Here is a 72,089-nt window from a genome sequence, read left to right on the forward strand (position 1 = left end):
AAAACATAAAAGAATATCAAAAACAAGAGAATGCATGCTTGATTTACCTGTTAGGTATTATTTATGGATTGTTCTTGATAAGTACCGTGACTATCCACACTCCTCTTACTTGCAATGCTCAACTGTGGCTTCTGTTTCATCAACGACGGTTTATCAGAATAAGCTGTCATTGTATTAACCACAAAGTATCAACAACAGAAGCCGAGTTATACTACAGTGAAAACTATTTGCATAATAAGAGACTGAGTCACATTTCTCTTCTACAAACCCTTCGGTGCTTTGGTATTTGTTAAGCTAACACCAAAGGGAGGGTAGGTGGGCTGGAAAGGACTTTGCTTGTATTGAAAGATCGACAGTCGACATCATTCAAGTCACGTGACAGGCAAAGGCCAATTAAGGCTGATCTATTTTTTTTTTCAAAAAAAGGGGAACAATTTTGCTTGTTATTTTGGTTGTGCGAATCACTTGTTTGGGCCACATAAGCAACCACAGAACCACAAGTCGTGTGACAAGGCAGTCACACAAGAGTGGATCCGGATTCTTGGTCATCAGAAAAAAGCAAATCATTTTAAGTGAAAACCACAGACTTTCAAACAGAGGTAAGCATCATCACAGCCACAACCAATCCAATCTATGTCATTTTTTGTTGTTTTATTAGATAATTTTTTTTGCAATTCTGTATTTTACTTTAGCAAGCTGCATTAGCACCTAGTTTGCAGTATACCAAGCAGCTTAACTTCTAGACAATAAGAATTTGAGCACATGGACCTTCAGAAAGCGGTTTTCTAAGAGAAGCTAAAATTCTACTTTCAGACCGCCGTGAAGAAGCAGGAAGTGCAAGAAAGAATTAATAGCTTCGAGCAGCATGATCGACTCATTTCCTCTATACCAACCGTGCTTTGTAAGAGGTGAGTAGCTTCTCTTATCTACGTGATCATTGAGCGACTGATAAGCATTTACAGGGAAACCGTTATGTCAGTTGTTAAAATTTATTGCTTAGCGCCCACAACTGTTTCCATCTAAAAATTATAAAAGTATGTGACATTTGCTATTCTTTATCACGTAACCATTTCTCAAGAAGCCAAGTGGGCTAATTAATTGTTTGCACAAACCCTTTATCTCTTTGCGTGGTTAGCTATCTCGCCTGGCCATTAAAGAGTTAATGCTTTACAAATCAGTAGGATGAAATATATTTGAGTGTCGATTATGATTGTGTTTAGCTGTCAAAGCATAAGGAGCAGGACTGTCTGACCAGAGCTAAGTTTACAGGGACATTACAGCTCATATTCATTTCCTGAAACTTATCGGTAAATGTTGCAGACTTTGGAGGTTATCATATCAGTGTTCTAAACAATTATAGGGGCTGGTTTATAAATGTAATATAAGTGTTTTGTTACCTTCACAGTCAGAACAAGCAGAATGCTCGACAGATTATTACAGAATGCGAACATCCTTTCAATTCTAATTAGTAAAGACGTGATTTATAGCACTAATATACAAACCCATATGATATTTATAATTTATTATAAATTATAATAATATTTTAATAAAGTGAGAGTAAACATACATATGGGTATGAACATTGCCTTTAATGTAGCCGCAATACAATGTCTTAATTATTTACTTGCCATAGAGCTGTAACATCTATTTAACTCTTAAGAAATTGATTAAAGCATCTTTCATTGAAGTATATCGGAAAAATGCTATTTAGTTAATAGAGATAAACTTACTTCTGGTTTTATAATACAGCCAAATGGTCTTACCGCCAGTTACTACTTTGTCTCACAGATTAACTTTTCTGTGAAAAGTTTATTGAAATTTACAAATCAATAATTGATTCAGGTAGGGTGTCTGGGAGATTTACTGACATTTGAGATGGATAAATAACCTCTTCCACCCCCTATGTTATTCTACAAATAGTCCATGGCTTATGTATGGTGATATACTCCTCAATTAGAGCAGGGAGAGCCACTGTGTATACTGCTATTGCCATCATTCTTTGCTAGCCTTTACTGTATTCCTTTAAATTCATTTATATGAAGGAGAATACGTAAAAAAAAAAAGTGGGACATATTTGAAAACCACATACAAATTTAATAAATGCTTGGGTTACACTTTATTCAGCGATTACAAGATCACATTGGTTGATTGTAAGATATTCTAAAAATTGCATATTGCTCTGTATATTGGAAAAAAAAACAAAAAAAACTCCTCTTTATGTGCTTTTTAGAATACCATTAAAGAAACACTCCAAGCACCAGATATCATTGAAGGTTCTTAGCCAATGAGCTGGCCTCGCACTGCAGAGCTTAGTTCAGGAGAACTAACAGACCCTCCTAGGAGGAGCATTAAGCTCTCACTATCTGAAGAAGAGAGGCACAGTGGTTATGGTTCCTAGAGTTTTTTTTAAATGCTTTCTCCCAAGGCACAGCAAAGCAGTCTGCTGAAATCTGATAACGCCCCATTCTGTACGTGGCTCATGAACATGAATACATGTACTGGGACTCAGGCGGTCTGCCTTGTAGCTGCCGATGTAGAAGGAGTGGACTGTTTGCCTAATGTGAGCTCTCCAGTATTGGCTTGAGGACACAAGTATCTAATACCATATCATGGTACATTGACATGTGTCCTTATATCATATGTTGTTCCCCTGTGAAAGGACATCCGTGCCCCAACCATACAGACATGCTGCGCCGACTTTATATGGCCCCCGGAACAATTTTTCAAGCAGATTAACCCCTTAAGGACACATGACATGTGTGACATGTCATGATTCCTTTTTATTTCAGAAGTTTGGTCCTTAAGGAGTTAAAGACAATGGTATTGATATAAATGAAAGTTTTATAATGAGTGATATAACTAAGGAGTGCAATGGATGGAATGGTTGAGCTTACCTGGGTGCCCTTACCTACCTTCACGCATGGATTCCTACCTCCCTCTGGTAGTTTGTACATACCAAAGCTCTTATATGTATCCTCATAGTATTGAATGACCTATGAAACCAATTGCTGTCCTATGATACAAAAGTCTTCATAAGAATGCAGCAGCATGACACCGTCCATTAAAAAAACATTCCAAGCACCATAACCACTACAGTGCCCCGACTCCCTCCCAGATTAAGCAATGAAACTATTTAATAATGGTATTACAGCTTACCTGGGTCCTGTCAGGCGCCTGCCCCTACCTTCTCTGCAGTCGGAAGCTCCTGCACTGAGCTAAGACCGGCTCATTGGCTCTGGAGGTCCATCATTTGAAGGAACACTCAAAGCAACATAACCACATGCTGTAGTGGTTATGGTGCCAGGAGTGCCTTTGCGGTTTGACTTCTGCCAGGTACCACTACCTTGTCTCTTCTCTTCTGTTTCGAAAGCCGGAAGCTCTTGTTTGTTCCAGCTCAAGGCTGCACCTTCAGGCTTAGCTCAAGTGGAGTGATCCCATTTCCTGAAAGGCAGGGAACAGAGTCTCTCTTTCTCAATATATTTACAGTACGTACATATTAGAGATACAGGTCTGAGGTATGCAGGGGGAGAGGAGGGCGCACTCACGGAGAGCAAACCTGCTACTTGCGATAGTTATGGGGAGTTTGCGGAAGCAGGAAGAAATTCCCCCTAGCTGTTTGATTGATAGTCGGTGTTTGTTTTATTAATTATTTATAAATGTGACAATTTCTAATACAAATCTGCACTTTTTTAGGCTGTCATTAATGGGATAAAATGTATTATGGGATACTCCTCACCCATACAGCATTTCAGCAATCAGAAGTGCTTTATGGGTGTGGAGTGCTCTTTAAAAAGTTACTCAACGGCCCACGGCCTCCTCACCAGAAGTGAATTTTTACTCACCAGGGCTAAATTTTTACTTGCCAATGGCTAGTGGCGAGTGGACAGCTTGAGTCCTGGTGTGAATAACCGTCCTTCAGTGTGGAAAACAAACAGAGCCCTATTAGCTTCTCCCAACTGTGTCTGCGGAGGAAAGAGGTGTAGCCACAGCGCAAGCAGGGCCGGCGCGTCCATAAAGTGGCACAGGCTGCCGCCTTAGGGCGCACCGGCTCCGGGGGCGCAAGATTTCAGTGACCGGCAGGAGGGAAGCTCTCCCTCCTGCCAGGCTACCTTCTGGACCCCCGGCGCGGCGTGCGGCAGTGGAGTGATCAGACGCGGCGAGGGAGCTCTAATCTCCATGCTCTGCTACCTCGCGCGCCATCTGCTGATGCCGCGGGAGCCGGAATATGATGTCATCAGTAGACAGTCCGCGAGGGAGCAAAGCATGGAAATTAGAGCTCCCTCACCGCGTCTGATCACTCCACTGCCGCACGCCGCCCAGCAGCCACACTGGACCCCAGGGAATGATTCATCATCCACACCAGCTCTCCAGGTAGGGAGGCTGGGTGGAAAATGTTTATTTATTAAAATAATTAGTGAGTTCATGTGATGTGTATGTGTGAGTGTGTGTATGTGTGTCTGTGTGTGAGTGTATGTGTGTTTGTGAGTGAGTGTATGTGTGTCTGTGAGTGACTGTCTGTGAGTGAGTGTGTGTGAGTGTCTGTGTGTGAGTGAGTGTGTGTGTGTGTCTGTGAGTGATTGTATGAGTGTGTGTGTCTGTGAATGATAGTATGAGTGTTGCATGTGAGTGTATGAGTGTGTCAGTGTTTGTGTGTGTCTGTTAGTGTGTGTTTGTGAGTGTCTGTCAAATCAGTGAGAGTATCTTTGTCATTGAGTCTGTGTGTGACTATCAGTGTGTCTGTCAATGAGTGTCAATCAGTGTGTATGTCAATGAATGAGTGTGTGTCAGATCAGTGAGTCTGTGTGTTTATCATTGAGTGTGTGTGACTGTCGGTGTGTATACACCACTGAGTGTAGCGTGGCGGAGCGCAGTACAGGAGCTTCTGTTTCCTTTACCCGGCCAGACTGACCGGAGGTGCTCACTGAGAGAGCACTCCCTGTCAGTCCGGCCAGGTACAAAAAATTGAAGCTCCTGTAGGGGATATCCTCCGCTCGGCAACGCTACAAGAGAGTTAGGAGGCACACCAGGAAGGGGAGTGCGACCACTAAGGGGGTGGGGAGTGCACCAAGGGACAGGGAGGGGAGGGGAGAGAAACACCAAGGGACAGGGAAAAGAGGGGGAGGTTAGAAGAACACTAAGGGACAGGGAAGGGAGGGGACCACTAATGGACGGGGAGTGGGACTGGTTAAGAGGCACATAGGTGAAGATGTTATTTTGTGGGGGGAAGGCAGGGAGAGCGGAAAAATACATCTTCACCTATGTACCCAAAAATCCTTGCACTGGCCCTGAGCGCAAGGCTCAGCCAGGTAGGATGAAACCAAACAACTATAAGGAAAGGTATTTAAACAAAGGGGGAGGAAAGCGAGGCTACGGGAATAATTTGATTTTTTTTAAATTAAAAGTGATTGGTGACCTTCTCACCCGCTCCACTTTTTGTAAAAATCCCCCTTTTTCAAATTAAACTACTCCTGCTACTACAAGGGCATTATTATTTTTTCACTATCTGAAGGACGGCCACAGACACTACAGACTGGATGTGTAGAAAAGCTTTGTTCTTCTCAGGGTGGAAGGGGTGAGTGGGTCATCAATTGCCCAACAACTTTTTCTTTTAATTTTTTTTTTAAAGATTTCCCTTTTTTCAATTTAATTTTACTCCTGCTACAGCTGCACCTTCCCTTATTAATTAATACAAGATTGCAAAAGGACAAACAATTAATCATTATGACATTTAATTCTCTCACTTACTTTAGTCCTTATTTATTAAAGGGAGAATTTAGAGTGATTTTCAAATTTAAAGCCAGAGTAACTGATTGGGAAAGTTAGCTCACTTAAAGAATGTTTCCAATTCGGCTACTTGAACCCTAAATTAGAATTTCACTTTGAATTCACCTTGACATGCCACTTTAGTGAATTACCTTGGTAATGTATGTATTTAAAAAAATAGAGACAATAATATAATTATGACAATTTGACAGTTCAAAATTAGCATTGTAAAAATGTCCGATATTAGGCTGTGCAATATTGTAGCTGTTTTTGCATTGCAGGACACTAATAGGCATCTTTTAAACCTCCTCTTTGGCTTTTCCAAATATTTCTTTAATTTTTTTATGTGGACGATATTCGGATGAGCCAAACTGCCACAGAGGTAAGTATCGGACTGCCTGAACAAATTTTCCTTTTCCGATGAAGTGGTTCAGCCAAACCAAATTTTCCCCGTGCAGAAGACTAATAATACTTTATCTTTCTTATAAACAAAACTTTTAATATACTCCAAAGAAGATGAAAAAATATTCACCCCACTTAATTAGTCCCTGTTTTACGAGAAAATATAAGAAGATAAACTTGTCAAGTTAATATTTAATTGGGGTTTCTTAGTTTTACTAGTTCTGTTTTGGAGAGAACGTTGTGTAAGAATCTTATTATTAAAACCATAATTATGCTATCAAAAATGTAACAGGCTATATTTCTAGGGATCTTTTTAATCTTACATTCTATCGTCCAAGGAATTTCAAAACGCGGTTCTACGGTCCATTAGGGTGCATCTCCGCTGGTTGAAAAGATCATTTAAATGACATTTGGAAAGTTAAACTTCCCTTTAAGTTTGTTTTATTACGTTACAGTTGTATTTTTTCAGAGTGTAATTATTTTGTTGGTAAAGACATCTTAAAATGTGTAACGACTATTTCATTCAAAATGCGGTTCTCACAAAGTGTTGTAGGAACCACAATCCACCCATAATACTCGGAAAAAAAATCTTTATCTCTCAGGGGATTATGGGAGATGTAGTAAAACAATGGAGAAGAGCAAAGTCTGACATCTCTGTTTCTTGTAAGTTACTGTTAGCATCATACATACGTTCCTGCCTGGCTTCTCCAGGGTCAGTCACTCCTAAATTCTCATAATTCTATATTGTCATGTTGAAAGAATGAATTGAGGAAAGCCAGGGGGGGAATACAAGACCATGTTGTTAACAGTTTTGTTATTTGCAAATAAAATGGCTTTTACAAGCATTACTGTGAGATTTAGCAAACCTGACTCATGTATATCTGTATGATTCGCACATTCTAAAAGTCAGCAGTCAGCGAGACACAACTGCTAAAACTTTCTTCACAGTTTGCTAACAACACAACTGACTCAGCCAAAACAACCATATCCTGTGGGCTTATATTACTATGGAACATATGTAGTGAAGGTAGAAATGTGTCATTTTAACATGTGCTACATGTCTGGAAAAAAATGTGAACTATGGAAGCCATTTATTTTTAGAAAAGAGCGCGTGTCCTTAAACAAGGGGAAACGCAGCCAACGTCTTTATATTGTTCTGAATGTTTATTTAATAGGCGTGAATTTTAATGTGATGGGTAGCACCTATCCAGAGGTAGCATTAATCACAATTGACATCTAAAACTAAAAATGGAGAGATACGTAAAAAAAAACTAAATTATTTTGTGAATTCAGATGGTGGGGCGCTTGACTCCACCCCCAGGACTTTACTTCTCCCTATACAGTACAGAGATACTCCTACAATACAGAGAGCTGAGCATAATAAAAGATACGTGTGTGTGTGTGTGTGTGTGTGTGCGTGTGTGTGTGTGTTTATATATTTTTATTTTTGGCCAGAGGGGTAGAGGGGGGCAGTTCGACGATGTTGATACACTCTGTCAAAGGGTTCCATGAGAAAAATAAATTGGGAACAACTGGATTACACAGAGTTGCAATACAGAGATACCCACACAGTACCTGCCTCTGTGTAACTTTCCAGCTTTCTCTGTCTATCTTCCTAACTCTTTATTTCATGATCTCACCTTCAGTAGTGCTCCTGCTGTGATAACTTTAGCTTTCTATTAAATATTGCTACTGTTATGAAACATGTCAGCTACTCCATTAGCTCTCAGCACACAGTGTGCACGTGGTTAAAACATCAAGATACTGATAAGTTCCAACCATTTCAGCTACTCCAGACTCACTATTAGTTCTCAGCACACAGTGTACACAGGGTTAAAGCAGCAGGATACTGATAGACTCCTTATTACCTTTGCAGCTGGCAATGTAATTAATCTGCAGTGGTAATATGGAGCCATGGCATGGTTAACAGAAGTAACAATCATTACAGATTAAAACAGATTGAAATCAGAATCAGATCAGTCCTCAGAGTCACAGCCCCGGTCCTGCAGTTTGATGCTTCGAAATATTTCAGCTAGTCACAGCAGGAGTGTCTCAGGTCTCAGTTGTAGAGTGACTGAGCATTTTAAAGAAGCTGGTGGGTATGTGCAGTAGCCAGGGCCGTCTTTAATTTTGATTGGACCCTGGGCAAGCATTTACTTGGGCCCCCTGACTACATATAGATACACACAAATACACTACCTGACACACATGCAGATACACACTGACCGCATATAGATACACACAAGAACATACAGATACACACAGACACTGACACACACAGATACAAACACTGACATACATGCAGATACAAAAGGTACACACACATTGACACACATTCAGACACACATGCAGATATACAGATACAAACACTGACACATACAGATACACACACAAACGCAAATGGACAACATACAGATACAGAGACACATTCTGACAGACGTACTGACACAGACAGCCATACTGAAACACACATACACAAAGACATACTGAACCACACAGACATACAGATACACTGACAGACATACTGGCACATATACACACAGACAGATGGACATACTGAAACACACATACACTGACAGACATATTGACAAAAACAGACATACAGAACCACACGGACATTGACAGACTCACACATAGACATTCTGTCACACATACACACAGACAGACATACTGAAACACACATGCACACAGAAACTGTCAGACATACACATATACAGACATTTTGACACTCACAGACAGCCATACTGAAACACACAGACATACAGAACCACACAGAAACTGACAGACTCATGCACACACAGACATACTGACACACTGACAGACATTCTGGCACACATACACACAGACAGACATACTGAAACACACATACACACAGATAGACATACATATATACTGACACACACACACACTCAGACATTCATGCAAAATTTGATAACCACCCTCCAGTTTCTTACCTTTTCCTGGAGGGTGGATTCCCTGGGGTTCCAGTCGGCTGGCTGGGGTGGCTGGGAGTTAAGCTCTCGCTCTCTCCCGGCCTGGCCCTCTTCTGAGCAGCTGGTCCTCACTTCCTCCCAGACGGCTGCCAAAAAGCAAGGGCCCGGTCGCGCTGTTAAAGCGCCACAGTGCCCGACCGGGCCCCTGCTGACACAGGCCCACCGGGTGGCCCTAAGTGCATGGGCCACCCGATTTTGACACTCACAGAAAGCCATACTGAAACACACAGACATACAGAACCACACAGAAACTGACAGACTCATGCACACACAGACATACTGACACACTGACAGACATTCTGGCACACATACACACAGACAGACATACTGAAACACACATACACACAGATAGACATACATATATACTGACACACACACACACTCAGACATTCATGCAAAATTTGATAACCACCCTCCAGTTTCTTACCTTTTCCTGGAGGGTGGATTCCCTGGGGTTCCAGTCGGCTGGCTGGGGTGGCTGGGAGTTAAGCTCTCGCTCTCTCCCGGCCTGGCCCCCTTCTGAGCAGCTGGTCCTCACTTCCTCCCAGACGGCTGCCAAAAAGCAAGGGCCCGGTCGCGCTGTTAAAGCGCCACAGTGCCCGACCGGGCCCCTGCTGACACAGGCCCACCGGGTGGCCCTAAGTGCATGGGCCACCCGATGGGCCCCCATAGTTTGCGGGCCGGGGCAAACGGAGCAGCTGTCTTGGGCCCCCCAGCAGGGACAGGGCCCGGGGCAGCTGCCCCGTTTGCCCCGCGTTAAAGACGGCCCTGGCAGTAGCAGTTAATATAACTATTAGTGTCAGCCAGCACACTGCTGTGTGTCAGAAATGTATTTATCTATTTATAAAATATTTTACCATGAAGGATACATTGAGATTTCACGCGTTTTCAAGTATGCCCCGGGTCTACAAAACATTGCATTGTTACAATAGGATACAATTTTACAAAAAATACAATATGCAAACAATATATATATATATATATAGAAATGTCTATCATTTTTCTCCCTTTTCTTGTCCTCCCTGGCTTTATAGTTATTAATTATATATTTGAGTAAATTCATTTGCTCAATCAGCCCTGAGGCAGGCACTGGGGCTATTGAGATAGAGAAAAAGATAATATTCTGAACTTTTATTTGGTAGGGGCCTGGATCTCCTCCTGCTGCTGTGCTCTCTCTGTTTTGCTTCAAGGTGGCGTCTTGGATCTCTCTAATTTGTGCACTGTAACCCCACCCCCTGGTGCTATGAACCAATGATAACCCCTGAATAGAGAGGACAATAGTATGCCTCCACTCATGAACAGCTGTCTCTACTGCCCAAAGGGCAACTTAATGGTAGGCCCCTGAAATTCGTTCTTATAGGAGACTAGACATGTGCAAAGCCTGCTGAAGTTGGGCCAATTTTAAACCAGACCCATTTTTTGACATGCCAAGATGCACCATATTACTGTTTATATGAGTGTGGCTTCCTTTTCTATTGTGGACTTTTTCTAAATGAACAATATTGTAAATTTTAAGGTGCAGTTGCTCTAAAACCAAGTGCAACTAAAAAAAAACAAAAAAACACCCAAGTGTGATGTCACACCCATACTTAATACGTACATAAAATAAAACAGACTCACGATCCGGATCATCAACGTAGCAAAACAAATAATCCCACAGTTTTGGAAGAAAAAAATGGCCCCATCCATATCCCAGTGGTTTGTCCAAATGGAGGACCTCAGAGCTATTGAGGAACTTACCATGCACGCGGCTGGCCCGCAAAAACAACAACAGACCTACCTAGACATATGGACGCAGTGGATACTGACGACTACGAAACCAGAATTTCAGACGATGCTGACGGGCCATATGACCGAAGTCCCACGACCGACAAACGCAGAGACAGCAGACTAACCCTGTCCCCCCTTCCCTACCTGAACCTTACCCCCTTATCCCGGACTCACTTACCTCGCACCGACTAGAGAGAAGAAGACCCGCAACCCAGAGCAAGCGGGCACACTAGGCTGAGTAACCAAGAGCAATAGGCACTGGTGGCCAATGTATACAACTCTGCCCATCAGCCTAACCAACATACACATCCGAAGACCTGGTCGGTAACCGAGCACATAGTGCTCATTACGTTTCTGTGTGACACCAGATCTAACTCATGATAGATACAGACCTAGTCAGATAAAATGCTGCTTGAAGCTTTAAGGAGATATGTAGACTATGGCGAGGACCTGCGAGTCCTGTGATTCATAGGGCCTGCGCGCCCACAAGAATATGTTTTTGTTCTCTGGTTTTCTTCTGGATGGACACACGTTGTGTCCTGAATTCTAGTCGTGACTAAGTATACAGTACTCATTACGATCCTATGTAACACCTGATTGAATTTTTTGTAAGACAGACACTGCCTGATAACATGGTTACGTGAAGCTTTGCGGAGATATGATGATTACTGACGAGGATCTGCGAGTCCAATGATCCATGGGGCCTGCGCGCCCACATGATTGTGTTTGTGCTCTTTTGTTTTCACATGGTTGGACACACGTTGTGTCCTGAATACTGACTACAATTGTATATGGAGACTTGCACGTCTCGGAATGACCCTTTATCTTTGAAATAAAAATCATATTTACAAAAAAAAAAAAAAAAACAGATCAAGGTGATTTGCACACAAAATTGGTATAAAACCTCACAATTCCAAATCACAGGTAAAAACCTGTAAAGTACAACATTTAAAAACACATCATAGTGCAGACTGTTAGTATATATTGGAATAGTCAAGGTAACTTGGAATACTCACAAGTAAAAAAAACTGCAGAATCTGGTGGGACCTGACTTCTGTTATACCTCCTCAATATAGAGAAAAACACCTACACAGTTAGAGCCAACTTCTAAGTGGCTCTGAGACTTGTGAGTATTCCAAGTTAACCTTGATTATTCCAATATATACTAACAGTCTGCACTATGATGTGTTTTTATTTTTTGTACTTTACTTGTTTTTACCTGTGATTTGGAATTGTGAGGTTTTATAACAAATTGTGCACAAATCACCTTGGATGCACTCTTACCTCAAGGGGTTACACCGTTCTTGAACCCCAGAGTTGCCTCCAGCAGCAAAGTCCACTCTCCCTGAAACGTTCTAACTGTACTGTATGTATGCGCCACTTGAGACAAAGGTTAGGAAAAACGTATGTTATACTTACTGTTAAAGTAAGTAATGAACCATTTTCCTTTTTCGTTGGCCGAGTATGGCAGCTTAATGCTTTCCTAATGTTTCATTAGTATTAAAAATGTTTCTCATTATATGATGAATAATATGAAGCAGTAACTTACTAAACAAAAAGTAAGTCAGTTGCAAAATTCTTTAGCTTCCTTTTATTTCGTACTCAGATACGTTTGTATAAAATTTGAAATCAACTGATTTCTCCACAACTTTCATTTTAGTAAATACTTCTAATGGTTGCACTGTTTGAAAGAAAGATTATTTTCTCATTATCAAGCTAAAATGTCTCATATTACCAAAAACAAAATAAATATTTCTCCGATACATTCCACCACATTCAACCAAACTCCAAAGGACTATAGAACTCCATTTTTAAGTCAGGTTGCAGGAAAATCCTAATTACATAATGATGCATAAACGTTGTTGGCGTCCTGTGAAGCGGGATGCCGGTGGTAGAGGTAAAAGTGGTCAGGCCAGTGATATGATTTGCTGCACCGGCTCCACCCAAAGGGGGCACATGACGTATTTGGGAAGGTGGCGGGTCAGCCTGTAGATTTTACAGGTCAGCCTGGTATGAATGCACTCCAATCAAGTAGGTCGTTTCCCCAAGGGCGGACCATGCAGGCAACACTGCTCAGCGCTCTCTGCGGAGTCCAACTGTCCTGAACATAGCATGACAGTGCGTTTAATTATGTGCATGCGCTATGCTTGTTGGGAAAAGTTCCCTGGATTCCCCAAAAGCAGGAGACCAGAGAATAATGTTGGGATGCAAAAAACGGGACTGTCCCACCGAAATCAAGACAGTTGGTAGGCTTTCATGAATAGTAAAACCAAAGATATTTCAGTAGATATATAAATTTTGCAAAAACTTACTTGTTTTGAAACCAGAGCTGCACAATCTCCAAATGATTACATTTTGTACATAAAACCCTACATACATTGCTTAGAGACATTGTTTAATAACAATACTAAATATCTTTTACTTATTAATAACACTGCATGGATGAGACAGCATACTAGGAGCAATTACCATTTTCTTTGGGTCATGACCACATTCCAATATTGTAAAAAGGTCAAAAGTTTAAATGGTATCCTTTGTGCTAGACGTGGTGTTTTACAAAATACAGAACAAAAGTGAACCTTACACTTAGAGGTAAGAAAAATAATCTTTCGCAGGTCAGTTTGTTCTCACCCATAATTTTTAGAACTGTGTTTACCAGCCATTAAATTTGTCCAAAATGACTAGTTTATCCTTGAAAATTTATGGTGCGTTCTCTTGAATTTAAAAATACTCGTTTGTCGAAAATAGCCAGTTGTTTTTCTGACAGATTTAACTTTATCAGTACCTGCAGTTGTTACTAAAGGAAATTTGTTCCTTTTTTTCAGCATGATAGCATGTGAACATAGGAGTCCAAAAAAAAAGGAACACAAGTGAAAATAACTCTCTGAGTGCATGTAAATGTTGTCAAACACACTGACATTTCCATTCAATGTGGTAGACCACAAATGATCTGAGAAGATATCTCATTGGTCCATACCATCCTCTGCTGAATTTACAACACATTCTTGTGACAGTCTGCAACTGCAAAGAAATAATAACAATCAAGTTAAAATGCAGTCAGCATGTGTACAGTTTACTCCCAAAAATACATGAAACTCCCGCAAGAACTTCAGAGACAGTGCGTAGGGTGGAAATATGACCACTATCCTTGAAGTTTTTTTTTGTAGGTCCATGAAGATCCGCTTCACCAGTGGTTTCCAAACCAGTCCTCAAGGCACGTCTACCAGTCCAGAATTTTGTTTTTTCTTTATTAAAACACCTTAGACACAACTGGGTAATCCCTAAATCCTGGACTGGGAGGTGTGCCTTGAGGACTGGTTTGGAAACTACTGCTAAACACCTTGGATGACTAAGCAGTGGTATCATCGACGATTGCCTATAGTGTTCTGCAATATTTTAACTTGGAAAATAAATATATACATTTGTCAAGAGACTCATCTACTTCTTCCTGGTAATCCACACAGAAATTCCAAAGCTTTACTATGAAAATCCATCACTATTCTACCACATGACTTCAAAGTTTAAACTAAGCATGAATGGAGTTGTACAAACATTTGCAGTCCCCTTGAATTTAGGCCATTACATTTTGCTGCTTTTGCACCACCCTTTGTGGTATCAGTATGAGCAAGTTCCCCTTTTTCCTTGATAGTTTTTCTATGTTATACCCTCATCCAAGCAACATTTTAAAGCGGATTATGGATTTTTGGGTATTTTCCTTCAGGATTATATTTCAAAGTATGGTTCTTACGTCCCAGACTCAGCCCACTCATAGCAAATTTTTGGGATGCAACTCAACCATGGGCTCTTGTGTCTTGGGCACCTCTGCAGGGCAGATGGACAACATGTGTCTTCTTCAACTTCTGAAGAACATGAAGTGATACCTTTGTTTGGTGTTTTACTGTGGATTCTGGACCAGTTGTCTCCAATCCAGGACTCAAAGAACACTAAACAAAGGCATTTCCCAACTTTGTTACTATGTACTATGAGAGGGAAAGTCATAAAACATGGACTGTGTTATGCCTCCTGGACAGGATTGGGAACCATTGCCATAGGTCAGGAGTAGACCTTCTGCACTCCAGATATTTTGGATTACATCTCCCATTATGTTCGTATAGCCATAATGCAGGCAAAGTATCAGGAGAAGTGTAGTCCACAACATCCGGAGTTCAGAAGATTGTCTCCCTGTGCCCTAGACTATATCCTTTTTAGAGATCAAACTATCGTGCCTCCATTTCATCTACTAAATCTGCCTGTGAACTTCATGTTGTAATTTATGTAGAATAAAACAAAATCCCATAATTCCATCAGACCCTGGAAGATACCAGCACCAACGAAACAAAAGAATCAATAGGATTGTTATGAAAACCCTACTAAGCATAAAACCAACTGCATGTCAGTAAAGGAAAAATACAACAGAAGATAATAAAATAAATGTGCACAGTTCATCCTTCAGGAATCTGCTGTCAAATCATGTCAACATATGGGATCTGATGAGACGATTTATACCATAAATGGTAGAGAATTAAAGTGACATCATTTCCTAAAAGTTGTTCCATGTACTTAATTCAGTTTTTTTCTCTTTCATTAAGTTATAAAAATATAAATAGAAGAAGATGTTTCATTGGGTGAAGCAGAGAATGTAGATTTCGCAAAAAGTATCCTAAACACATGATACAAAAATAAAAATACTTATTTTATATTTCTGTTTATTTACCAATGTGCTCAATAGAAAAAATTGTGGCACATATAGATAATCAGTCTTAAACACTATAGATAATATAAAGATTATTATTAATCACAAAGCACTAGCATATTAAAGAATGGTGTAAAATTATGCCAAATCTTAATAATAGAGGACATAGATGGGACCAGAGATAAATGAGCTTCTAATCTGAAATGTATTCAATTTATTACTCTGAATGATCTCCAAATTAAAAATCTTATTTGTGACAAGCACATTTGCAAGCTTTCACCATTAGATGGCAGCATTATTATTATTTTATTTGTTTAGCCATGTGAGAAAGGTCCGGTAAAAAGCATGAGACTCGTTGGGAATTCAAAGAGAATTCAAACTTAATTTAAAATTTAAGGCCAAATTACCCTGAAATAGTCAGCTTTGATTCTAGTTCAGCTATTTTTGTCTTAAATTTGAAAGTCCCTTTGAATTCCTGACTATTCTTACTATAGTAACTAGCCCTACAAAAGAAGCGTTTTAGTAAACTGAGAGCCAACTAGTAAAATTCACAGGGTTTTTCGCCACAGTGAGAATCCAAAGTAAATTCAAAGTGAATTTTGAATTTAAAGTTAAAGGGTCACTCCAGACTCCTAAAGCACTATAGCTTGCTGAAAAACGTAATAGACATTGACACTTTTATAAATTAACCTGGTTATACACCCTTTGCGTTTCAATCAGACAAAGGATAATGTTACTTCCTGGTATAGTTAGCTCTGTGGAGCTAAACTAAAGAGGCAGATATTGCCTAGAGCACCTGCCTCTTGAGCTGTATTGGGAAGTCTGTGATTGGACAGTCACAGAAAGTCGTGGCAGGATTAAAGGGGAGGGCTTATAAAAAAAAGCTACAGTTTTTGCAAGCTGTTTTTAGATATAAGTCCAATGGAAAAAAAAAATTCAATCCATGCAATTTTTTATTTGGGGTAAATCTATTAAACAGTGATTTTTATTATTATTATTTTTTTAATTTGGCCAGTAGGGTGTCTCTTTAAAATAATCAGTTCTGCTTTTTATTTGGCTCCTCTTGCCTTAAATTCAAAATCCACCTTGAATTCACCTTCAATTCTCACTTTAGTATATAACACTATAGAATAGACAAAATGCGTTGGCTTATATTTTGCACTGTTTAGTGAATAAATCTGAGTTTAAAAAAAAAATCTGTCTAGGACTATCTACACAGTTCATATTGAACCCATGCAAGGAAATTATATGCATGTATGAAAAGAAAAACAATAATTAAAAAATGGCAAACATGATTCTGCAGTGATAGATTTAAAATACAAATCAGAATTGTTTTGTTACACAAGAAAGACTGTGTAAGAGTTTTGTAACATTCCTTCCATAGAACTTCTGGTAATGCTGAGAGCTCTATTTATTTTTACAGGGCTACTGAAAGGGTTCTACGTAACATTTACACAAGGCTGCAGTTTCATTTTTTTTTTTTAAATAGAGGAAAGTAATCCAATCCATCAAATTTGGTTAACAAGGTAGACTTATGCAGGAAAAAAAACGACATTGCTCAATTCATAAATATATATAGATATTTTTTGTTGTTGAACGTAAGTTTATTTTAGAGTTGGGATTTAACTTATTCTGTGCCACATGTGCAAGCAACAAAGTGCTAAGACACCAGCTGGAGTGTGTGTGGTATATATATAAATATATTAAGCAATTATGGGACATATTGCTAAATATGAAGCAATTTTGCTGGTGGCTGTTATGTAGTGCTCACCCATTGATGTCATGAGTCTAACCTACTGCTATCGCTCTTTGATGGTACTCGGTTAGTGCTATCATGCCCTTAGAGCTAACAGTTTTATTTTCCCCTTAATGAAAAATATTCAGCGCTATCACACCTCCATGAATGGTACACAATGATACCTTCCTTCCATTGATGATGTGTTAGCAGTGGAATTATCCCTTAATTGAACTTACACAGTGTTATCCCTCTGTAATGGGACTTACACTGTGCCCTCACCTCTTAATAGGATTTAAAAAAACATTATCACAACTTAATGGGACTTATGCAATACTATCAGTTCCTTTAGATTACTTATACAGTGATATCACCCCTTAGTGGGCCTTCACAGCAGGAACACATCATTAAGGGACTCACACAGTGCCATTTTTTGGATGTTTGTTTCTGCGTGATATCTCTGTAGCAAAGAGGGTGTATATTAAGTATCCTTTTAATTTAATTCCTGTTCAAAGCAGCCTACACTTTAAAATCTGGAAATTGTAATTGCAAGTCTTACTTATCATGACGTTGTCTCAATAAGGCTTTAAGGAATTCTAACTGAAATATACTAATGTGGCTATACCAAGCACGGGATTCTATAGTAGTGTGGCTTTAATAGACGTAAGGCCCAAAAGACATGAGGAGTGCGTCATGGAAAATCTTCCCCCATCTTCAGCACAACTGAATTTGAAATATGTGCAAATAGTTCTGTCTGGATATAAAACGTTTAACGTGCTTACACAATTTGCATTTACATTGTTAGCAATTTGCAATTTACATTGTTAGCCATTTTAATAGAGGTGTACAGCCCACCCATTCACTGCAAATGAGAGGAGAGCAAGATGAAAAAAGGCTCCTTTTAGTGAACAGTGCGAGCTACATCATTTGTACAATTAGATGTGCAAGCCATTACAAACATCAGCACAATTAGATTATTAGCAGTTATTTAATAGATGATTAAGCTAATGATTTGTAAATATTTTTCTCTCTATAGAAATTCTATGGCATTTCAAACCACAAATCACTTCCTCCCTTATTCCCACTTATGCCACAGCTATTCAATAAAACGTCCATTGTGTGGCATAATTGAAGAGGGTCGTATTTCAGGATGGCTGCTTACCGGAACACACTCTTTAACATGCCCATTAAAACCCTTTACCATTTTATCTGCAGTTTTGTGTTTTGTGTACGAGCGCTTATTTGGCATTCATTAGCCAGCTGAGGGCCAGTGTTATAATGTCCTTGTCACCTCCTTATTACATCATCACATTTGCTAAAATTAAGTTTTTATCTGTTTTGTTTGTTGTATGCGTGCCTTCTTCAAGATAGGCAAATGTGAAGTCTTCATTGAACTGATTTTATACTATGTTTCAACTCAATTGGAGTACATTTAGTAAACACTAAATTGTAGCAAAATAGAAAACAAGTTTAAAACTAAGACAAAAAGTGCTAGTTTGATAAAATTCACCAAACCAACTATAAACTCAACTTGGCTATTTTAACCTGAATTTTGCAATTTAGTTTTCACTCCGTTACAGTTCGGTATTAGGTAAAGAAACCCCATAATCTTGTTACATTTCATTTCACTTTATGTGTTTGGTGGGCTTACATTTTGGTTCAGCAGACAGTGATACTTCTTCAGCAAACACATACGATTACAATTATTTACATAGCTCCAACATATTCCACAGCGCTGTACAATGGGAAGCAAGACAAACATTTAATTCTAAAGAACATTTATGACATATGGGAGAGCAATGTGGGGTGGATAGTACACCATAGGAACAAAATATTGAAAATCACTCATAATGTCTTAACCTTTTTGATTGTAACTCATTTGGGCAGGGCCCCCCCTACTGTTGCCTTTTGTCAAACATGTTGTGTTAGAATTTTATTGTTTGTTTTTAGCTGTTAAACAGCACTGTGTAATATATAGAAATAACTGTAACCGTGATGCTCAGTTTTCTATTAAACATTGTATTACATATTTAGCCATTAGCATTATAATCCAGTTCAGTCTTGGCGCAGTCAGCAAACACATTGTATTGGCAGTCTCTCTAGGTTGCGATGCTGTGGACATGCCTCACGTGTCTAGAATTACAATCAATTTTTGGACGTTAAAGGGTAAATATTACTGAATTACCATTTTAAAGCTCACTCTGCAAAATTTTAATAGCAGACATCTAATCCCAAAATGCTTCACAAACATTTAAAATATAAAATATATAGAGTATATTTTAGTAGAAATTAACCCACCTATGATATTAATCTCACAATATTTGTCATTTTTCATTAAATTATTTTATAAAAAATACAAAAAGAAAAGTCCTGCACTCACTCCCATCACTCGTGGGCGAGAGCAACGACCACAGTACACATCAGCTCCAATACATATAGTAAAAACCAAAGAAATAAAGTTACCTTCGCTCTCTCCTTAATCCCTATGTATATTCAAACAAATAGAGGTCATTTAGTTACTCCAATGGCCACTGGAGGGAATGCCCGCCTGCCAACGTCAAGGCAGACCCCCCTAGACGGGTCCTACTCTGACCCTTTAACTTGCTTCCTTGAGCTTCTGGCAAAGATCTCTAATGAGACAGAAAGGGGTAATTTTGACATACACCCCTATATACTTATTAACCCTTAATAGGGAACACATGGGATGGGCGGCAGCCTTGTAACCTAGCTGTGTGATACAAAAAGTGAATACAAATACAAAAAGAAGTCCTGCGCTTAAATTCCCATTAAGGGTTAATAAGTATATTGGGGTGTATATAAAAAATACCCCTCTCTGTCTCATTAGAGATCTTTGCCAGAAGCTCAATGAAGCAAGTTGAAGAGTCAGAGTAGGACCTGTCTAGGGGGTTCTGCCTTGACGTTGGCAGGCGGCATTGCCTCCAGTGGCCATTGGAGCAACTAAATGACCTCCATTTGTTTAAATATACATAGGGATTAAGGAGAGAGCGCAGGTAACTTTTTTTCTTTTATTTTATAAAAAAGATGTTTATATTTGTTTGTGTTTTTCACACGTTTCATTTCCGTGATGAATCCAACTACTGTAAAGATCTGACATTTGTATTTGGCTATTCCCTCCACATACATCAGTACTTCAAGCAGACCTTTGTGAGATTTGCAAAACGTTAGAAGTACAAATTACGACTATGCCAATTTCCATTGCCAGGCTACCAGTTTGTGCTGATTGAATCGCTGGTCCATGTAACTTGTAGCATATACTGCACTTTACTCCCTCATGAGAGACCATCGAAAAATAGACAATGTCGGCTGTTTAATAAGGAGCATTGTGAGTATTTTACCTTGGCTGTTTCATTACCTATATCTGCCGAATGTAGCAGTAAAATGTGCTTTATGTTTTTGTCAGGGTACCTGAGGTCTCTACCTCCGAGAGAGGTAGAGACTTAGTCGTTCATCCATCCGGACGGCCTGATTTCCCTCTTCCTCGCGGTCCATCCGGTCATGCAAAGCCGGCCGCGAGGGAGTGACTCCCTTTTATAGCATGACGCCCGGAGGTCGACGTCAGGACGTCAACCCGGAACGACCTGTCACTCAATTGGTTCAGGACCAATCAGGACTCGTCGGAGGTGTGTCTACTTATCTGAACAGGGCATTTAACAGTGCTTCTTCCATTAGCTCATTGCCCTGTCGTGGTTCTAGCTTGTTCTAGTCACTCAGTGCTCGTGTTTTCTAGTTATCCCTTTTGGTTTTGACCCGGCTTGTTTGCTCTATTCTGCTTATCTCTATTACCCTTGATTCGACTTGGCTATCGCTTACCTGTCTTCTGTTACCCTCGACCTCGGCTTGTCTTTGACTATTCTCTTCTGTACTACTTACGTTAGTCCGGCCATTCTAAGGTCCGGTATACGTATCTGGCTACTGTTTGTACTCTGCGTGTTGGATCCCTGTCCCGATCCTGACAGTTTTACATATATGTATATTAATAGGGAATTTTAGATTCTGCTATAGCAATCCCCATAGGCATACCATTGCCAGATTGGGGTCAAACTACAGATCTGCTCTAAGTTTGTCATTACTCTCTACCTGCTTCCCAGATACACTATCTAGTGACGTGACACTGTGTCACCATAGTGACCAGCATCAAACGTCAGCATCATTTCAAACTCTAACTAATCTTCTTTCTATTTAACCTTAACTAACCCTAACTAACCTTAAACCTAACTAACCATAACCCTAGCTAACCCTATCCTTAGATAACAAGGAAATAATAATCCTACCTTACACTTACTAATCCTAATCCTTCTAACCCTAACTAACCATAACTAACCATAACCCTTAGCTAACCCTATCCTTACATAAATAGGAAATAATAATCCTACCTTACTCTTACTAATCCTAATCCAAGCTATCCCTAAGCAATCCTTACCCTAGTTAACCCTAACTGACTCTAGCAAATCCTAATCCTAGCTAACCCTAACTGACCCTAACCTGGATAACCCTACCAATGCACTGTTTAGCTAACTGGACTTTGGGTTGAGTGGTACAATAGCGACCAATTACAGTGATTCCATATCTTTAGCTTTTAATTACTGTGTTTGGCTGTAACAGTAAAGCGCTGCGGAATTTGTTGGTGCTATATAAATAATAACATAATAATAATAACAGAGATCATTCAACCTGGGAACTATTTCCAATGTTGTTTTTGTTTATTTCTTTGAATAAACTGACCAGAAATTGCACAGAATTGTAAGCAAAATGTCAAATTCTGAGCTAATTTTACTGAACTAAAAAAATAGCTTAGTTAAAAAAAAATGATATATATATATATATATATATATATATATATATTGTAAGCTAAACAAAATAACTAAAGCTCTTCAAAGCAAAGAAGTGTTTCTAGGTTATTATGTAGCAGTGTCTGATCACAAACAGTCACAATGTCTAGACATTGACCAGTAGGAGAAAGAAACATATTGTCTTCATATCCTTCACGCAATGTCTGTGTATAGTAGTTGTGTCTGGTATTGTTTAATATTTTCTTTCACTTATTTATCTGTTTCATTATCTGTGGATTTTTACTTTGAGTCTTCCTCTCTCACCATAGAGATTATGCCAAACGCCATATTAGATGTATTTTATAATTTCATAGTAATTTCGTAGGACGTGTGTACGGCAGAAGGAAATTTGTCATTAACCTCTTCAATCCCGAGTTGTTGGTTTTTTTTTTTTTTGAGTTTAAGATGAACATTTAGTTGAGTGATAAGGTTTGTGAAATAATACGTGTGTTGTGTTTTGCAAATTCAGTTTTGAGAAAATATTCGGAAGAAATAGCGCAAACGGAAAAATGACTTTATAACATGCATCACAGAGAGACACTAAACTAGAAATACATTTTAAAAAGAACATATTCAAATGTGCTGCTGCCATTAAAATATATTTGGAAAGATGATCATCGATTTTTCAAAAAGTTCAGCATTGTATCGGCTGGAGGGAGTAATTATCAAACATTCTGTTTTCTAAAAAAGAATGCAAATGTGTAAAAAGAGGGCAATCACCATGGAAACCAATGGAACCAGCGGGCGCATTTCTTTGGGGACCCCTCTTTTTTCCCCATTTTTGCGCTGATTTTAACAACATGACACTTTGATCAACTTCCCCCACATTTTTTCCCCCACAGTTTTTCTCTCTTGCCCGGTACTTTTCCTGGCATACCAGTAAGGAAAGAGGGAAGAATTAATGATCCCAATATATTAATTGGGGTTGCAACATGGGATGGTGACACCCATCAATCTCGGAAAGTGCAGCACAAGTACGTTTTGATGTTTAACTGAGAAGGAAGCAACTGAATGAATATTTGTGCCGTTGTGTGAGTCTGTGTTTGCATGTCTATTTTTCTGTGTGTATATGTTTGTGTATGTTTGTGTGTGTATCCGTGTGTTGCACTTTACAGCAGATTTAATGGCAAAGACAATCCCTGGCATTTTCCATATAAATATATAATTTAATATAAATAATTGTGATGTGTGTCTTATTTGAAGTTATTGTTAAAAGTGAGAAATATCATATTTGCACCATATTGAATCTTCCTATTTTATGTACGTAAAAATGCAAAAAAAAACAAGACTATATTTAATAAGATACATTGGAGAATAGGAATGTTTGTACTCTGTGTCAACATATATTTTTGACTGTGAAGATAGTTTAAAGAGATTGTTATTCACATGGACGGGCTGTGTTTTGTTAAACACAAGTGGCGGTTTAAAAATATGTTGCGAGAGCGTACAAACCACAGCCAGGGCTGTGACACACTGATAACAGCCCTGCTCAGCTTTTGCACAAGTTCCGTCCTAATTTTAAAAAAAGAGATGGGAAAAAGTTCATGTACTAATGTATTAGTCCCTCTTTCCTGTTCTCATCAGCTCGAGCTGTTACTTCCAGTCACATAGTTTCAGTTACAAGTCTTTTTTCTTTAAGTCATTTTGGACGTTAGAGGCGATGGGGACATGCCTAAATCAGACCTGTCAATCTAAAGCAGTATGATGGAAATTGATAAGAAAAAGACGATTAACCAGTGGTTACTATAGTATGCTCCCTAGAAGAATGATTTACTTTAAGGATCTTTTTTTCATTGTTATAACTGATTGAATATTACGATTCGAGATCCCCTATATATAACACCAACAGCTGATACAGGCTGTGAAAGGAGGTACTGGTGACAACAAGGACTACATCATTAAATTGGAATTGTAGATAAACAACAAAGAATAAGAAATTAGTCAAGTTAAAAGGACACATAAAGCACTAAGCCCTGCAGTTATCATCATTTTATTATTTATATAGCGCCATCAGATTCCATAGCGCTTTACAATGGGTGGACTAACAGACATGTAATTGTAACCAGACAACTGGACGTACAGGAACAGAGAAGTGGAGGGCCCTGCTCAATGAGCTTACATTCTTGAGGGAGTGGGGTATAGTGACACAAAGGGTAAAAGTAGGGGTACAAAGTAGGTTGTTAGAAAAGTATTCACGGAGGGCTTAGTAGGTAATTTTGACAGTTGCAGGAGAGGAGTCAGGGGGGGATGGGGATAAAAACCTGCTAACAGTTTAATTGATATGCTTTCTTGAAGAAGTGAGTTTTCAATGATTTTTTGAATGAGTGGAGACTGGGTGAAAGTCTAACGGAGAAGGGAAGGGAGTTCCACAGGAACGGTGCAGCCCTGGAGAAGTTTTGAAGGCGAGCATCAAAGGTGGGAGTCAGCTCATTGGCTAAGTAAGACTCTAATTGGCTCACTCTCAGCCAATGACTTGCACCTCCAGGCTCAGACAGAGAGCTTCTGGGTCTCAGTAGAATGAGGAGGCTGTGAGCGGTGCACAGGTACCTACAATCGAATGGCCGTGTAGTGGCTGTGATGCAAGGGGCATCCTCTTAAATTGGAGATTTTTTTGTGGGGAGGGGGATCAGTCTCCTCTCATTTTGATGCAATTGCCAGATAGTATTTAACTGTCAACAGAAACCTAATTAGCAGGTATCTAAAATACAAAGGTAATTTCAGCTAAATAATAAAATTACATTTAAATGTCACAGTTACAAATATACCAACAAATATATACAATAATTGGTCAGTCTGACTGCCTCTCAGTGGGATGTATAAACATGACATCATGAGATTGAACCAAACGCATTGTCTTAGTGGGATCATCCAAAGAATCAATGTATGGTTGCCAGTGGTATATATATTTATTTATGTTTATTTTTTTATGGCTGTTATTTTAAAATGTATAAATAATGTGTCTTGGGTGTGACTTGAAATACCAAAGCTCTCTTAACTCCCTTGTCAGGCTTTTTGCTGGTTTTTAGTCACGCCAACAGGATTAAATGTAAGCGAGTGTTCTAGGTAACCCTTTTTAAATTAACTACTGGACAATTGGCAGACAGTTCGTGTTCAGATAATATTATTATTATTATTATTATTATTTTTATTATGATATTTATAGAGCGCTGTCTAATTCCGCAGCGCTTTACAATGGGTGGACGAACAGACATGTAGTTGTAACCAGACAAGTTGGACACACAGGAACAGAGGGGTTGAGGGCCCTGCTCAATGAGCTTACATGCTAGAGGGAGTGGGGTAAAATGGCACAAAGAGGTAAGGATAGTATTAGACTAGTGACAGTTGCAGAAGAGGAATCAGTTGGGAGCTATTAACAGTTTAATTGATACGCTTTTATGAAGAAGTGGGTTTTTAACGATTTTTTGAAGGAGTGGAGACTGGGTGAGCATCTAACGGAGGAGGGAAGCGAGTTCCACAGGATCGGTGCAGCCCTCGAGAAATCTTGAAGGCGAGCATCAGAGGTGGGAGTACGGACAGAAGATAGACGTAAGTCTTCAGCAGATCGTAAGGGACTAGACGGGACATACTTGTGTATTAGGGAGGATAGATAGGTGGGAGCAGCATTATGTAGAGATTTGAAAGCAAGAACCAGAATTTTAAATTGAGCTCTATATTTTATAGGAAGCCAATGTAGGGACTGACAGAAGGGTGAGGCATGGGAGGTGCGGGCGGACAGGAAGATGAGCCTCACCGCCGCATTCATTATGGACTGTAACGGCGCAAGTTGGGAGCACATAAGACCACTGAGAAGTGGATTACAGTAGTCAAGGCGAGAAAGGACAGTGGAATGGACCAACACCTTAGTCGCATCTGGCGTTAAGTAGGGGCGGATGCGCGCAATGTTTTTGAGATGGAAATGACAGGATTTGGCGATAGATTGAACATGAGGCTTGAAGGAGAGGTCGGAGTCAAAGAGAACACCTAGGCAGCGAGCCTGCGTGGTGGAGCTGATGGTAGCACCATTGACTTGGAGGGAGACAGACACAGGAGTAGCAACACTTGAGGGAGGAAAGACCAGAATTTCAGTTTTGGTCAAGTTTAGTTTAAGGAAGTGGGCAGCCATCCAGTTAGAAACAGCAGAGAGGCAGTCAGAGACACTAGTCAAGAGGGACGGGGAGAGATCAGGAGAGGACAGGTAGATTTGCGTAGAAATGATATTGGAAGCCAAAGGAGCTAATGAGTTTACCAAGGGAGGCAGTATAGATGGAGAACAGTAGGGGACCAAGGACTGAACCTTGGGGGACACCAACAGAGAGGAGTTGGGGAGAAGAAGCAGAGCCAGAGAAAGAAACACTGAAAGAGCGCTGGGAGAGGTAGGAGGAGCAGGTACCACTTTTTTAAATAGTTGACGCCAGTTTAAGAACCACCTTTCTATATAATTAGTTAATAATTTTTTTTATCATGACTACTTGTAGTTTTTTTACCTCATATTGTAATCTGATAGAACATTGTTTGCGGTAGGCCATGAAGATAAGAATTGCAAAATCACTGAATACAATCGCGCAACCAATCAGGATGTGGGTACTAGATACATACAAGTCATTTTTAAATTCCATATACCATACATCTCCATATTTCAAATGGTCAAAGACACAATTTTTATTTAGGAGGTGTGGTAAGAGAAGGGATGCATTCTGGACCAATTTAAATATTTCTTTACCGAGCAGTAGTGGCGTATGTAATTTCTAATCAAATCTAAAAACACACCAACATTTTAAGTTCCAAGAAAAAACATATAAGCCACTAAATAGGAATACATTTTGGAGGTATGAAATACAACCTACACGTAATAAAAGTAGAAATTGATTATTAATAATCTTAAAAACGGGTTCCATAAATGTTTTCTGCACGTTCTGTAGTGATCAGTAGACTTGAGCATGGTGAGATTGTTCTATGCGGCCAAATAATTTTTCCTGAAATTCTAATTTTGTTCAGGACATCTGATACTTGTTCATGTGACGGTTTAGCTCAGAAACATTCAGACAAACCAAAAAGGGCACAAAATTGTAAATATAAGTAGTATGCATATTTTTTGCAGTACTCTGATAGACACATTTTCCCACTATTTGGTTCACAGATCAAGTGAGAACAAGTACCCAATGGAGTGAAAAAGAGGAGACGCAGTAAGAATATATATTTATATATTACATATTGTTTTTACTCCTCCTCATTTTTGCCTTGGTTGGTCACTTCACATTTGATCTGTGAATAAGGTCACTATGTAAAGACTGTCCCCTAGCCATCAATTATCTTGTTTTCCCATCAATTAACACTTTTTTTGACACCACAGACAGCACTCTGAATCATTGCGCTAGTTGTTCTCTCAGGTATATGTCCATATTGATGCCGAGATACGGAATTCGGCCAAATCACCATTCGGCTCAAAATAGGTCAAATCTGAATACACAAGTCTACTGATCAGTGTTAATAGGATTTTTAAATGAAATGTTTAGAGTTCATATTACAATTTTTTGTCTTGTTTGTAAGCAAGAAAAACATAGAGTGCATTGCTGAATGATTATATGGTTAATTGTGGAGAAAAATTATAGTCTAGATTTATAGATAGAGTGCACTGATGGCTGACATTTGTACACCAGATGTGTATGAGTTACATTTCCACTGATGCCCAGCCAGACTTAAACTGAAGAGTCACTTTTTGGGTCGGTTTTTGCAAGACCTCTGCCAAGCTATGTTGCTAAATTGCTTTTTGTGTCCTCTTTCTTTTTCATTTTACAAAAAGTGGTGATTTCGATTGAAGTTGGTACTTACATTAATCAATCTGGTTACACCCCCCTGACTGTCAATCATACAGCAAATCATATTATTTCCTGGTTGTTTAGCTCAGTGAAGCTAAGCTCAAGATGTAGCAATTGCCCAAAGCAACTGCCTTCCAATACTGCACATGAAGCTGCATTGGGGAGTCTGTGATTGGACAAAGTGTGGGTGAGGTTAGGAGGGGAGGGATTGCAAAGGCTGCAGACAAGAGATCTTCAGCTTTTGCCAGCAGTTTTTAAATGTAATTCCTATTTTAAAAATGCTAAATTAAAGTCATGTATATTTTCATTCGGGTTATATCAAGTAAATAGTGATATTTGATTTTTAGATTTTTCATTTTTTTTATTTGGGCAGTGGAGTGTCTTTTTAATGGAGCATGTGAGATACAGTCAAATCACTAATTTCCTTATTTAACTCGCATGCGAGAAGACAGCGAGGTCTGCAAGACCACAGAATACTGAACGGAACTTTTGGTGCATAGCTAATGTATTCCCATAAGCTGTCGCTTGTTATGGCTGGACGGAATACCAGGAAAAAAACAACAATAATGACTCAATATTCCAGGTTTTACAATTTATAGCCATTTCAGCTGGCGATGTACTCCATGCTTTATTTTATGCATATTGCTAGGCAACATTTCACTGAATTCAACGCAATACATACTGTTTTTTCCTACAGGTTCCTTTGCTGGGATCTGGTCTGTAATTTCATGTCTGAGCAAGATTGCAGGGCCTTAGGTCACATGATTACCGATTCAGGCTGTAAATCACTTTGCTAACAGAGTAAGATCTAAAGTAGATAATTAGCATGAGATAAGAACCATTCTATGTGCTGCAGCAATCTCTTATCTCCCACTTGCCAACATCCCCTGTTACTGTGTACATTAGTCTTGCCACATGTTGCACTTTTTACAATCTTGTATGAGCAAACACTGACTATGCAGACACCTACTTATTAGCAAGGGATACTTTACTTGCATAGTTCTTGCACAAAATCCAAGAACTACATTTAATGCATGTTACGATCCAGCTATTGTGGCCATATATTTTAAATATAACTTGAATTCCTGATAATTCACAGTTTTGCTAATAACATTTGTTGCACAATGATTTTTTTTTCAAGATGTATTTATTCTGAAAGGAAAATGTAGGCAACGATAAATAATCAGAGCTATTTCTCCAACCCAGCTACAGTCCCAGCTTTTAACGGTTTCAAATTCCAAGTTTCGAGAATGAACCTCTGTGTGTGTTCAATGATTTCCATGTGGCTAGGAAAGTAATTATGAAGGATATGAAATTAGGAAAACCACAAATCTGTATAAACATCAAGCTGTAGTAACTATGATATCATAAATGGTTTAGTAAAGTTTTAACAATTCTTTAATTATTATCGTCAATAATGGCTTCTATTCTATTATCTATTCTATTATCTTTAGACAATTAAGATCAATCGCTTTGGAATTGTTAGGAACTTATCAGGATATTCCAAACGTTAGGACAAATGAATATTTAGAATTAATACTGCAATTGTTTTTCAGTTTACTAAGGTTAACCACTTAGTAAATAGCCCAGTGGCTCCCAACTCAGACCTTAAGTAACAAGGATTTGCCAGGATTCCCACTGGAACATAATTGAAAGATGCCTAAAACCTGACAACTATTGTTGTACTTGGAGGACTAGGTTGGGAAGCCCAGAATTAACCTCTTTGTTTAGTAACATAAATATGAGCCCCAAGTCACTAATCACATGATCTAAAAGCCCAATTGGGTTTTAAAGGGACACTTTACTGCCTCAATAGAAAAATCACATAGTAGATATACCATATATGCATACAAGTAATTATGATGTTTTTCTTTGTAGCATATCTAAAACAGCTTGCAAAAGCTGCAGACCTCTTGCTTTGGAAAGCCCTCCCCTTCTAAACCCGCCCAGACATTTTGTGGCTGTCCAATCACAGGTTTCTTAATGCAGTTAAATGAGAAGTTTTTGCAAAACAGGTGGTCTGTGCAAGTGCTCAGCGGAAATTAGCTCCACTGAGTTAACCAAACCAGGAAGTAACAGTACTTGTCTGACAGCCAGCAGTGATTGACAGTGCTAATTTATAAAAGTATAAACCGAAGAATGGTGTCTATACTAGCAAGAAGAAAAAACATGTGACACAAAGAATATTGTAGAGATAAAATGTCAATACAAACGTAATTATACAAACATATTTCCTTACAGGTGTGGAACACAGGTTACCACAAGTAGCCTAAAAACAGAAAAAGCAACAAAACATAGTGTAAACCGTAAAAGGACATGTAGAGATAAGGGATGGAGTTGGAATATCACTCACATGGCCCAGAGCCATTCCAGGCTCTATATAGCAGGCCCTAGGGTGCCACAGATGGCTAAACATCTTGGTATCCCCAGAAAACAGAAAAATTATGATGGATCTTCAGTATAAAATACTTTATTGAATAATGTATATAGAATCATTACTATAGAAATTCGCACTTTTGATAAAATGAAAAAAAGAGGAGCCAGAAGTGCTTTAGGGCTCTGAAGTGTAGCTTTAAAATCGAAAAATAAGAAGTTAAATCTTTAAAACAACTGCCACAGGCATACTTTTCTTTATTGAACTTGTAAAATATATGGAGTCATAGTCTTCAGCTCAACACTTCAACATGTTACTCAAAAGCAACCATTTAATTTCTTATATAAATTTGCAGAGTCAACTACTCTTTAAGAAATATAAAATTCACTGGTTATAAACATTCACTAAATATAAAACATGGTTATACACTAACGTGAGAATTCAAAGTGAATAAAAAATCTGTTTCAAACTTAAGATCGAAATAGCCGATCTAGAAAAATTCTCCAAATCATCCATCGAGCCATTTTATCTTTTCTGGCCTATATTGTAAAAAAAACAAAAAAAAAACTTTGAATTCACTTTGCATTCTCACTTAGTAAATAGCCCTGAAAGTGATTTCAATGAATCCAGACTCATGCTTTGCTTTTTTAAACTGTAATAAGGTGATAATTTTCCTCTAATCTGCAGTTGGTGTTTAATGGTGCCCATGAGACTGTTATGTGTAAGCAGATGGGATTATTGCCATTTCTAAACTATTTGGGAAACATTTGGACCCAATTACTGATATCAGTGGTAGTTTGCATTTCATCTAGAAGTCGTTTGCTGGGGAGGAGTGCTGTTTATTGCCCATTTCTACTGAAAACAGTGATTTATGCACAATTGAAGGCCATAAATAAAATAAGCATTAAAGGGACTGTCCAGTGCCAGGAATTCGTTTTTTACTCTAAAACCCCTTCAGTGACTTACCTGAGTCCAGCGCCGATGTCCCTCGGTGCTGGGTCAGGCTCTGCCTACTCTCCTCCCCCGCCAATGTGGGAGACCTAATGCGCATGAACGGCAATGGCCGCGCACGCGCACATTTCGGCGATGCTGGAGGTCCTCACATAGAGTGAGGATGTCCAGCGTCGTTTGAAACACTTTTTGTGTTCTAAGAACACGGAAGTCCCTCTAGTGGCTGTCTAGTAGAAATTAGCGACTGCCCTGGGCTTGAACATGGTACCTACCTACATCATTGTCTTTTATCGTCAATTTTTCTAATTACATCCACTGTTTCTTAACCATATACACTATTGGTTAGACAGCCACTAGAGGAGGAGTTAACCCTGCAAGGTAATTATTGTGGTTTATAAAAACTGCAATAATTACACTTGCAGGGTTAAGGGTGGTGGGAGTTGGCACCCAGACTACTCCAATGGGCAGAAGTGGTCTGGGTGCTTGGAGTGTCCCTTTAATATTATGTGAACACCAATATTTGGAAGATTCCCCAGATCTGATATTTTAATTTATGTTTTAGAAGTTGATATTCAGCTGGTTGTAACTTGCTGTTCATTAAATTAACCTAATAAGGGTTTATTCCATAAAGTGGCAATTGCTAGGAAATCATTGTGAATTTCAAATTTTAGTTTAAAATAGCTTAACTGAATATGTAGCTGACTTGGAGTATTTGCCAGAAATTTTAAATTCACTTTTAATTTTTATTTTTTATTCTTTTTTGTAATTTAAAGTTTTATTTTATTAATTTATTATTAATTTATTATTATTATTAATGTCAAAACAAATAATAAACATGGGGGATGATTTAGGCAAAACCTTAGGAGAAGGACGGGGTACAGTTTGACAAAGACAAAGCCTCAATCATGTCACAAACGATGCGCAATATGATATATAGAAAATATTAAAGCTTAATATGTTTTATAACCAGCAGGTAATCACAAGACTTTGTAGCAATTGTGTTTCAGCTGGTTAGAACGAATCAAAGTTATTTTAATCTATGGCCAAACAAACCGATCCACCCCAGTCCACATGAAAATCCTGAACAGATCGGTTTGTTCTGGATTAGATTAGAAAGAATTTATGTGGATTAAGCACTTCACTACCAGAATCGAGGATAAACAGTTTTATTTCCATATATTGAGCAGTATGACATTTAGTCCATAAAACCTCACTCACCCTGATTTATACTCTAGTTACGATCACCAGATGTCAGTTCACTCCTCATAAATACTGATTTGTTAAATATAGAGGATAAGGAAATATAATATCAAAATCCTGGAAAGTTATAGTTGCCCTTTAAGGCATGTCGGAGTATGTTTGTGAGTGGGTTTGGCTACGGGAGCTGACATACTTTCCATTTGTGACAGTTAAGTTAGACATGTATATAATACATAAATATTGATTTTTTGGGTTTTTTCCCCACTATTGCTCAGTTCTCATTTGATCTGTAAATAAAATCAACATTTAGTAACTGTCCCCTACCCATCAATCATCTCTTTTTTTTTGGCACTTTGGATAGAATTCAAACTCACGAACCAAAATGAACATGTTGGCAATGCGTGGCTTGTTTGTTTCATGATTCTGGTACATTTCAGAGTTCAGAAATGTAGCCAATCACCCAACAGGCCCAAATTCGGGCAAATTGCCATTTGGACAAAAACTAATCTCCACGGCTAATCTGTACCAATAGTGTATATGGTTAAGAAACAGTGGATGTAGTTAGACAAATTGACGATAAAAGACGTAGGTAGGTGCCATGTTCAAGCCCAGGGCAGTCACTAAGATTTGGTAGGTGCCGGCATCTAAGAACACGAATAGCTCTTTCCAACTACGTAAGTTGTTCTTACAGACATTCCTATTTTGTGTCCTTTAACATATTGCAGAGAGGAGCAGTAGTTTTGTCCAAGAATCTAGTTAATGGGGTGATGGCTGAATCAAGCCCTGCCATGATTTGTTTACCAGGTGGATATGCCAGGGATTTAAGGATTTTGGCGGCACAAATATAGTAGGTGTCTCTGGACCTTTATATGAGAAATGTACAACTGAGAATTCCAGAAAGTTAAACCATTAGTATTCATCACAACAATATTCCAACCCTCATCTGCAGGCGGCATGGTAAGATAAGATCTGTATTAGACTTTATAGTTTTCGATGTCAGTTTTTTTGATATGTCGATAAGTTCGGGCTACCTGTATCAAAATGCTCAAATTTTAACAATGCAGAGCAAGTTTTCTGAGCCAATGAGATATAAATTGTGATTACTGGATTAACCCTTAAATGTTCCCAAGATTCGTATATTATTCTTAACACAGACTCGCCTTTTTTTTCTCTAACTGCCGCTGTGATATTGTAGAAACCATTGGAATAATGGGTTCTACAAACATATGATTACAACATCTTTGCTTATTAACCCCGTTGACGCTGAGACAGTGAAAAATATGTTTTTGCAATTTTGGTATTTTCAGTAAAACATGAAAATTAACATTTTTCTGTAGCTATCTCCACAATTCATACATTGTTTTTTTTTTTTTCAGCGGACTTTCCACTATTAACACATACAGTGTTTTCCGTTTTATTTGAAAAAAAGAAAACACTACCCTAAATGTACCAAAATAGCCAAAAGATAAAACAAATAGAAATTTCAATAAACTTCGTGGCTTGCAACATTTTCTTTAGTAATATAACTGGGAGTAGCTCGGCTTGCTATAAAATGATTTAAAGGATTTTATAATACTTACTTAAAATATAGTTGAGATTTTTTTTTTCTTTTTTAATTTTTTTTTTTCATGGATGGAGACCAGAGAGCAGATCAAGAGGCTCATGCAGTATTGTCCTTGTCATTATAATATAATTTTTAAATATACACTTATTAATAAATTGCCTTTGGCAATTAATCACAAGAAAGGCCCTGTGCACTAATGGTCCGTATCTAATTTCAGCATATGTGTACATACACTGAGAGTAACTTGTGTGGCCGGATTTACACATGATTTGTGGTTGGTTCCATTGCCGTTTATACACATGGCTCAGATGGTGAAAAGGCACTAGAAGTCTTTTTGTTAGTATCAGATAATCCTACAGGAGCTGTCGGATACCCAGGGGTATCATTCTCTGGTGTTAGCCCAGCACCTGCACTGTGTTATACAAACGCCTGCACAGCAAAGTATTACCATATGACGCTCACAGATTCATCCAAAGCTTTCTGAAGAATCATCTCCAAACAGTTCTTTAAAAACCATGTATCTAGGGCAATCTTTAATCCATTGCCCCACATCTAATGATAATATAATTTAATTTGCCTGCTGTGTTTCCTTTGAAATATAAGACATTCGTTTCTTTTATTTTCTTCCAAACTACAGTGTTTTTCCTTAAACAAACTAAAAAGCTTTATGAGATAAATCATAAGCACATAACGACACCCACGTAATGTTACTAAATGTGGCAAAGTGTCTACAGCAGGGATAGGCCATCTTCGGCACTTCACATGTTGTGGACTATATCGCCCACGATGCTTTGCCACAATTATGGCCGTGAGAGCATTATAGAAGATGTAGTCTGGAGTGCCGAAGGTTTCCTATCCCAGGACTTTACTGCATATTTGTTCCTGGGATAACTAAGTAAATCTATGTATGTAAACAACTCCATATCAACAAATAATTTGGGTTTATTTAGTAAACACCGTATTGTAGTGAATTAAAAGCTGAAATGCAAATTTAGGATACAAAAGCCAAGGTGTGACTGTTGTTCAGAGATTTTTTCCTAAATAAGACTTTTCCACTTAATTTGAAATTTACTGTTTAATTCACGAAAGTTGGTGTGTTTTAAAAATTTTTTAAAAAATAATTAATTTAAAAAAAAAGATGAGTTATCCACTAACCCAGGGGAGTAAAATTACTGACACAAAACATGTTTTGGACAATACCTCCCATAAACTTCTTGTGTATATTTGGCAAGGGATTGCGGGAGTTGTAGTGCAAAAACAACAAGAAAGGACTCTGTTTGACTCCCCTGCCTTGAGGCAAGGTAAAAACTGATTTTGCACATTTGAAGCCAAAAAAATAGTGGAGGATGAAAATAAAATCAGTCTGGCTGTGTTCTCAGCTTTGCATTTTGCAAATTATGGCTTAAATTCACTATATAGTGAATGACCCAACTGTTTTTATTACAATATACTAAACCCAATAAATGTGTGTATAATTATATGTAGAAAATATGCGGACTAGAGCTATAGTCTTATCAGTAGCAATAATATAAAGGAATGTATAGCATCTAATGAAAGTACAAGTGAAATAAGAGAGAGCATGAATAATGTACCCATTGTACAGCGCTACGGAATCAGATGGCGCTATATAAATAATAAAATAATAATAATAATTGTCCTAGAGTCTCCTAGGGCCAAGCAGGGACAGCCTGTAGGGTTTGGAAGTATTTGGCGGATTTATACGGTACTCCAGGCACTTGTAAAGGTTATGTGCAATCGGTAGGTTGTGTTTCAGATAATGGTGCCTTATTGTTCCTCTCTCCCACCTGCAGTTTCCACATTTTTTTCCTTTAAAATGCTGCTGTACATACTTCTATGACATTCTGACCAAACATTAGCTTCTTTACATTTAACTTCAACCCCCAGATCCCGTCACTGCATCCATATATCACGGCTTAAGGGGATGGGCTTAAACAGAAAATTTTTTTAGCCAAAGATAAAGTCTTTGTAGGACTGATGACATCATGACATTTTACACCAGCATACATACAGGCGAAATCGTATATGGATATAGGAATATGATTTTTGTTTGCATTATCCTTCTTAAATATCTGCATGACTTTCTGCTATCCTAGTGATGCTCGTTTGACTAAAAGAGCATCTCGATGAATGCTTTCATCTTAAAAAGTTAAAATGTGAATTTAATGGAAACAATTAACTAAACAAAACATTTTTAAAAATATTTTTAAAAATATGTCAATTTCATGCAGACAATTCTGAGCTGGAGAAATAGTGGATGATGAGAATTTTTGCAGTTTGACTATTTTATCATAATGACAATTATTTAGAATTCACCATCTAGTCAATAACTCAGGATCATTTCCACTCTCGGAATATTGGCCATTAAATCAAGGTTTATTCCATATTAAACACATGTTTGTCATGTTTATTCTCGAAACCAGGATATTTTTGGACCAAGAATTTGCAAATTTTAGGTGGAAAAAGCAATATATATGCATTAAAAAATATACTGATTGTATTTTGTAAAATGAAATTCTTTGAGTTTTCATTGTGTGAGCCGTGTTCCCTGCAGCTGTCTTGGGAAAGTTAGAACTATAACTAAGAGCAGCTGTAATCTCAAAACTTAATTTGCAACACTCCACCTTGTAGAAGCCGAACAAAATAATTTATAAAAAAAATATATCTGCATAGTACTAATAAAATGTTTATTAAAAAAGAAAAAAACATATACTATTATAGCACCACCGACAAAAAAAATATTGTAGATTCTTTGAGTTAAACACAAACCACTAATTCAATGTTTGTGCCTCACACCCGGCACTGTTTAATTCAACAGCACCTGCCCAGGGACCGCCAATAACCTGCTCAAACACACAAAAGACGCAGGCAGCACTTTGACTACTCAGGTTACATACCAGCTGCTAACCAGAATCCGTTAGGCTTTTCATGTTCTGTTCCTTGGTTGCTTTTGTGTTTTTCTATAGACTGTATTTCAAATAAAGTTGTGTCCCACATGAAAGTTATGCATAATAACTTATTTGTAAGCAATGGAAGGAGAGAGGATAATCATTACATTTTATCCATTGGAGAATGGAGATAAACGTATCAGATTATACCGTATAAATCTATGGTCTAAGTAGGCTTAACGCACCAGTGTCAATGGCACACAATGTAAACATGATATGCAGTGCTGATTGTGCATGCATACACTTCTAGCGGCTAGTTGTATGAGCATCTGGCTCTGCTATAGATGCATTCTAAGCGAAAATGGACTTGTAAAAATGAGCAGGCTCTCCGAAATCCCAAATCATTTCTGCGCAGTGGATATTTACTTATAGCAGCAAAATGCTTTAACAAACCGATCCAAGGTGAAATTATGAAGCATGTTTTTAAAAGAATTATTTAAAAAATGGATTATCAAGCTGAATGGTTCAAAATTTAGGCTTAGTAAAAAAAAAGTGTAATGAGCAATGTCACAAGTCACATCATTGCATCAACCGGTGAATGTGAGCTGGGTGAAACAGAAAAAATGTAAAGGTGAAATAGTCTCATAGTAAAATTAAATCTCCGTTCTTTAGAAGACAGAACTAAAAGAAGACTTAAAGGGACTCTCCAGTGCCAGGAAAACAAACCGTTTTCCTGGCACTGCAGGTCCCCTCTCCCTCCCTCCCACCCCCCAACCCAAGTTGCTGAAGGGGGTTAAAACCCCTTAAGTGACTTACCTGTATCCAGCGCCGATGTCCCTCAGTGCTGGTTCAGGGTCCGCCCACACTCCTCCCCTGCCAAGTCATCTGGCGGCGGAGACCTATTGCGCATGCGTGGCCGGCGACGGGGGAGACCTAATGCGCATGCACGGCAGTGCGCATTAGACATCCCCATAGGAAAGCATTGAAAATGCTTTCAATGCTTTCCTATGGGGATTTCAGCTACGCTGGAGGTCCTCACATAGCGTGAGGACATCCAGCGATGCTATAGTACAGAAAATCTGTGCTATGAACCAGGAAGTGCCCTCTAGTGGCTGTCTAATAGACAGCCACTAGAGGAGGAGTTAACCCTGCAAGGTAATTATTGCAGTTTATGAAAACTGCAATATTTACACTTGCAGGGTTATGGGTAGTGGGAGTTGGCACCCAGACCACTCCAATGGGCAGAAGTGGTCTGGGTGCCTGGAGTGTCCCTTTTTTAAGCCCATACAGGCCACAAGCACTGGGTCTATGGAGAGCAGTTATTCAGAATGTTTGGGCCCATGTGTCTATAAATTTATCCCGATCTATAGTGCTACATATGGTGTTTTATAAAAATACGTTGTAGTGGTAGTAGTGGTGATATTATATAATAAATATAACTCTGCTGATAGTTTACTTTAGTTTGTAACAAGAAAGGAATAAGCTTTAGCAATAAAAATGTTACATGTATCAGAGTCATTATGTTTATGTGTGCCACGTTGCATCGCTTGTATGGCTCCAATCCAAACTAGGAAAAGCCAACTCTCCAACTCATTTTATCCTTGGATATGTCTAACAGGAGTGAGTTTAATGAGAATATTGAATATAAACCTATAATATGCATTTTTAAAAAAGTAAATTGGGAGAGATTTTGGGCTTTACAATATGGCATAATAATAAAAATAACACCCTAGGTTGGTGTGAATGTTACTGGAGCTGGTCCATCTAAAATGGCTGTTGGTGTGGTATCGTCAATAAAATTATGGTTAAAATTGAGTATGATAATGCCAAAAATGGACTAAAACAAAATGTTTTGGTGTATACTTCACTTAGTCTGCTTTTAGCAGATTTAAAGACGTACACACCGTATATGGTTGCATTACACTATACAGTTAGGATACCTAATTTTACTATATCATAGAGAACAGTTCCATATACTGCTCCTCTACTCTATATGGTTTATATTTTTATCTATAAAGTATAGTACCTGGTGTATACTTTACCTATTCTGCCTACAGCAGATTTAAAGGCGTACACACCACACACAATTGCTGCACTTTTTCCTGAAACACTTGATTTTGTTTTAGTCCATTTTTGGCATTATCATACTCAATTTTAACCATAATTTTATTGGCGATACCACACCAACAGCCATTTAAGGTGGACCAGCTCCAGGAACATTCACACCAACCTAGGGTGTTATTTTTATTATTGTACTTTCTCAGACAGGCTTTTGGTGAACTCCTGTTCATATCCAGTTCTGAGCAATTCACCGAAAGTCAGACTCCCTCATCCCTGTGTGTTGCAATAGGCATACCAGACCAATATATATTTTACAATATGGCATGTTCGTGCACAAACTAGCAAAACTAAATACAGTTATATAGCCAGGACCATCTTCCTTGGATGCTGATAAAAATTATTCACTAAATCCAAAACTGGGAAATAAATATCGAGCTCTGTTAATAATGACTAAACCGTGTGCAAATATCTAACAATCCTAGTTTAGTAAATAGCTTCAAGTGGTGTCTTTACTAAACACTGAAGTGTAGTGGATTTACATAAAAAATGCTAAATTTAGTGGGGGTGGGGGGGGGGCGGGAAATCTATCTCCGCTCCAGTCACAGCCTGACCATTTTAGTCTAAATTTTGCAATTTGAGTTTTCGCTTCACTAAAATTAGCTGTTTAGCAATTATTTAATAAAGTGGATCACATATGATTGGCGGAGGGGGGTATACTTTGCAGACCGGTATGAGAGTTTGCTACGTCACGCTGACAAAACAATTCAGTATTCGAACAGATAAAACTAGTGCTTTTTGCCTCTGTTTTGCAGCAGGAAATAATTAGCAAAGAACGCTTAAATATTTCAGTGACAAATTACACGCTGTGTTAGCTAATTGTCACTAAGCCTTATATCCCTTTCAATGAACTCATGAAGTGGATCCTGTGAAGTGTGCTGTATTAATTGGTGTGTTTTTAAGTGATTCCTGTGGGGTATAAAACTCTTCCGTATTTGCAAAGAAACAACACCAGATTTACAGTAAATACAATCTTTTATGTTGTTTTAACAGCTGTCTTTTACAACAGTTTTATGAGCTCGTTTTCATGATATTACCCAAAATCCCCCACTGCAACAAAAAAAAAGTAAATGATTCATCATGATTATTTCATGACAAGAGGGTTTTAGGGCAAAATACTGTAAATTCAATGCACTCAAAAAGAAACTTTTATTACTGCAGTTAATTTGTTATTACAACGCACATAAGACAAAACGTGAGGTGCATATGTGGTCATCGTATATTGTCTTGTTCGTAGCAATTACTCAATTATACGAGAAGTTTTTGTACTTCAGCCTTAAATTTGAAATTCCCAACAAATCACACGTTAGTAACTAATCGTGCAAGATTCTATAAATAAATTCTCTCGATCAGTGTAAATGAATCAGTTATGATACATGGACAGAAATATAAAATTCATAGTAAAATGTGATTATAGAGCACAGTGTCCGATGTGTTTGTTATATTAAAGAGATATTGCTGAAACGACCGTACAGGGTTAATCACGAAACTGTGAATTGTTGGGAATTCAAAGTTAATCCAATTTCAAATTTTATGCCAAAATGATGAACAAAACACTTAGCTGACTTCAGGACTTTTTAAAATCCACTCTGATTCCTGACAAATTAAACTTTGGTTAATGACCCTGAAACTTTATATAAAAAAAAAACAAAAAAAAACCTAAATTTTGAAATAGAAAATATATATAAAAATACTGTTTCATATTGTTCAAGGATTCTTGAAATCACTTTATTGAAGTTAAAAGACGGAGATTTAGTCATACCCTATGACAATACTGTATTAAGCCTACCACTGTGTCTAAGACCACCAATAATATTGGGTTCTATTCTAATTTTAATTTCTTGAACATGCTACTTGCTCCATCTTGTACGGAATTATTTACCAAAATCTAAATGGTGAAATTGAGGCAAACATTTTTGATGCACAAAAATTTTCTAGATGAGCTATTTCAGAGTTAATAGCCCTATTATTTTTTATTACTGATGTATCTACTCCAAGAATCAGAATACAGAGTTATTTACCTATAGATGTCAGGAACACGAGAATTCAACGTAAATGTTAAATGTTAGATCAAACAAACCTAGCTGAAAACATAGCTGACTGATATAACTGATAATTTTTTCTTCTGGCCTCACATTTAAAATCCAATGTGAATTACAGACAACTCACAATTTGTTGAATTACCGTGACAGTTTCCCATGCATGCAGCTATCAAGAATTGTAGAACTTGCATATACTGCTGTAAGAATTTAACAAAATATTTTTGTTGTTGCATCATGGGCTCCTGCGAAGTTACAGGGATTTACCTGCACCCCTCCATGATGTACTCTCAACAATCCCCAAATTTACATCCACAGCTGACTGCCCACATTGGTCCAGACCTTGCAATGCCCATCGATAGACCTTCTTCCCTTGATTAGAGACAAACCACCTTCATCATTCATTTCATCGTTCATTTAGAGTCCACCTTCCTTATGTCCAGCTCCCATTCTCAAGAACTAACGACAATCCCATTTAAAAATGGCTTATTAATTCACAACAGTTTAAAGAACTAATAATCCCCATAATGTTTGCTTGTTGAAGCTGTAAGTTAGGGGCCACATTTACCCCAAATGTAAATACATATTCATTTGTAGATTTTAGTTATCATTTGTTTAAAGAAATCTCAAGCCCTGGGCCTCAAATTGTTAATAGTTGGACATTACACCACTGAACTTAAGCACCATCTTTATTTAATGGTGTTGTGGCCATGATTGAATACAAGCTCCACCCATTAGTCACCACTCCATGCACAGTATGCCTTGCCGCTCCCCTTTGTTACATCACCTTGTGGGACTTGGATAATGACTGTCAACAATAGGAAATAATGATCCTGCATAAGGTGCCATATGGCTGGTAATAAATGAGAGGCAAAAGTTCAAATATCCTCTTTTTACCTGAACTCAAATACAGCCAAGTGGTATGCCTCCAGCTGTTGTGAAACTACAGTCCCCTTCATGCTTTGCCAGTCTTTAGGCAGGGGAAGAGCTCACTGGTCACTACGGCAGGCAATCTATTGTAACATAAAGTTAAAAAAAATACATCCAAGAATATCTAAATAATGTACATATTTTATGAGTCTACAAAACACATAAAAATATGTTTTATTTTACAACAAAGAACAGGCAGGAAGCAGGTATGCTAGCCTTCTGATCAGGGGCAATTCTAGAACCTGGAGTCTGGGGAGGCTAACATACTTTCCAACAAACATAGATATACATGCACGCAGTTACACTTACAAACACATGCAAATACACAAACTCACACATACAAACATGCGCACACACTTATACTTTCTCAGATACTGAGAATTCCTCAGATACTCAGACGCTGATTCTTTCTCTAATTATCCACCATCTCTTTTCTGGCTCAACCATTCTGATAGGAAGGTGTTGGGGTGCATGGCACCCCCATAAATGGCATAGAACTGCCACTGGGACATTATAGTAGCTAAGTAAAGTTTCAAAGGTAAGGTTCTTCTGGTACAGCCTGGCATACAATGCAAATTTAATTGTTCCTTGATACCATATTGGCCACGAACATGAATGAATACAAGCACAGGAAATCATTGGGAAATTATGCCCTGCAAGCAAACTAGTGCAGGAACATCTCAGGAACATGGCCCATGTGAGCAGTGAGTGTGTATTATTATAATCTTCACTTCACGTCACATCCCAATAAGCATTTACTGGTCATTAAATTGGAATTCCCCCCAACAGAACGCTGAACACTCCCGTTAAACTATTTACTTTGCTTATGCATAAATATGTAACATTGTAAATGTGTAGTATCGTTTATTTAGATAGACTGAAACATCTAATTCCAATAGGCCTTATTCACGAAACAGGGAATTGCTGTAAATTATAAACTGAATTGCAAATTCCGGGTCAAAATACCACAGGAGGGGGCATCCTCCAACAAAGATACAGTCACAGGTATTTTAGTCAGAATTTTTCAGTTTGATTTCCAATTCAATATGGCTCTATTTTTCGTTTATAAACCCAATGCCTTTTTTCTTTTTAAAACACTTTCCAAACATTTAAATAAAACACAGACTATGGTGACAGAAAATAAAAAAACAAATGATTCACCTCTTTTCAAATTAAGGAAAAAGGTTTAATATTTATGAATATGCTTTTTTAATGATTTCAAATGTATTACTTATTACTTGTGACACTTTCTTTTATGTGACACATCAGTATATGTGGAATTTTGCCACCTTTAATAGCACTTTATGTTGCCTCTCTCATTATTGATACACTATGATGCATTTTCATGGTCCCGTATTCTTTAATTTTTAGTTGAAATGATACTATCCCCTCTTATATGATCTCAAAGCCTCGCCCATGTGCTTTTTTGTTTGTGGGCATTTCACTCCTCTTGCGTTTTAATGGAATTGTTACACTGGTGGGCGTGTTTATTTACATTTCATTGATTAATTTTGTGTTTTGGCGTCATGTCTTATTGCCTCCAATCCAGGGCCGGACTGGGAACTAAAATCAGCCCTGGAAAAAAATTCTATACCAGCCCAATAATGCGTCGCGCCAGCATAGTGTGCTGATATAGAGGGTGAAAAAATAACTTAAAATTGAAAACTCTTACTCCAACGAAGGAACGCATATAGGGCTTCAAAATAAACAAAAGAGCGCCTTTATTTTAAGTAGACGTACATTTGCATGTAATCAATGTTTCAGTACAACTACTTTGGCCTATTAAGGACATTTTAGTAATGATACTGAAATGCTGAATGTCTGCAGTTGCACAACTAAAAAAAATGAAGTGATCTGGTTAATTTTGAAGTTCTATGGGTGCGCTCTTCACTTTGAATATGTTATTGTGCATGAGTATGCATCTAGCAACAAGACAGGGCCAATACGTGCTCATTACACACATACACACATACACACATACATACATACATATATGACATTTATGTGTGTATTATGCATATATAAATGTATATTACTATATGTGTAAATATTATAGGCTTAATTATATGTTACTAATACACACATCAATATATATATATATATATATATATATATATATGTGTGTGTGTGTGTGTGTATTACTGTCAGGATCACATCAATTTACGTCTATTACCTTTACCTTGTTTAGTGTATCTTGTCTCCAATTGTCTCCTTTTTTTTCCTCTTACAGCAACCCTTGTGCATCTTTTACTTCATCCCAGTCCCTGTTTGTTTCTTTTTACCCTTCTCCAGCCTCTGTATTTCTCTTTCCCCCAGCCCCTTTTGTGTTGTTCTTAGCCCCAGCCACTTTGTCTCTTTCTCCCCTTCCAAATCTCATCTGTGTGTCTCTTTCTAACTCCAGACTCTCTTTTTCCCCAGCCCAGCGTTGCCTCCCACAAATCTTGTGTCCCTTTGTTCCCCTTCCCTACTGTATGTCTCTTTGTCCCCCCAACAAACCTTCAGTGTGTCTCTCTTCCCCATCTCCTCCCTGTGTCTCTCTTCCCCATCTCCTCCCTGTGTCTCTCTATTACCCCATATGTCTCTGTGTCCCCCCTTCTCCTGTGTCTCTCTAATACCCCTCTCTTTGTCCCCCCCAACCCCTATGTCTCTCTTTTACCCCTCTGTCTCTTTGTCGTCGTCCCCCAACCTGGTGTCTTTCTATTACCCCTCAGTCTCTGTGTCCCCCCTTCCCCTGTGTTTCTATTACCCCTCTATTTGTCTCTCCCCTTCCCCGCTATTTGTCTCCCGCCCTTCCCCTCTATTTGCCCCATTTCCCTCTATTTGTCTCTCCCCCCTTCCCCTCTATTTGTCTCTCCCCCTTCCCCTCGATTTGTCTCCCCCCTCCCCTCTATTTGCCCCCCCTCCCCTCTATTTTCCCCCCTTCCCCTGTGTTTCTATTACCCCTCTATTTGTCTCTCCCCTTCCCCTCTATTTGTTTTCCCTCTATTTCACCCCCTTCCCCTCTCTTTCTCTCCCCCCTTCCCCTCTCTTTCTCTCCCCCTTCCCCTCTATTTATCCCCCCTTCCCCTCTATTTGTCCCCCTCCTTCCCCTCTATTTGCCCCCCCTTTCCCTCTATTTCTCTCCCCCTTCCCCTCTATTTCTCTCCCCCTTCCCCTCTATTTGTCCCCCTCCTTCCCCTCTATTTGCCCCCCACCCCTCTATTTGCCTCCCCCATCCCCTCTATTTGTCTCCCCCCATCCCCTCTATTTGCCTTCCCCTTTATTTGTCCCCCCCTTCCCCTCTATTTGTCCCCCCTTCCCCTCTATTTTTCTCCCTCCTTCCCCTCTATTTGCCCCCCCTTCCCCTCTATTTCTCTCCCCCCTTCCCCTCTATTTCTCACCCCCCTTCCCCTCTATTTCTCTCCCCCTTCCCCTCTATTTGTCCCCCTCCATCCCCTCTATTTGCCCCCCCTTCCCCTCTATTTGTCTCCCCCATCCCCTCTATTTGCCTCTCCCCATCCCCTCTATTTGCCTCCCCCTTCCCCTCTATTTGCCTCCCCCCTTCCCCTCTATTTGCCTCCCCCTTTCCCCTCTTTGTCCCCCCATTCCCCTCTATTTGCTCCCCCTCCTCTCTATTTGTCCCCCCCTCTCTATTTGTCCCCCCTCCTCTCTATTTGCCCCCCTTCCCCTCTATTTGCCCCCCTTCCCCTATATTTGTCTCTCCCCCTTCCCCTCTATTTGTCTTCCCCCCTCCCCCCTATTTGCCCCCCTCCCCTCTATTTGCCCCCCTTCCCCTCTATTTGCCTCCCCCTTTCCCCTCTTTGTCCCCCCATTCCCCTCTATTTGCCCCCCCTCCTCTCTATTTGTCTTCCCCCTCCCCCTATTTGCCCCCCTCCCCTCTATTTGCCCCCCCATCCCCTCTATTTGCCTCCCCCTTTCCCCTCTTTGTCCCCCCCATTCCCCTCTATTTGCCCCCCCCCCTCTCTATTTGTCCCCCCCTCCTCTCTATTTGTCCCCCCCCCTCCCCTTCTGACCTTTTTACAGGAGGACTGAGGGAGGGGGCGGAGCTAACTACCAAGCTCCCTCGCGGTTCCCATAATTCCCAGCATCTACACATCATAGAGTAATCCTTACTCTATGATGTGTAGATGCTAGGAATCATGGGAACCGCGAGGGAGCATGATAGTTAGCTCCGCCCCCTCCCTCAGTCCTCCTGTGCTGACAGCTATGCTGCTGTCAGTATCAGTGAGTGTGCTGCTGGATCGCTTAGGCGGCCGCCCGGCATACTCACTGATACTGACAGCAGCATAGCTGTCAGCACAGGAGATGGGGCCGCCGGCCGCAAGTAATCACCTCATAGTGTGCCGCCGGACCGGCCACCCGGCGGCACCGACATGCGGCCGGCGGCCGCGATATTCTTGTGCAGCAGGGCTCCATCTCTCCCTCCAGCCCCCCAGGTGCCGCGGCCCACCGGGAAATTTCCCGGTATCCCGGTGGGCCAGTCCGGCCCTGCTCCAATCCCATAATTGGAATGATGGGGTAAATGATCATTAACACTAATTAATTTACGATACACTGTATATATAGGTAAGGTTTTATGTGATGTTAGCATGACAAGAACTTTGTCAAGCTAACACCACATCTATTGCATTATGATCCAATAAAACTGCTCTTCATTTGATCCCAGTGAGTGCCTGAAGCCTGTTTTTGGATGTGCTAAGTGCGTTAGTATCCAGTCTATCTGTTTTCATATCATGTGGCAAAATCACTTGTTGCCATAACACAAAATATCCAACCTTTCGAGAACATATTTTATTTTAAACTCATGGATTTAACAATTGTAAAGATAGTATTAAATTTAAACTTGCTGGCATATTTAAGTCATTGCGCAGAAATCTTCAGGTTCTCCAGACCCCCAGCCTTAGCCCAAAGTAAAACTTTCCTTCTTCTACTAGATCGTATTTCGAATTGTCGCTTTTCTAAACTCTCTGGTCCAAACAGTAAAACCACTGCTAATTGTCTGTTATTCAAACGCCAATTGACTTTTTTTCCTGCTATCTGCACATCTGCCTCTCAATTACAATGCTTAGCCGCTTACCTTACCTGCTCTTTTTTGTGTTTGACAAACTAATATCAGTGTAACTCCATCTAGCTCCGAGAGCCTGTCTTATTTAAAACCCATTTACTATTGTGCTTTAATTGTGCCATTTGTTATTGGACTCTTAGGTTAATTGAGCGAATGATTTAACAAGATGAATGTCACCTTAGTAAAAGGAAAATACTATTATCTATGTTCTGTCTTGAAGAGATGAAAACAGTACTTTTTAACACCAGAAAAAGACTATGAGATAAACTTGGATCGTTACAGGCTGGTAAGAAAGAAAAAACAGGAGTATTTAGTAGGATCAATGTATATATTACTGTAATTTGATTAACCCTATAGGATCCAGTCTTATTTAAACTCTTTTAGGATGAATTGTCTGCAAATCTTAGTGAAAGCTACATTTTAGGCAGAAATAGTCGAAACTGTTGGAACCATAGATGACTTGGAAACATTTTTCAATATTGGCCTAGAATTGAGTGAAATTGACAGTACTTTGAATTCCGGACCCTTTACACTTGTTTGGGACACTTCACTTGTTGTTAAAGCCATTATAAGTCATTGGCTGTGATGAGGGTTAAAAAAATCTGTACAGCATGATAAGGATGAAGATGATACTGGCACAGAGGTTGTGTGAGGCTATAATGAAGCTATAGATGGCAACATGTCTGGAAGATTACTTGCGGCTTTACATTGCAAATCAGTTGGTGTCTAAAAAATGGAAAAAGGGGAAATAATGAGAAATTGAAGAGTTTAGTTAGGAAGATAGGGTTTAAAGTTGCAGTTTATTTCTACAACAGAAACATGTCTTAAAGGGTATATTATAAAATTATGTATATAAAAAAATAATATATAGAAAGTACCACTAAAAACTGTCTATTGTGGCATCTTAATTAACAAATCTGTGTAAAGGAAGGTCAGAAAATTAGACTTAAAAAAAGGAGATTTCACCCACAGCAGTAGGTAAAAAAAAAAATGAAATGCCTCGGAAGCTGTGATGTCATATTCAGAAGATACATCATAATATAACAGTAAAATTTACATTGTTATTAAAAAAATATTTGCTCTAGGAAGAAAATCAACTGTTATGTAGGATTCAATAAGGTTATTTTTTTTCCTTTTAAAGCAAATTTCAAAATCAGCACAACTTTATTTATTTACTTTGCTAAGAAATCAGTGTGCATGCGCATCTGCGTTAATCGAATGCTCTCAATGACAGTAATTTGATCTTGCTGCGGAAGCGCCTCTCGTGCCCGTCTTCCAGACATCTACTAGAGGCGTGTTGCAAGGAAAATATTACTATTTCTGTTTTGTCTTCTAAAGCAAATTTTAAAATATCAAAATCACTTATACTTTTTTTATTTGCTTACTTAATTTTTTGCCATTGTTTGGGTCGATGACAAGGATGTGTAAAAGGTTGAATATGGTGTATTTTTCCTAATTTTGTTTACCGCTACCACTTTCCTATGACGATTACAGCGAAGTTCATGTCAACATCAACTAAGTTAATGATTATTTTTCCACATCTATTTTGATTAGTCACTGTTAGTTGCTGTCATACAAACATTCCGTAGTGAGAGGGTTAACTGTCACAATGTTACATGCCGGGAAACACACAGTTTAAGAGCAATTATAATGCTATTTAACCAGTAATTAATCAGAAATGCTGTGACAGGGAAATTCGTATGTATCCAGGCAGGAAAGGGTTAACTGCAGTTGCACCGATATTAATGCTGGGTTATCCGTGTAATTACATCTGTTGTGGATTAGATGCTTTTTTTGCCGGTCTGAAACGACTTGGCCTAATTGAACCGAGCAAAGGACGCATGTACAATTACACGGTTGAATGTCAGTTATCTTGTTGTTGTTGTTTTTTTGATGTTGGTTTTTACAAGGCCGGCAATTCAGTTTTGAATTTGTTACATAATTCAAATAGTTAAAGTGGATGAAAAAGAGGTCAGATGTCAGCTATCGACTAGTGAATCTCCCTTTCTCTCCGTCTTGATCCAAGATAATACGTTCAATTTCTCATGGATAAATACCCATGCCAGGAGTTCAGAATGATAATTAACAGGATGGGCCAAATGGAATTTCCAAAACAATATACGAAATGACGAACACGTTTTTTTTATCTGAAATGAAAGAAATAACAGAAAAAAATATTTTTGGACAAAGTGAAAAAAAATTAGTTTGAATGTATTTGAACGAAACCAATAGGGAACCACAATGTACATTGCGTTATTAAATCTCAGTTTGAGAAATATTGGTAAAATACACAGATCTGACATACCTGCTCTTTTTTTCTACCTTTTCCAAGCTCTAGCCCAAATTCCAGAACAATATCACCAATTTCCGTTTGCACCCCAACAACGTTTGTCTGTGTTGATAATATGAAGACAAATTAGACATTTTCTAAGCAGTCAAAGTTAGCTGGGTTTGTTTTTAAACTTTTGGATTTTCCAAACCAAATCATGAGAGTTTTAGTCATTTCTAACACAGAAAGTTTTGCACTCTAACAGATGCGTTGTTTTATACCCATGAACATGTGCTGTTGTTGCCAACAGAAATACTGATATTATTGACTGAAGTCCTATGTTGTAGCCCTGATCACAGCATTTGGAAACTGTTGCTCCATTGTTCACTCAATCGCTGGTGAAGTCACAACACTTTCCAGTTAATAAAGAGACCTCTTTGATGTGGAGAAAGAGGTATTGTTATTTTTGGATGTTGTCACTTTGTGTAAAATCTGGGACACTTCATCGAGAGTCAGAAGAACAAATTTATTGCTGTAGTGTGGGATTCTGCTTTTCTCATACTAAGTGAATTTAAATAATAATAAAAAAAAAAAATCAAATGAAACTGACTTCAATTTCTCTTTGCTTTAAGATCAAAAACTTTTTTGAAGGAGAGAAAACAGAAGTTTTGTGAGTCACTAATTGAATCACGGACGTTCCTTATGGTTCTCCGAGGGCATCAGACAAGCTTCTTTACTCGGCACTAAACAAAACCCTTGGATGTAGCCGGACGTCTGGAACTTTGAAGGATCGCTGATTCAGAGGCTAGTGTGTGGTTATGTTCTTGTTTTTGCCACAAAAGGAGGTTGTTATAAAACCATGCTCTAATAAGATCCATGTGAAGAGGTGAAAATGCTTTTGTTTGCTAGAAAAATACTTGTCCAAAACTGTGTGTGAATTGATATGTAAAAGTGGGTTCGCAAACTCCGTCCCTTAGAGGGTCACAGCAGGCAGGGGTAGGGAACCTTTGAAATGGTCACGTGTTTGAGGCTGATGTGTGGAAAAACATGTCTACTCTGCATTGCAAGGGTCAAATAAAGGAAACGTGGTGCAATTGGTTAGTTTTGGAAAATAAGTGGCTATTGAATGAGAGAATGAGGAGGGTGATATCTGAAGTAAGGTTTTCATTCCTGGGTCTAATGCACAGAGAAAGCATATCTGACCCAGTGAGATATCATGCCCTGTTCAACACCACAAGCCTATAAATACATGTATTTGAGAAATTACTACCTTAAAGAAGTTTGACTCCACCCCTGTTGCTATTACCCAATGACAGACCTAGAAAACATGACAATACACAGATATATTATTTTAAGGTGCCAATGGATGATGTCAGAAATCCTACTAGAGCCGATTCAGCAGGTCTGAGTGGTGTATTCCTGGAATCTTTGGTATGTTTTTCAATGTGCCTTAACTCTTGACACGATTGGTTGCTCAGCCTCTCTGCAACATCTCGACAGAAGAAAGGATCGTCTGCAAAGTCAGGATTGTAGTCCAAGTAGTCCTTCTTCTCCAATATATAGGAATGTAGTCCAAGTAGTCCTTCTTCTCCAATATATAGGATTGTAGTCCAAGTAGTCCTTCTTCTCCAATATATAGGATTGTAGTCCAAGTAGTCCTTCTTCTCCAATATATAGGATTGTAGTCCAAGTAGTCCTTCTTCTCCAATATATAGGATTGTAGTCCAAGGAGTCCTTCTTCTCCAATATATAGGGTTGTAGTCCAAGTAGCCCTTCTTCTCCAATATATAGGATTGTAGTCCAAGTAGTCCTTCTTCTCCAATATCTAGGATTGTAGTCCTAGTAGCCCTTCTTCTTCAATATATAGGATTGTAGTCCAACTAGTCCTTCTTCTCCAATATATAGGATTGTAGTCCAAGCCAGATATATTGGAGAAGAACAATCACATCGTTTCAGCTCACATATGGGGCCTTTACCCCATAAGTTTGATAAAGGTTCCTATGTGAATCGAAAGGTTGTGATTCTTCTTCTCTAATTGATCTGCCTTGGACCACAATCCTGACCTTCTGCTCTGTCCTTTCTATTGCTGTGTCTGTGAGGGAAGTATACCATGGGCCTTTTACACTCAGGCGAGTGTACAGCTCTGAAACATCTTTCTTCACCTATTAAAAAGAGAAGGGGAATATACTGTAAAGCTAATCATGACAGACAAACAATATCATGTACTTTATTATAAAAAAAAATAATTTTCGTTGTACTTTGTTTTGTATTCTAAATAGGGCAATTCCACATACGGGTAGCAAATTAGGGAGCCATCTACTAAACATTTGAAATAAAAGGTATTTTTCTTAAATTTGCTCTTTCAGTTGCTTAGTATATAAGTCTCTAAATTTAGACCGGTAATTATGGCAATCCCAGGTATGGACAGGATACCAAATTAGGGAGCTATCTACTAATCAGTTGTCTAATTTGCTCTTTCAGTTGCTTAGTAGATCATTTCCACTTTGATACCCTTAATTATACCAAATTATGAATTTACCTGCTAAAAGGTCAAAATAAAAAAAACAAAAAACCTTTTCATAATTTTGCTATTTTATTTGCTTTATAGATAAGATAATAATTTTCTCTCCTTGTGAAAACGAATGGAACTAAAAAAATTTCCAATCAGTTTGTTCCAAAATCATTTGTTTTCGGTAGTTTTAGATACTGCCAAATTCAGCCGAAATCCGATTTGTCCAAATCCGTATGCACATGTCTATTAGATCATTAGTAAATTCCCCTTCCCAATCATACCTCGGACGGGCACTGAAGCTATTGGTTTAGAGAAAAATATATTATGCGCGTGAATTTTAGCAGGGGTCGGGAACTATTGCGGCTGTGCTCTCTCTGTGATACTTCCAAGATGGCTGTTTGCTTCTTTTGATCGTGGGCACTCAACCCCTGGTGCTATAGTGGTGATGACCCCGTGAATAGAATGTTTCCACTCATGGGCAACTGTTTCTGCTGCCCAAATTGCAACTCAATGGGAGCCCTTGAAAGTCCTTTAACCCCTTAAGGACCAAACGTCTGGAATAAAAAGGAATCATGACATGTCACACATGTCATGTGTCCTTAAGGGATTAAGAAGGCTAGCCATGTGCAAAACCTGCTAAAACAGGGCAGATTTCAAATCTGACCAGTTTTTTTTTACATGCCTAGTTGCTCTCAAGAAAACTTCTGTAGACAGCCATAAATCATTGGGAAGGTTCCTGCAGTACTGAACCTATTATAGAACTAAAGAGAGGCAGATTTTTTTTTTTTTATATATTAGCACACCCACGTAAGCAGTAGCTGGGGTATATTAATCTACTTTTTTCCCCCTGTCTTTTAGCTGTGCACGTAAAAAACTGGTGGGGCACTGCCCCAAGTACCCCTATGGATTAGCCTCCACTGGGGCCTACATTCAGAAAACCAAGAGTTGTGATGGCTTGAGAACCGACCTGAAAAATGTGTTCCAAAATAGCAATGAAGAAATAAATCGAACTGCACTTGTGATAAAATGAATTTTCTCTTTTTTTTTTTTTTTTACTTAGTAATTTTGTTGTTAGTTTTTCAAGTCCGTTTCTAAGTCACCACAGCTTGTGGTTTTAATGAATAGATGTCAGAGACTAAACCCGGCTGAACTCTGCAGCTCGGATACCAGTGGACATCTTTAGTGGCCAGTGCTAATTAGACTGCTGTATCTATGCTGCACTGGATACACACATGGATTTAAAGGGCAACTATCACATCCCTTGATAACTAGTATTATGTTCTCTCGTCCTGTATATTTAACATTTATTTGTGAGATTTAAAAATAAAAATGCAACACCGAATACATATGCCTCATACTTAGGAGAGTTCTTCTCCATCTTGGCAAGCCTGTCAGATATTGTTATACATTCAGGCTGTTTCTGTTATTTAACACAATAGAATGAGGACAAAAAAACTGAAACATTTCTCTTTTAGCTTCTAATTCTTCTCCTCCAACGCAGTGTGTCCAGGCTGTGGTATGACTGAAGCGGATTATGATGTTAATTGATAAACTGTTAGTATCCCTTTAAAAAAAAAATGGGGCATCACAAAAAAATGGTTAACACGCAAATTATAGGCGTTTTTTTATTGTTTTATTCAGTGGTGAAATTTCCAGTGATAGTTCCCCTTTAACCCCTTAAGGACACATGACATGTGTGACACGTCATGATTCCCTTTTATTCCATAAGTTTGGTCCTTAAGGGGTTAAACTGATTTAGTAGGTAACATTTACAAGTTAGGTCCCATCTAATTAACTTATTTCAGCTCCACTTCTGTGTGACAACACAACACGTGGAAAAGGAGATATGTTGTCATAGATAACAAATTCTTATTTGAGTCAAACAGTTCGTCTGCAGAGGTATTTAGCAACCCTGAGTATGATGCAAAACTATTTCCTGCTCTGTGTTCACATATAGTAAAGATTTTTTTAAAAGCTAAAGACCAGTTGTCAACATCAAGAAAAGGGTGTTTGGATGACTTTTTTTTAAAAAAAATTCACAAGATATTCCCAATTCACAAGATAGACAGACAGGCAGGCAGGCAGGCAGACAGACAGATGAAAATGTTGGTGGGACTATGACGCGAGTATGATGTACAGCTGGAGCTCTATCCACTGAACGATCTCATTGCAAGCACTGGTGGAGAACCCATAGAAAGAGCCCCATGGTTTATAAATCTTTTCACACCTCAACACTTTAAACTTGGAATATTCCTGTTTGGTTTTATAAATAAACAGTATAAAGAATGTAAAAGGATCGTACTCCGTTATTTTATAACAATCGCAGTTATGATAATAATGAAATTAAGAAAAGAGTACTTTATTTGTCAATATCCGACCACCACCAAATGAGACCAGATTCTTATGCGGTCGCTTCATCCAAGTGTGGATTAAACATGCTCATTTTAAAAAAAAATACGTAACTTTTTTGAAATTTCATTAAAATGACAGAAGAAAGAAAAGAAAGTTACAAAGACATAAGAAGCACGGACCAAATGTTCAGTCTTTGGCTAGACATCTAGACATCTACATCAAACCATCTGGGTTGGTTTATTAAAGGAATGTTAGAAATACAAATGTGTTCCCCGACCTATGTAAGTCTCCTTTTTCCCTATGTAAGTCTCCTTTTTATTTACCTTACATCCCGTGGTATACTGGACTTCATGCTGACGCTCCACCTCTCTCTCTCTGGCAATGTCAGCCAATCCAATGCTTCCCCATAGAGAAGCATTGGAAGGTTAGTGTACATGCACAGCAAAATGCCGCTCTGCGTCAATCAAATACTCTCAATGACAGTAATTGACACATAAACAAGTTTAACTCCATTATAGCTGCAGAAGTACCTCTAGTGTCTGTCTTTGTGTTTACCCTGCAATGAAAACATTGCAATACGGCAATATTTTCAGTCCCAGGGTTAAACAGACAGAGACATGGCACCCAAACCATTTCATCTCAATAAAGTGATCTGGGTGTAGGGGCCCTTTAATTTGAATGCTGCAATGTAGGACATTGGCGTTTAGTAGATACGACAATGTTGTGATTGCATGGTTAACATGCCTCTAGTGCTGTCTTCCTGACAGTCACTAACCAGGGCTTTCACTTCTACGACCTTCTATGACTGTGTCATGTGACTTTAACATGCTGACATTTTGCATTAAGAAATAGAACATCAAATGCAGCTCGTAGGGACACATTTAGTTGGACATGTGTCCAAATTTCATCCCCGAGGCTTCTCTATGGGAAGAATGCGATTGGACAATTATCGAGGAAGCCACGCCTGCTGTATGAAGTCGTACGAGGAGGAGTTGGCTCCAGCACCTTTCTTACTTTATTTTACAGCTTGAAGCGAGGCATCTTAATATAAAAAGGGACTAGTACACTGTAGTGTTACAAATACATGTTTTATATTCCTAATGCTATAGTGTTCCTTTAAGCTGGGCATTTTTTTTTAAAAGAAGAAAATAATTTTCCCCGTTTGGATTTGAACCAAGTTCTCTATGTATGATATTTACAGGTTAGGGTAAAAACCTATTCATTTTATTTTTTTTAGGCTGAAAATATTATAAATACAGAGATGGCAGCAGACTACACATCCTCTAAAAAAATAATCTTGGGGGAAAAAATAATATTTTTTAGATAATTTAATTTTAAGAGGTTTTCAGCCTGCATAGTTCCTCTCTGGTCTCTTTGAGATTAGAGTTCCGTTTCTCACTCTTTTTTATTACACCTTTACTGATAACTGGTCACACACGTATAAAGGAATCGTTGTTTTAGCAGTTTTTCTAAGAACAACTTAAGTTGTTTTCATGGAACAAAAGTCTTCAAAATAACCAAAATGGAAACAAAGAACATATAAACCCGCAAAAGTTCATGATTATTCTCACATTTATATCTCTCGGAAGCGTTATGGCTTAAAATTTCCCGTACACAAAACATGATAATAGTTTGATTATAATGAATGTACTGAGTTTATTCGGTTGCTAGAATAAATGGAGAAGTGGGAAGATAGTAACATAGAGCAGTGGGTAGAGGGACATTATCACAGAGACGTACGTAGCCTGAAAAGAATGTTACCACAGAAGAAGAAGGCCTACTGTGGATTAATAGGTAACAGGAGAATATCATATAGTAATGGGTATTGGTGGAAGCAGGGGAAAGATGAAGGAGTGAATGTGTATGGGCAAAGTGGTGAGAATCACCCAAACGACTGATTGGTCATCCTGGCATGAACACACAGGCTGTCTGTCAATCATCCACGCCAGTCCACTGAGGGTGGACCATGCAGGGACCACTGTTAGTGCCCTGTGCATAGCACAAGCACATTTTATGATGCACTCATGATGTACTTTTGGGGGACAAAAGAGGGACACTGGATTGGGGAAAAAAAAAATTGGTACTGTCACACCAAAATTAAGATGGTTGGGAGGCATGTGACTATCATGGAGGAACAGGTAGTGAGATTAGAACTTTGTAGAGGTAAAGTATACCAAAATGTTTAACTTCTTTTTCATTGCTTTGTAAAGTATACATAAACAAAACATCTAAACACATCAATCCCACATAGTATTTTCAGTATAATTGTCGATTAAAATAAAATTTCTTGTTGATGAGTTTACTTTCATCAACTCATTTTCATAGACAGAGGTAGACTCTGAAAGCGCCATCTTCGTATTAGTGGATGTTACACTACAGTATACGGTTATTCATGAAGAACAAGGAGTCACTGATTCACCGAATGTTACGCAAATGAGGGGCCACCACAATCCACAGAGAGTTCTATAGTCCTTTATGTTCCTTGCAACCACAGTATAATGTTTGGAAAAACTAAAACCTCTTTGTTTGGTTTCAGTTTGTATGTGCTAGGTTTGGCAATATGAATCAGACCACCAAAACATTATATGGAAAATGGATTTTTACTGTGAAATTGCACTGACCAGAGGCGCCACCAGAGCTACAATTTACGGGTATTGAGAAGGAGAGAAAATGCAGCTAATTATTGTGTTGCCAGTAAGTGCCTGGTTTATTCATTTACCAACCTAGTAAGGTCTATGAGACATGTATTGATATAAATCTAGTAGGGTAACAGCATATTTAAGGCACAGAAATACAATAGTAAAAAGCTAATTGAAGGATTTATATTCTAAACAGTGGGGGGCAATTTGGGAAGTGACTTCAAAAAATTCCAACCAAAATAATATAGTTATAAAAGTAACTGCAAGCCTGTTAAATCTGAGACTTTTTCCCCCCTTTTAACTAAATTTACAACATGGAGAGTCGCTACAAATGCTGTTTAGTGCATGGACCCTTTTCATATTATGGCCTTTAATTTAATATTGTTGAAGAACCTTTTCAAATGATTTAATATTTTTAAATGAACTTTAAAAAATAAAAAATAAAAATATTAAAATATAAAACAATTGTTATGCATAAAAAAAATTAAAAATAAAAATAAAGAATTACCGTATTTTTCGCTCCATAAGACGCACCTCACCATAAGACGCACCTAGTTTTTAGAGGAAGAAACCCAGAAAAAAAATATTCTGAACAAACTGTCCCATAGTGTTTCTTACTATGGGACAGTTTGTACAGAATATTTTTTTTCTCCCCTGTCCCATAGTGTCCCCCCCTCCCATAGTCTTCTCCTCTCTCCCATAGTCTTCATCCACCCCCTCCCCATAGACTTCATCCACCCCCTCCCCATAGACTTCATACCCCCCTCCCCATAGACTTCATGCCCCCCCTCCCCATAGACTTCATGCCCCCCCTCCCCATAGACTTCATCCCCCCCTCCCCATAGACTTCACCCCCCCATAGACTTCATTCCCCCCCCATAGACTTCATCCCCCCCCTCCCCATAGACTTCATCCCCCCCTCCCCATAGACTTCATCCCCCCCCTCCCCATAGACTTCATCCCCCCCTCCCCATAGACTTCATCCCCCCCCCTCCCCATAGACTTCATCCCCCCCCTCCCCATAGACTTCATCCCCCCCCTCCCCATAGACTTCATCCCCCCCTCCCCATAGACTTCATCCCCCCCCTCCCCATAGACTTCATCCCCCCCTCCCCATAGACTTCATCCCCCCCCCCTCCCCATAGACTTCACCCCCCCCCCTCCCCATAGACTTCATCCCCCCCCCCTCCCCATAGACTTCACCCCCCCTCCCCATAGACTTCATCTCCCCCCCCCCCATATTCTTCTCTCCCATACTGTCCCCCTCCCCTTGTCCCATAATTACTTACCTGTCTTGTAGCGCTGGCCGGCAGCACAGGGCGCACCGCGGTAGTGGAACTTGAATTTCATGTTCCGGTTTCCGGCAGGACTGAAAGGAAGTGCGCACTCAGCTTGTGCACACTTCCTTTCAGTCCCGCCGGAAACCGGAACATGAAATTCAAGTTCCACTACCGCGGTGCGCCCTGTGCTGCCGGCCAACGCTGCAAGACAGGTAAGTAAAGCTTCATATTCGCTCCATAAGACGCACAGACATTTCCCCTCACTTTTGAGGGGAAAAAAAGTGCGTCTTATGGAGCGAAAAATACGGTATATATAAATATAAATAATATAAAATGTTTATCCAAAGATAAATTATTTGAAAAGCTAAACCAAAAATATTAAATTGAGGCCTATACATGCAAACATGATTAAACTCAATAATAAAGTTATTACTCTGCACAGCCAGATTTTGCGAAGCCAAAGGGTTTCTGATCACTGGGTGCATTCTGAATTTTACTTGGATAAGTTTTTAATTTTCCCAAGTTACATTGGGAAACTTTGGGAAAGTTATATTTTGCAACTTCACTGTTTACGTTTAGTGAACAAAACAAACAAAAAAAACAAAAACAAATACAACTTGCCAGAAATGTGAAATGAGTTAAAAATTATTCTCAAACTCTGGGCAAAAATAGTCAAATTGGAAAAAATTCCCACGTCAGCTATTATTTCAGTTTGGGCTATTTTACAATAAAATTCAAAACTCACTTTAAATTCTGCGATATTCCCACTTTAATGATAACCCTGTAAGAGAGTACATTCTATAATCCATTGTGGGATTATAACACGGCCACCTCTACAAACACCAAGCAGACACGGGCAGCAACTGTAAGAAAATAAAAATATCAACAAATGCTACATTGTGTGAAGAGTTAATATATTGTAGAACGAATATCATTACCCTTAAAGGAACACTATAGGGTCAGGAACACAAACATGTATTCCTGACCCTATAGTGTTTAATCCGCCATTTAGGTGGCTTGCCCCACCTAAGCCCCCCCATGCACGGGTCCGCCAACGCTGGCTCCGCCCCCTTTGTGACATCATCGAAATGGCCGATGTTTAGCCAATCCAATGCTTTCCCATGGGGAAAGCATTGGATTGGCTAAAATCGGCACGAGGGGCGGGGTCAAACGCTGTTTAAGCCAATCAGGACCTCCTCGAAGAGATGCATCTCTGTGAGGAAAGTTCAGCGTCTCCATGCAGAGCATGGGGATGCTGAATGGCAGGGTTGCTTACTGTGCAGCCCTGAGCCAGGAAGCACCTCCAGTGGCCATCTGAGAAGTGGCCACTTGGAGGTGTCCCTAGGGGCAATGTAAACACTGCCTTTTCTCTGAAAAGGCAGTGTTTGCATGAAAATGCCTGAAGGGAACTATTATACTCACCAGAACAACTACATTAAGCTGTAGTTGTTCCGGTGACTATAGTGTCCCTTTAAAGAAGATCTCTCACTCCCATATCAAAAACGAGTATTTCATAAATACTGAAGTGCCAGGAAGTGAAGACCCCCATGGCCACCAGACTCCCAGCGGCAAAGTCACCTTTGGGGGTCTTGTCAAATTTTACAAAGACCGCAGACAGGGACAGAGACGCTTTAACCCTGACCCTAAACACTCCCGACTTTACTACAACTACTTAACGATACAGAATTACTCCACCTTCGAGTAAACAGCTGCACTTGGTGACATTACAACGAGGGTCATAATTATTAACCACACTATAAGAAAACCATGTTTAGATTTGAAAATTTACTGTATGGCAAAGCATACAATATTATTTACTGTATGGTAAAGCATCATGGGATTTGTAGTTCTTAAAAAGCTGATGAGCTGTCTATTGGCCACCCTTACTTTAGATGACTTGGTATGATGAAATACTCCAGGTTTAAATTTAAAACATCTTTCTTTATTTTTTATTATCTGTGTTATTGAAGTATTTTAAAAGTCAATCTCTCTCTCTCTCTTTCTGTCTCAGTCTTTCTCTTTCTCTCTCTCACTCTCTCTGTCTTTCTTTTTCTTTCCTTCTTTCTCAGTTTGTATTTTAACCCCTTAAGGACACATGACATGTGTGACATGTCACGATTCCCTTTTATTCCAGAAGTTTGGTTCTTAAGGGGTTAAACCTCTATAAGGACAGATAACACTTACCTATATCATTACAAGGCAGAATGAGCCAGGGTTATGTTATGAGAATAAGACAGTCTCTAACCCTCACTCGCTGGCTGTGTGTCACAGGTCTGCAGCCCTTGCATGGAACTTGACTCGTGTTTTCTGATAGACAGACTTACTTTGTGACTGCAAAGCAGACTAAACTGGATTTAATTGAATCTTCAAGCAGTGATTCATTGAACAATGACTTGTCTGTCTGACCTGTACTTCTCACAGTGGGGAACTTGCGCGACAGTCAGCATGATCTAAACAAAGATTATTTAATGTAGTTCCAAATGCCTTTTTTTTTTTCTTTTTAATTTTAACACAGCTACATTTGCTTAAAGGGAAAATTATAGATGGGAACTAACTTGACAGCATTGCATCAGGCATTAGTGCCAGGCAGAGTTATTCACCATTGGGCTAATTACAATCCAGAATCAGTTTTCTGCTGGTAAGCCGAAATCATAATTAACATAAAACCAAGCTTAACTTCATTTGCCACGATTAATCACACCATCTCAAGAACAATACTCACTCAGAAACCTATTGTTTCTGTAAGTTTGTGTAATTGTCTAATTTATTGTTAAATCTCCCCCCTTTGATAATATTGTAAAGCGTTACGGAATACGCTGGCACTATATAAATACCAGTAATATTAAATAATAATAATAATAATGACAATAAGTGATACATTCGTCATTAACCTGTTGTGTTCCAAATCAACATCGATGTGAGTGTGTAAAATGTGGGATATAATGAACATGTATATTTGTTTGTTTTATCAATTTTTAATGGTATTTTTTTGTAACATTCATCCTTTAATTGGTGTTATTATCATTATTATTATTCTTTGTAAAGCGCCAACATATTCCACAGCACAGTACAATTGGGGGGGGAAAAAAACAATATAAATTGACCAATACAAAAGGTAAAGAGGGTTACTTCACAAACAAGGAATCGTTAGTATAAATTTGGTGTCCGCACATAATCAAATCAAAATGTCAAAAATGCTAAATATCTCAAATGGAAAAATAGAATAAAATGGAAAAATGATTTAAGATAACCTCTCATGCTGGATACGTCATCAGTATTAACACCTCCTCAAGCAAATAATGCATCATTTTTATAAATCATGCATTGTATTTTATTGGGGTATACAGTTGACAACCTTATCTACTATAGGTTTTTCTCTAACTGTGAAATCGATGACTGCCCTTAATAGGTCCTATAGGCCCATGACTCCTATTTAAGGGTACGTGGAAAAAAGCAGGAAATCTCTTTCACGATGATTGTGACATCATGAGTCAGTTTTTCAGTAGATGAAAGTTTAAAGTCACCAGCTGTTGCTTTATCAGAATTGGCAGAAACATCAGGCCGTTCTGTAATTAAATTGATGCAGCTGTTTCTAAGTATCAGAAGTTCCTTACTTCAGACTGACTCCCCACCCCCACCCCCCCAAAAAAAAGCAAATGGAGAACAGGTTAGCAGGTCCGACCAGGAGATACACAGCTGGGCAAAAACAAGGAACTGCTGTAGACAAGTTATAATCCCTGCTATGGAGAACGGCTACTACAGGGAAAAGGTTGCGTTATGGGAATAAAACAAATTATTCACTGCTGCTGTTCAGTGCTCCTGCTTCTAACTGTTAGGCATTGCTGAGAGTCACTCTATAGATCAGGGATAGGCAGCCTTCGGCACTCCAGATGTTGTGGACTACATCCCCCATAATGCTCTTACAGCCATAATGCTGGCAAAGCATCATGGGAGGTGTAGTCCAAAACATCAGCAGTGCTGAAGGTTGCCTATGCCTACCATAGGGTATAAGGTTTTGCCCATTCTCAGTAACCTCTTCTCGGTTTTTTGTTTATTTTTTTATTATTGCTGTCTCCCTGAATCGAAAGTGTAATCCAGATGCAGACCCTTTGTTTACTGTCCCTCGAAGGCTACTAGCTTCATCTCACTGTGAAACTCAAGAAGGTCACAATCACTGGCTTGTAAAGGAGCACGCCACACACCTAAAGCACTGGCTAGCTTGCTGAAGAGCTTTATGTGTGAATTGTGTGTCCTCTTTGTTTACTTTTACAAAAAGTGCAGATCTCAAAAGAAATTTACACTTTTATTAATGACTCTTTTTACACCCTCCCAGCTGCCAATCGGAAAATCGATCCTGTTACGTCCTGGTTTGTTTAGCTCAGTGGAGCTAAAGTCAAGAGACAGGTAAATGCCAAGACTTCTCATTGAGCTGCATTGTGAAGTCTGTGATTGGACAGCCACAGAAAGTCTGGGCGGGGCTAGAAGGGGACGGCTTGTAAAGGCAGCAAACTGGAGATCTGCAGAGTATCCAAGCCGTTTATAGATATAAAATATTAAATGCATGCAAGTTTTCATTAGGGCTATATCTTCTAAATAATTGTCTTTTTATTTATTTATTTTGTATTTTGGCCTGTTTAAGAAGAAGTTATGACCCAAACGTGGTCCCCATGCTATTTCAGTAGATTCCCAGTGGATGAAATGGCCACATCATATTCATCGTGCCTCACACCTGTCAACCATAAAATATAAAGGTTGCAGCAAGGCCTAACCATGTGCAATTGAGACTCCTGGGACTCTGAGTAGAGTAGAATCAAGACATTTTGTAAAATGTATTTTTTATTATATTACACATAAGTAATGGGTAACTAAGCTCGTTTTAAAATTGAGAGGTGTGTCTTCAGGCTAATATAATATACGTCACCGACGTGACTGTCACCGAAATGACTGGATATAAAATTCAGAAGATATCTCAATTGTGGTTCTGTGCACAAAATTAGCCTGGTGTACCTTTTTTGCTCGCCATAGTTTTTTGTAATTTTTTGGAAGTCGAGTGAAAGGTAAAATGTTACTGAAATCTGTTTTGTATAATACATGAAATGTAGCTCCTATATCAGGTGGTTGAGGGTGATAGGAGTTTAGCAAGTCACAGATTCTTAGTCTGTATGCATTAAAGCAATGGAGGGGTTGATGCTGCTTGGGAGAGCTTCAGTCCAGCAAACATTAGGTTTATATAAAATACACATCATTACAGTCACGGGAGCATTGTCCCAGCTTACCATGAGTTCTGCATATTGTACATAAATATCCATCTGTGCACGGCCATCCCTTTCCCCTTTCTAGTCCAGTGCAGACGTTCCTATTCTGGCTGCACTGTGGTTCCTACTTTCTAAGAGCTAAATTTTAAATATCCTGTTTGCTAATGATTGTGGGAGATCATGTTTTTAGGCGAATGGCAGCATGGTGGTAAAAACAAATTATATGACTGAAAGGAAATCTATACATTTGTCTGCTGTTTGATTAACACAATGCATAGACAAAATGTTATCACCAACAAAATGTCACCATCTTTCTATGACATTGTTGCATAACTTGTAACACTTTTAGGATTGTTCACTATTGTTTGAGAATACTTCAACTGCATTTCACACACTGTCAAATACTTTTTGTTGCAGTGTCCAGACATAACATAGACATGGAAAAAAAAAAACTAGAAAAATACAAGAGATGTTTATAATACAGAGAAAAAATAATCACCAATAGATAGAATTTCCCAGAGCCAAAAACAACATGACAGCTCATAGGTTAAGATGATTAGCGCTGCGGAAACATACCATTAAACCGCATGGTTTGCCTAATAATATATAGAAAATATCTTGTGCTACTGTCTGTGACCATGCTGGCTGTTTTTATAATAAACCTCAAGTGTGGCTGTACACAGACGTAAAATCTAGTAGCTGAATGCTTAACAAGAGACTTTTGAGGTTTCACAACCATTTAGATATCGTTTCCTTAAAAGCTGGCCGCATTATCCCTGCAGATTCACTAGTTAAAGTAATAGTTAGAAGCTCATTTAATGTACCATACCAGCTTTGCATGGTTGCAAAGGTTATGGCTCACAAAGTCCTTGAGACATTGTGTCACAGTCCACGATGGATTATAATAACTGCAGATATAAGAGTGCCCTTTGGGTCAATTATGTCAATTTTACTTCCATCTTGTAATCTAAGATTATTATTAGCATTTACACTGAGCAGCCATAATTTTAAAACCACTCACAGGTGAAGTGAGTACCATTGATTATATGGTTACAATGGCACCTGTCAAGCAATGGGGTACAATAGGCAGCAAGTGAATAGTCAGTGCGCGAATTTCATGCGTTGGAAGCAGGACAAATGGGCAAGCAAAAAGATCTGAGTGACTTTGACAAGGGCCAAATGGTGATGGTGGCATGACAGGGTCAGAGGATCTCCAAAACGGCAAGTCTTTTGGGGTTTTTCATGATATGCAGTGGTTAGCACCTACAAAAGTGGTGCAAGGAAGGACAACCGGTGATCCAGCATCAATATCATGAGTGCCCAAGGTTCGATGCACGTGTGGAACAAAGGCTCGCCCATCTGGTCCAAGCGCACAAAAGAGCTACAGTAGCACAAATTGCTGAAAAACATTATGGTGGCCATAATAGAAAAGTGTCAAAACAGACAGTGCATCATAATTTGCTGCGAATGTGGCTGCGTAGACGAAGATCGGTCAGAGTGTCCATGAAGACCCCTGTCCACAGCCAAAAGCATCTTTAATGGGGATCAGAATGCAGCAATGGAAGCAATGGAAGAAGGTCAGACGTATCATGTTTTCTTTTGGATCAGGGAGATGGGCAGGTTTTACCTGAGGAAGAAATGGCAGCAGTGTTATGGTCTGGGCAATGTTTTGCTGGGAAACCTAGGGTCCTGGCATTCGTATGGATGTTACTTTGACACGTACCAGCTACACACAGATTGTTGCAGACCACGTGCATCCCTGGTGTTCCATGATGGCAGAGGCCTCTTTCAGCAGGATAAGCACCTTGCCACACTGCAAAAATTGTTCAGAAATGGTTTTAGGAAGATGGAAACGTTTTCAAGATACTTGCAGACTCGAGCCCTAGTAAAACTGCACATTACTTTAAAACTGACTTTACTGAATAACGAAGTATTGGAATTTATGTGCACTTAAATTCCAATACTTGCAAAGTGCACATAAATTCCAATACTTCGTTATTCAGTAAAGTCAGTTTTAAAGTAATGTGCAGTTTTACTAGGGCTCGAGTCTGCAAGTATCTTGAAAACGCTGTATGCTCAATAAAAACAAATTAAAAAAAATCTGCTGCAAAAACAAACAAACAAAAAAGTTGCTTGCGCACTATCCCAAACTTCTATGCACATTTAAATAACTGGTGGATTCTTAGTATCCCTCTAAAGGCTGTTAAAGTGTAAGCTCACCTGCCACGTCAAGGCAAAATCTTTTAGGTGAGTCCTACACTAACAATTTACCTTTCTTCTCTAAGCTGAAAGGAAGAATCTCTAATTAGACAGAGAGGGGTATTTCTCTAAACCCATAATATGGAGCATATGTGGCAGGCAGCAGCAATGTAAGATGGCTGTGTAATACAAAAGCAAATACAATCATACTATATTAGCAGCAGCCTCTTTCAGCAGAATAATGCACCCTGCCACACTGCAAAAATTATTCAGGAATGGTTTGAGGAGCATGAAAAAGAGTTCAAGGTGTTGCCGTGGCCTTCAAGTTCCCAAGATCCTAGTGCGATGGAGCACCTGTGGGATGTGCTAGAGGCCCCACCTTGCAACTTGCAGGACTTAAAGGATCTTCTGCTAATGTCTTAGTGTCAGACACCACAGGACACGTTCAGAGGTCTTGTGGAGTCCATGCCTCAGCGTATCTGAGATGTTTTGGCAGCACGAGGGGGACCTACATGATGTAAGACAGGTGGTTTTAATGTTGTGGCTGCTCAGTGTATACAGTGGAAATATATGACTCTGTGCGTGACAATTATAGAATGGGGATATTTGATAATAGGTTATTGACATACAGAATATAGCAAAGACAAGACATGAAGAAGGACCTGCTCAAACGAGGTTACAATCTGTGACATATGGGAGAAATAACAGCATGTCAGAGGGGAGGAGGGACTGATGGATAAAATGCCTGTCAAAATATTCTAGTAAAATTGATGTGTGGAATAATCCAAAATTGGAAGGAGATAGTGAGCTGGGCTGTGGAGGGGAGGGAACTAATGAGGGATGTTGTGATAAGGTGTGGTTTCAGTGACTTCTTAATGTAGGCTTAATACACACAACCCGTTCTCTGTGAACCAGACCGTGTATAAACGAGTGAAAACTGCAACATGGCTGCTGTATTCATTGTCCGCCCAAGCTACGTCTAGTTCCTTTGAGTTGCAGGAAAGCTCAAACTCGGAATGAAACATTCCCACATTTGCCAAGTACAGTATGGGGGCAGATGCTATACCTTAAAGGCATTTGGGGAAAAAGCTGATGCATATTATATCTTAACTACTCAGCATGTTATATTTTTATTCCCCAAACCACAATGACTTCATAATAAAAATTATAATTTTTTATTATGAAGACAAGGAATTGGAGATAGAAAGGAAGACAGTCAGAGTATTCTGTTAGACAGTATGTACGTAGCCGGCAGTACCTATAGTAACATCAGATTTATTTACATCTGTTTGGAATTACTGTGTCTGCCAGATTTTAATGTCACCTCCTGTGGCGAACATGCTAAGAGGCAGAAATATTTATTGCTGTTGGTATGAAGAATATATATTAAATGGACTCTAAAATGAGAATTTATATATTTCGACCACTGTTAGTACTCCGCTTATATCTGTCGGCATGAGGTGAACAAATTATTGACACAAATCTTTCCTTACTATCCTTGGGTACATGCCAAAACTCCTTATTCTTAGCCTCCCAAAATCAGGGTCTGGAATGTGTTTAATCTGTATATTCCTGTTGGTGATTACAAGCTTGTGTTACTTTAAGAATCATTGAGATAACTGTGTATTGCTCTAAGTATCATGGTGATATTTATTCATTTCTCTGAGTATCATTGTAATAACTGTTTGTTACTCTGAGTCTCATTGTCATAAATGTTTGCTACACTACCGGCATAAGTGTTTGTTATTCTGAAATCTTAAATGATAACCGTTTGTTAATCTGAGTTCTGTCGTGATAACCGTTTGTTAATCTAAATTCTATCGTGATAACCGTTTGTTAATCTGAGTCCTATCCTGATAACTATGTTATTCTGAGTCCTATCCTAATAACTATTTGTTATTCTGAGTTCTATCGTGATAACCGTTTGTTAATCTGAGTCCTATCCTGATAACCATGTTATTCTGAATCCTATTCTGATAACTATTTGATATTCTGAGTTCTATCGTGATAACCGTTTGTTAATCTGAGTCCTATCCTGATAACTGTTATTCTGAGTCCTATTCTGATAACTATTTGATATTCTGAGTTCTATCGTGATAACCGTTTGTTGATCTGAGTCCTATCCTGATAACTATGTTATTCTGAGTCCTATTCTGATAACTATTTGATATTCTGAGTTCTATCGTGATAGCCGTTTGTTAATCTGAGTCCTATCCTGATAACTATGTTATTCTGAGTCCTATTCTGATAACTATTCGATATTCTGAGTTCTATCTTGATAACAGTTTGTTAATCTGAGTCCTATCCTGATAACTATTTGTTATTCTGAGTTCTGTCGTGATAACCGTTTGTTATTCCGAGTTTCATGCTCTTTGCCCCTCTGTGCCCTTAATTATGTTACTACATTGAATCGAAGCAGTGTCGCTCATTTGGAATGTTCCCTAGTATGCAAAATGGGTCTCCCACGGGAATTAAAGGAAACCCTTCAAACAAAGACATAGGAAATGACAACAGGACATATTTTAACAGTCCAAATATTAGATGCTCTATGTCTGTATTTTTTTTTTTTTTTTACTTTGAAATTCTCTGGTTGTGTTTATCCTTCCTTGTGCTTACATAGAACCCCACATCTTGAATTGTGTTCATGGCAGACTCATTTGATTAATTCAGCTATTTTTTTTTTCAACGTTCCACCATATGCACGACAAAGTAACTTACAAGCAGTGACTTGGCTTGCAGCAGAGTCGCTGAGAGATATCATATGGTCTCCTGGCAAAAGTACAAAGTAGCTCTCGCTGTTTGATCTACTGTCTTAAAGTTATATTCGAAATCTGATAATTGGGTCAGGAAGGAGAAAAGAACTTATTAGAGAAGCTATTTTCATTTCCTTTTCCTATTTGTTCTGATTTTATTTTTTTCATCTTCACTGAGTATCTTTTTATAAGGTTTCTTGTCTTCTCCTTTTGTCGCCTGTCAGATATGTCATGGGAATCAAAGATGTCATCAGACAAAGTTCATCCCAACCTTAGGATTCTGCAATGTAACAATCTAAACCCTTCCTAGTTTACATGGGCAGTCTCAATATAGTTTGGCTAGATCGATGCTCATTAGTCGAGCTACATATAAGATATAACACTCTTTAAATGGAGCTGTGTAAAGAGGAGAGGAGATAGAAGAAGCATATAAAGGGACTTAAAAATAAATATATACATAACATTCCATTTATCACAAAGATATTCTTCCCTTAATACATAATTCCTCAAAACTTCAACATTTCCATAACCACTTAGATATTAACTGCTTTGAAATCCGTTTTAAATTTACATATTTTGTTGTGTCGTTTTTAAATCAAAAGCAACAAATATTTTGAATATGATAAACACAAACTGCTAATAGATATAAAAAAAGGTAAGTATATTGATAACAATACCTCATGTGACCAGTAATAAACAATATATATCCTATTATGGGAACTTGATAACATAAATGTAACCACGCCATTGTTTATTTGGCTTTTGGTCTATTTTATGCATTATTATACAGACCCTATTGTGTTTCATTGCTCATAAATGATTAATTACCTTTTAGGGTCAGTTTCTTTAGACTAGCAGCTCCTTGGCTACTAGTCTTGCCAGTTCTATTTCCAATCTCAATCAGCTTCTATTTTAGCCATCCACCCCTGAACATCAATGACTCAATCTCAGCCTATCATTGGTGTATCATCAAGAACGTTTAATTCCACACTTATATTGTTGTGGCTCTAACATGGCCACTTCATACATAATCATACATAACCTTAAACTCATTCATTTTTGCCCAGAAATCCTGAAATCTCCTTCGCCACCTGCAGTCAATGCTCTCAGAATTGTAAGCATCTTGGTAGCGTAGGGCAGGTGGTAACAGACCGTCAACACTCTCTTTTCACATTTATCCAAGGAAGGAACCTTGTTGACACTCTTTTCTCCAACCAAAGGTTTGTTTTTATTTATATTTAATACTTTTTTTTTTTACAAGCCACTTGAAGTTGCCATGGTGCCTGGAGTCTGAATGTGTAGTGTTTCACAATGAAATGCTGCTCTTATTGAGTTTAACCTCTTGCTGCTGGAGATGTAACTCCACCTTCGGCAGTGTCACTGGGAAGTCTAAGCCTAGAGTTCCGTGTTGGCTGTCAATTCTGTGCATATTTCTATGGACAGAGGCTGTCGCTCTCAGAAAATGGATGGCTGGCTGGTTCATCAGTCCTGAAGTCCTGAAGCCATATGCTGTCACAGCCAGCAGGAGAGGACATTTTTTGCCCAGGGAGACCCAGGTAAGAGATAAACTTGTTCCCAAATGGGAATGGAGAACGGGGCCAAGGTACTACCTGCCATCATAACCATTACAGCAGGCTGTAGTGATAACGATGGTTAGAGTAACCCTTTAGGATTTCTGTATCTAGAGATAATTAAAGTAGATAGATATAGTGTCAGGCTTTCTCTACTGTTTTAAACAGCAGCCCTCCCATTCTTGGTGTGAGCTACTCAGCTGTTTTTAACGAACAGCTCCTTCATTACTGTTTCCGCAGTTGCTCACCTGGTTGTTAGTTGCCAGTCCTGTTGCTAATAAGTGCAGCCTATTTAAGCAGCAAGTCCAAGTACCTCCTTGCCCTTGCGTGGTTTCCTGTTTCCCAGAAGACTACCTGTTTGTTTCCTGTGTGTTCCTGGTTCCTGACTTCTGGCCCTCTTCCTGACTCCGCTGCTCTCCGTTCTCCTGATTCCGGCTCGTCTGACTACCTGCTTTGGTGCCTGATCCCTGCTTGCCTCCTGGACTTTGCTTTTGGTTTATTTAATTTTTTGCTATTTTTTAATAAAGGTGTTTTGCATCTACGTTCTGTCTCTGTCTGGATCCTGGTCCTTAACATATAGATAGATATTGATACACAATTTAGTGTAACAGACAAGAGTGCTTTCTGTTATACCTATTACAATTCTTTTATTTGCACCTCGGACAACTGTTTTTTTTGTATCAGTAATGAATATTAAAAATGTATGTTTGTCATATCCTTTCCTACATATTCCCAGATATTGATAAGAAGCAACTGCCTCGTTGTTTATTTCTACATTTTATTTGTGAAAGGCAGTTGATAAAGAGGGTGTGGGTTAATTTCTGAAATTTAATCTGTTATTTATGGGTACTGTGGGCTGGAAAAGTTATGGGTCATAGAATTTTGAAATATTACTCATTGTTATGATGATCAAAAAGTATAACTCAGCACGTAACTGCAAAAAAACATCTTGCAAGAATATTTGGGCTAATTCTGGAACATTTATCTTAAAGTGATAGCAGATTTAAACTCAAATTGATATGCTTTGCATTGCACCTGAGACTTTGCTGTGTTTCAGTTCAAGTGTAATGGTTTGGTACACTGCACTTCCCATGTAGTTCTACCTCGAAGGCAGAAACCTAACAATTATAGACGACCAACTGTCCCAACTATAACCAGTATGTCTCAATTTAAAACATTCTTTTAGCTGTTCAATGTTATTTCCCACGTGACCCATTTCTCTTGGACTCTAGTGAATCCAATGAGTGTTCACGTCATATAACACAACTAGCGATTTTCTGTTCTCTGTATGAGTGTGTGCTCTCTGTTTGTTCTGGTCTTCTCATCGAGCAATTTGTAAGTCAGAACCGGGCACTTCTAAGACTGGCCCATCCTCGTTTTACCATGGGAAAACTTCCTCCTATTCCAATAAGGGTAGATTCTGGAAACATGGGCTGTAGCAATTCAGAGGTATGAAAATAGTGACAATTTATTAAATGTATCAATGGAAGTGTTTATGGGGGCACAATAAATGCACAAAACACGTCTCCATTTATCCCTATGGTTAAACACTAAGCATGCATGTTAGTGAGAATGTATGTTCTTGAAACATAAATGCCTCTTGTTGTCCCCTTTAAGTGTCAAAATTAGGCTTCACCCAAATTACAGTTTACTACTTTGGTAACTGGTCTACTGAAATGTTCTAAATGTGACATTAATTTGAGTCATTTAAGAGCTTTATTAATACAGGGTTTTCATGAGTAATAATTCCTATGTATACATTGTATTACACGGTATTATAGAATACTGTATTATATTATAGTATTCTACCATAAGCAGTAAGTAGAAAGTGAAGTATCTACCTGCTGCCTGCCTTCACATATTGTGTTATCCAGGCTTTATAAAAGTTAGTGGGGTACATTATAGATTCTACACCCAAAATTTCTAAAAATGGATCAAAGCTGTTGAGTGTTCCAGACAATCGTTCCACTATTAGTATTTTGCTCCAAACATTTCTATTTAGAAGCAACTAAATATTTTGTTTGACTAAAGCATTGCTCAAGGGCCCTACTCATGACATCATGAATTCAAATTCTAGCTATGTAACCTAA

General features: G+C 38.7%; 1 long non-coding RNA gene across 1 annotated transcript; it reads left to right on the forward strand.

Annotated features, from left to right (window-relative positions):
• Window positions 1-479: 479 nt before the first annotated feature.
• On the forward strand, window positions 480-50,366 carry LOC134586783 (uncharacterized). The gene is made up of 3 exons (XR_010086590.1): window positions 480-599; window positions 814-908; window positions 50,071-50,366. It is a non-coding gene; the product is annotated as an uncharacterized LOC134586783 (long non-coding RNA).
• Window positions 50,367-72,089: the final 21,723 nt, after the last annotated feature.

Source organism: Pelobates fuscus, chromosome 1 (genome assembly GCF_036172605.1).
Source record: "Pelobates fuscus isolate aPelFus1 chromosome 1, aPelFus1.pri, whole genome shotgun sequence".
Taxonomy (NCBI): Eukaryota; Metazoa; Chordata; class Amphibia; order Anura; family Pelobatidae; genus Pelobates; species Pelobates fuscus.